At 41.0% G+C, this 72,089-nt stretch overlaps 2 protein-coding genes across 2 annotated transcripts in view; both read left to right on the top strand.

Annotated features, from left to right (window-relative positions):
- The window catches only part of sh3yl1 (SH3 and SYLF domain containing 1), a 268,561-nt gene extending 257,948 nt beyond the window's left edge, over nucleotides 1-10,613 (top strand). Inside the window, exon 9 of the mRNA XM_048596658.1 lies at nucleotides 10,525-10,613. Within this exon, the coding sequence (XP_048452615.1) occupies nucleotides 10,525-10,574 (50 nt within the window). The 3' untranslated portion in view covers nucleotides 10,575-10,613. The remainder of the gene's footprint in view (nucleotides 1-10,524) is intronic.
- A 35,843-nt stretch (nucleotides 10,614-46,456) lies between these two features.
- Nucleotides 46,457-49,768, top strand: fam110c (family with sequence similarity 110 member C). The gene has a single exon (XM_048596656.1). It carries the CDS (start codon nucleotides 47,873-47,875, stop codon nucleotides 48,974-48,976), a length of 1,104 nt encoding a protein of 367 aa, XP_048452613.1. The 5' UTR covers nucleotides 46,457-47,872; the 3' UTR covers nucleotides 48,977-49,768.
- The last annotated feature ends 22,321 nt before the right edge of the window (nucleotides 49,769-72,089 follow it).

The raw sequence follows: 72,089 nt of genomic DNA, 5'->3' as shown, positions 1-72,089 counted from the left end.
TGGTTAGGACGATCTAGTTTTACATTGAAGCTTCCTGGAAAATTTCTCAAAGCAAATTCTAACTTCTTTATAAAATAATAACTGACCTGTGGATTCTGAAATTTAGGATGGGGATGGATTATACTTTTTGTAAAAAAAAAAAGGCCCCTTTGAATATATGGTGGAAGACTGTATCAGAAAAATCATCAGCAACAAGTAGGGTGCTCTTATCCAGGTTTGGAAAGTTGCCCAGGAAAGTGCACGGTTAAGGAGGGAGAGAAAGAAAGTGAAAGGAATCGAGAAGAGAAGCAAAATCTAAACAGGGAAGAAGAGGAAAGCAAGCCATATTGAGCTCTGGTGAAATACTTTCTTTCTCATTCACCAATAAGAGGCACAAAGGTGTCCAACTCAGTCTGCAGCCATGTGGAGAGTCGCTCTTGTCCAAGTCTAGAAAGCTGCAATGGAAAATGCAAGGTTAAGGAGAAAAACAAGGAACGTGAAAAAAATTGAGGTCTCCTGAGCCCGGGCTTATCCTCTGTGTCCACTTTTCTTTCTTTCCTTGTTGTTTTTCTCATTTTTACTTGCCTCTTGTGAAGAGCTCGTTTCACAGTGAAGGCATCGCAGTGGCGGCGAGGTGAGCTCAGTGTGGACTTGTGGCAGAAGCGCGATGGTGAGTTTGGGCCAATGCAGGACCCAGCAGCATCAGAGGCGGCTACTTTAGTGAGGTCCAACATGGAGTCATGGTGGCAGCAGTGTCGGTGGAGGCAAGATGGCGCCGAAGGCTGGCGGCTCTTGTTCTGGCAGAGCAAGGAGGGGACACGTGGCTAGCCAATCCAGGCCCATGGCTGAACACTTAACAAGAAGGATTATAAAGATGAACCTTATTTCTTTATTTTTCTGTCTTTATATTCTGTTTTGGTTTATATTTCTGTGTTTCAGTATGGCACCGGTGGAACTTGTCACTGCATTTTGTAACAAAATACACGTGACAATAATTAAATCAATATCAAAAGGACTTTAGGTCCTTCAGCAAACCAATGGAAGGTAAGTTGTTTGAAACAAATTGAACAACAAAGGCTCTTTCTATGGACTGTGAGGCAGTAAATGGGCTCTTTCAGCCTCATCATTGTCCAAAACATTATCACTCCTCCCAATCACATTCCCATCCCAATCATTGCCTGTCTCCTATTAATCAAACAGCAACCCCTGAATACCTACCCCTTATTTCCCTTCAGATAACAATCCATTGTCCCCTCCTAATTACCTCCACAGTCATAAATATGTTTTCTCTCTGGGTGCCTTCACCTCATATTTTCCTTGACTATTCCAATCACTTCCCTCAGATCAATCACCTACCCAGACCCAATTGCCTCTCCCAAGATCACCTTCCCACTCCCAATTATTTGCCCTATGCAAATTGCCTGTCCTTCCCATTTGATTCATGCTTTCAACCACCTTTCTCCTCCCAGTGACACCATTTTGCTGTCCCTCCAATCAACACCAGGGTGACCAGTTTTCAAACATCAAAACCAGGACACAGTGAAAAGTCCTGTAAAGTTAAAACCACACCCCAACAAAATTCTGCTAACAATGGAGAAAGGGTGGCAATGGAGGAGACACTGGATAAGAAGAAGAAAGAAGGAAAAAATAATGCAAACTGTTTGAAATGTCAATGTGTGGTTGAGAGTTACAATGAAATCATTAGGAATATGCCAATGAGGACTGTAACTATATTACTACAGTGACAGTATTTCAACCTCACTTGTTGTACTTGGTGTTCAAGGAGACATGGCAGCACATGATAACACAATGTTAATTCTATTCCCCCTGCAGAGAAATGAACACACAGCCCACCAAGAGAGCAAGAAGGAGATACTTCAGTAAGCAGAGAGAGTTACACATTACCAAAATGAGTGCTGTCAGCACTTTGAAGTACTGTGTGTTTGCACTCTCTGACAATGCTAGAAAAATTAATAATTTGTCAGAAAGACATTCCAACCATTTTCTTCCTATGAGGGAAGACTTTCCCCAGGGTCTCCATACCCCCTGTTTTCACCAGGCTCATAAATAAGGAGGTTTTTATTGTATGTCTGAATGTTTTGTGTGTGCCTTGACTATCATAGCATGACAATTATTTTCTTAGCCCAATCTCAACCGGTCATGAAGGATGAAGTTGAAGGATTTTACCTCAAAAGTAATTAAAAGTTTAAAGAAAAAAAAGATGCTTTCGTGCATGTAGTGTTTTTCATAACCACTGCCTGCCTCAAAGCACTTTACAACCAATAAGCCAATTAATTTATATTTAAGGAACTCCAAAACTAACAAAAAAATTTAGAGGTCTAATATCATTTTATTTTCTTGCTAACCATCCAGAGATAATGACTGCTATGTGATTTGAAAATAATTGCCCCATTTCTCCCAGTGGTTCACTGGTAAACTCCCTCCTGCACAAGACATTATGTCATACAAGGAAGCATTACCCAGAGCATGCTGGTTTATCTGATCATAACTGGGATGGCAGTGCTGGTGGCACACATTTAACCTCACTATTCACTAAATCACTGTTTACTGACTGATTATAAGAAGAACAAGCTCTGCCTGTTCTGAGTAAGGGTCGCCGGAACTGACACGTTAACTCTGATATTTTCATCACAGATGCTACCAGACCTGCTGAGCTTTTCCAGCAACTTCTGTTTTTGTTCCCGATTTACAGCATCTGCAGTTCTTTCAGTTTTCACTAAGCTGTGGCATAATGCCTTCCACAGTCAAATGGACCTCCTGGCGTAGCCTGGTGTCATATTTGGGAAGTGAACACTTGGGAAAAAGCACCAGATAAGTGTTTAACCTGTGAAACCATTACACAGTCACAGAATCATAGAATCCCTACAGCATGGAAGCAGGCCATTCAGCCCACTGAGTCCACACCAACCCTCCAAAGAGCATCTCAGCCAGACCCAGCCCATCTCTGTAACCCTGCATTTCCCATGGCCAATCCACCTCGCCATGTCCTAGTGAGAGTGGTGGTGGAGAGTAAAAAGCTGGAGAACAATAAGCATTCACTGCATCAATGAGAATAAATAATGTTGATGCAGTTTTGAACTAAGAGATCAGTTTACGTACCTTGTTTATTTGCCCTGGCTTAGTTGGTAGTTTACTTATAGCTTTGGATTACAAGGCTCCATGTTCAAATCCCACTCCAGGACTTGAGTGCATAAATCAAGCCTGAGGCTCCAGTGTTGTGCTAAGGGAGTGCTGCGCTATTGGAGGTGCCTTTCTTTTGGGTGAGACTTTTAAGCCAAGGGCCCCAGTTGCCTGCCTGTGTGGATGCAAAAGATCCCAAGACACAATTCTGAAGATGATCAGGGGAGTTACTCCCAGTAGCATGGCCAATATTTATGCTGCACTTAACATTATATAAAAAAAAGAATATCTATTCATTACCATATTTTCGGGACTGTTTGTGGGAGTTTGATGAGTGCAAATTAGCTGCTGCATTTACAAAGTGCTTCAAAAAGTACTTTATTGGTTGTAAAGTGCTTTGAATCAGTGGTTGTGATCAACACAATATAAATGCAAGAATCTTTTATCTTTAGCAACAGAAATTGAAGAGGTTAGAACGTGTTGATGTTCAAAAAACCCATGTGTCATCGTTCGTAAGTCACTGAAATCTAGTGTGCAGATGCAGCAAGCAATTCGGAAGGCACATGGTATATTAGCCTTCATTGCAAGAGGATTTGAATGCAGGATCAATGCAATCTTGTAAAAATTGTAATGAACAGTGGTGAGACCGCATCTGGAGTACTGTGTGTAGTTAAAGTCCCCGTGCCTAAGGAAGTTTATAATTGCCGCAGACAATGAAGTGGAGGTTTGCCATACTGATTCCTGGGACAGTGGGACTGCACTATGAGGAGACATTGACAAGACTAGGCCTGCATTCTCTGACATTCTCTGAAGAATGCGAGGTGACTTCATAGAACCATACGTGTTTCTTAAAGGAAGAGTTGGTGTAATTGCATAAGGATGTTTCCCTGGCTGTGGAGTCTAGAACCAGGAGATGTAGTCTTAGACTAAAAGGCAAGCCATGCAGGACTGAGGTGAGGAGGAATTTCTTCATACCGGATGATGAATCTTTAACATTTTCTATTCCAGAAGACTGTGGAAGCTTAGTCATGAAGTAAATTCAAGCCAGAGATTAACAGATTGCTAATTACTGATGACATGAAAGTGTATGCGAAGCCTGCAAGAATTGGCATTGAAGTAGATAGAGACCTCGAAGTGCAGGTTCATAGTTTCTTGAAAGTGGAGTCGCAGGTAGACAGGATAGTGAAGAAGCCATTTGATACACTTGCCTTTATTGGTCAGTGCATTGAGTATAGGAGTTGGGAGGTCATGTTTCAGCCATTTTTGGAATGCTGCATTCAATTCTGGTCTCCCTGCTATAGGACAGATGTTGTGAAACTTAAAAAGGTTCAGAAAAGCTTTACAAGGACGTTGCTGGGGTTAGAGGGTTTGAGCTATAGGGAGAGGCTAAATAGGCTGGGGCATTTTTTCCCCTGGAGCATCAGAGGCTGAGGGGGTGACCTTATGGAAGTTTGTAGAATCATGAGGGACCTGGATAGAGTGAATAGCCAAGGTCTTTTCCCCAAGGCAGGGGAGTCCAAAACTAATGGGCATGGATTTAAGATGAGGGGGGTCAAGATTTAAAAGGGATCTAAGGGGCAACCTTTTCACACAGAGGGTGGTGCATGTATGGAATGCGCTGTCAGAGGAAGTGATGGAGGCTGGTACAATTGCATTTAAAAGACATCTGGATAAGTACATGAATAGGAAGGGTTTAGAGGGATATGGGCAAATGCTGGCAAAAGAGATTAGATTACCTTGGGATATCTGGTCAGCATGGATGAGTTGGACCAAAGGGTCTGTTTCCATCCTATACATCTCTCTGACTCTATGACTCTAGATGATTGGCCACGACTTAGAATGGCAGAGCAGGCTCAAGGGACTGAATGTCCTACCTCTGCTGTCATGTTCCTGTGTTCCTACCTTGCAAACGTTAAAACAAATTAGCACTTTAATGTCCTTTTACTGTGCCGACATGTTTAAGCTTCGCTGTCAATCGTGTGGAGCTTTATTCATTTGTTTCTTTGCCGGAAAATTGCCCAAAGGAACCATAATTTAGGAGTAATGTCAACCATCAGTGGGTTATGATGTTTAAAGTTATCCAAATATTCCTGTAAGTTTATGTCCTTGTGTCTTCTGGAAGCTCATTGATTGTCTTGATAGCGCATCACAGATCATGGGTTTTGAAGTGCATCGCTGTTAATCATATCAGTTGAACAGATTGCTTGATTTAATCAAATGACACTTAGTTTAAATAGATTTACGCATCTGTGGTCGCAAAATCCAATGCCTCGATTTAGGTTTGGCATACGGAAATGTTGAATATTTATGCATAACTTTGGCTATGCTGTTAGAATATTAGAGAACAGGGGATCAGAGTTCAGACATGCCGGCCCAACCTGTAGTTGAATAAAATCATGACAGATCTGAACTTGACCTACACTTAGACACCACCACCTCACCCCTCCACCCTCTTCCTTTCACTTGTTTGCTCCTATTAATCTTTAACTATTTTTATTACTTGGGTATCATTTCACCATTCATGTTTTAAGTAGGCTATATTCTACGTCAGAAGTAGGATTGTCATATTGGCAATTTTAGCCTCTTGCACATCCTCACAGAGGAGGGAGAATATTGAAAGGGAGGAATTAAAAGTGAGGAGTTAGGATACCACGGGCTTTAAAGTCATGGGGTGGAGGCCATTAGCTTTGCCAGTCTTGTTTCCAAATTCTCTTGGAGCCGTGAGGTGTCAGCCTACAAAAGCAATAGTTCAATAACAATCAAATTGATCAATGGCAGGCATCTCACTTACTTTAAGATGGCTGTTGACTAGTGGACACATACAGAAAGATGCACTGATTACCGACATTAACTTAACATGGACGATATGTCAAGTGTCATTCATTACACTGAAGGTGTTTATGGAGAGGAGAATACTGCAAAGAGGTCGAGAAAAGCCTTTGGGGTTGTTTTCCTTTGTGGGCTTCTGACTCAAAGCTTCTTTTGATGTTTTATACATCCCCCCTTTCTTACACTTGAATGGCCTCTTCCTGACCCCTGCTTATCTCTGGTTCACAGTCAGTTAGCCAGGAGGATTAAGTGGCCAAAATTTTTCCTGTTTGTCATGGCACTAAAGTTGAACCAGGAAACTTGATCATCCATTTGTCCTAAACTAACATTTGCTGCTATGCCCTTGATACCCTCCACAACTGAACAGTCAGAACAAAATAAAGAATTTAGTTAAGGCATCCATCTAAAGAAATTATCAAATACGTGGGTAGAATCTTATATGGGTCTGAGTGATGGGGTCTCTGGTGAAATCAGGTTGATAAGTACAGTGAGGCTCGGCTCAATGTCAAGATCATCTGACTGCATCTTTAATGGTTTTCACAAGCAGTGTGGCAAGATTCTTGATAGGCAGCAAGTTGCCAATTGATGGTGATTTTTCTTGTTAAATGCCTTGTTAACAGCCCAGCTCACTTTATTAATATTTAACCTGCCATCTCAACAAACCTGCCAACCAAACTCAATGTCAGGAAATCTCAACAAGAAAACCAGAGTGAGCACCTGGTGGATTCAGCTCACCTCTGGGCTCTGAATGATCTCCATCTTGGAAACTGGGCACAATCCATGAGCACAGCCGCATGCACCCCATATCCATGTTCATTGGCATCCAACATATGCCAGCATCTAAGAACACTCATGGCAAATCTCCGATCTTCTGCACTTCAATGCTGCACTAGCAACAGTCATTGTCATGCTGCAGCAAGGACACTGTATGCTCGGGGACATGTACCCAACCCAAAGAGTGAATCAGGATGTATCTCCGAGCTCTGTACTCACTGTCATAGTGCTGACACACTCAGAGTCAAATGATGGGCAGCAAACTATCCTCCTTGACACTTTCTGCCCTATTGGGGGCTGACGTCCTCCTGGAATGAGAGACAGGCAGATATTACAGGAGATGAAAGTGGACACCACACTGTTAGTTTTTGGTGAGGAGGCATCCTAAATGAGTGAGGACACAGAGGGCATGCCGAATTAATAGTGTCAGGTGTTGGAGTGGGCATGAGTGGTTGGGGAAAATGTTGCAGATAGTGGTGAGATAGAAAGTGGTAGTGAGAGTGGTAGAGCGTGAGCTTTGGCGGGAGGTAGGTACAGAAGCAGTGATAGAGTCAGTGCAAGTTATCAGACAGAAGATGGTGGCACTTATCCTGGTGGAATGCAGAAGGACATTGACACCGTGATTACATTTCTGGACATTTCTGTAGATGGCTAAGACTGCTTTAACCTGGCTGGCATGGTCTGGTGTCTGGTCTCTTCTGCTGATCCTGGAGGAGGAAAAAGCCCCACATCCACACTATTCCATATAGCACATCCTCCACATCGCTACTTGTAAAGTGTGGAACAGATTTCCTCTGCCTGCTGTGTCCAGGGCAAATGTCAGCAACTGTGTAGGGCAGCCCTGGATTGACATGATTGTCCAGATGTATAACATGCTTTCAAAAATAGTGCAGACATAAGGGATGCGGTGCTTCCACAGACATCCACTGAGTGGTAAGTTGTTTTGTAAGAAGGAGTGGAATTTGGACATGAGAGATGCCAAAGGAGTGTGGTAGGCAAACAATGTGACAAGTCTGGTCAAATATGGTAACTGAACCTGCTAGACCTTGTGATGAGAAACTCACCAAAAAACTCAACACAGCTTGGACTTAGCCAAAACAAAATGTCGCACATGTTCTGATGGCTGTGTTTTGCTCTTGTACAGATTCAGCTTCAGGAGCAACAGAACTGTAAACTAAACAGCATGTCAAAAAAATGTTATTCAAAAATACGTATAATATTTCCAGCCTTGAAATATTGCTGGTGGGATAGTATACAAAATGCAGATACGGATGCCTGGATGCAGAAGTCAAATACTGATGATAATTTCATATCTGACTGAGTTTTCACTACCTCAAATTGACATGATCTTGATACAAATCCTAAAGCAAATTGCAATAGTTCTGTTAGTGATATGGCCTCAAAGTAAGACTTTGGATTTGGATAATAACTCTAGAGTGGAGTCCACACCATCATTCTCTCAGCAGCAGGTTGGCAGTTCAGAACGTAAGAAATTCTGTTGATGATCAGAATGAATCCAACCACAGAATTTACATTAACCAAAGAAAACTCGAAGAATTGCTGGAAATCAGAAACACTGAAATCACTGGGAAAAACTCATCAGGCCTGGCAGCATCTGTGGAGAGAAAACAGAGTTAATGTTTCAGGTCCAATGGCCCTTATTCAGTTCTGAAGAAGTTTCAATGGTCCCAAAATGTTAACTCTGCTTTCTCTCCACAGATATTCCCAGACCTGATTAGATTTTCCAGCAATCTCTATTTGTGTTCAGAATATTTACATTGTTTTGTTGTGGAGTTTATGGTTGGTTCATTAGTTCTTAGCAATTGAGAGAAGGAGGTCTGTGTTTAATAAAAAGCCTTCTCAACTCTTAGAACAATCTAAACACATAAACTTTACCTGTCACTATACACCCAATGAAATATTGAGTTATAAAGGCAGCACATAACAAAAGATGTTTAAACTAACATAAACAGAAGAGGGTGAATTTGTTTGTGTGTGTGTATATATAAAAGGGAAAGACTTCTGAACTTACTTGTTGACCAAAATATGGTTCTGCCAAGTGCATGCTGCAAAAAGAGGGTAATTGGGAGGCACGACAGCGAATATGAAAAGGACTGTAGGCTAGCATAAGGTCAATTGATGATCTGGACCTCAGTATGAGAACAACCAGTATTGGGGTTGTGTCAATGTCAAGCAGATCTACAGACACTGATCAGTTGGTTAGGATGGTGGGGAGAGGGACGAATGTTTGAGAGGTGGACAGTGGTTTCAATGGAGAGGAAGGAAGAGGGCACCCTGACTTCAACCTCCATATTAAGTTTTCTTTTCCAAACATGCCTTGTTGGTGCTTGTCCCTTTAAGGACAGTTTGTGACTCCAGACCCACAGCAATGTGGTTGGCTCTGAACTGCCCTCTGGGCAATTAGGGATGGGCAATAAATGCTGCCTAGCCAGCGACGCCCTTATTCCTATAATGAATAAAGAAAAAAGAAAGAAATATGTAATTCGATGTTGGCTACATTCAGGAATATCTTATTTTACAGTTACCTCGAACGGGCATTTAGCCAGTTATTTACATATGCAAAAGAGCTAAAGGCTGCTTTCAGGTATAGGCAGTGATAACAATTTTGTTATCTACACCAATATGAGGACTGTGTGCTTCCAGCTTGTGCTGCGTAGCCCCTTGATTCCTGTCATATTGAAGACTTAAGTGCTAATTTCAAGAATTGGAATAGCACCATTTAAATTTCTAACTTTTTTCTCTAGTTTAATTCATAGAAGAGTAAAAACTGTGCACTGCGTTCCAATTTTACTGGCATAATTACTCTGCTCACAGAATGTCAAACACAAAGTAAGGTACTGGGTACTGCGGTCGGGCAGCACAGCATGGATTCACCTCCTTAGGGGATGAGGAGGAAATGAATGGCAAAACCTGAGTTAGAGATTATGCAGAGTTCCACAATATGCATCTTTCAGTGAGAAATCCTACAAAGCAGGGAACATCCGGAGCTCTACAAAATTGATTGACACATCTACAAACCAGATTCTTACCAACATATGTGAAAAGTAATGAGGAATCTTTTAAAGTATGAATTTATCAGAGATAATACTTAAAAATGACCTTCCATCTCAACCCTTCCATATACTGATAAAGGCAGCAAAAAAAATACTCTGCTTGAACCTGACTATTAAACACTCCAGCTGCATCTAAACTTCTCATGTACCCGATTATAGACCCATACTGAAACATAGCATGTTATTTGGCCTGATTTCTATGTGCTGCATTCTCAGAGGTGCTCTCCTTGGCATGAGTTTGCAAATTCCATTGAACTACTTGACTGGACGTTGAAAAGTCAATGAACAACATGAAGAAGATGCTAGGATCCTTCTGTTTTCCTGGGCAGTATCTTTCCATTAATCAGCACTAAAATAAAAATAATTTGACTGTTGATTCACATCACAGTGCTTATTGATGTTGAATATCTGGTATTCCTGCCATAACAAGAGCTGGTGCATGACAGAAAGATTACTGTTGTAGAGTATGTTGAAATGTTTGCAATGTGATGAAGATTATGTAGATTGAGGGGAAAGTGTTAGATACAAAATAAATCAAAAATATACAAAAAGATGAAACATGGACCATGTACATGAAAATAAACATTTTCTGTGTCATAAATGTTAAAGTGAAATGAGAAATAAAGTACTGATCCGCTGAAGATGATAAAGAATCTAAATATGTAAATTTCAGAAACATTCATGAAAACATTGCCATATTTAATAATTTTTTAATATTCTAAAACAGTACAGCCTAGACACTGGCCACCACCTCATCCTTACACTGAAAGTGCGTAACACAGCCTGATGACAGATCAACGGTAGATTCATCCTCTGGACTAATTATGGTGAGCCATGGCCTCCAGTCGTAGAGGCAAGTCACATGCTTTTTATTCTTTCATTGGTTGTGGCCATTGGCTTGGCCAGCATTTATTGCCTATCCTTAGTTGCCCTTGAGAAGCTGGTGGGGAAGTGCCTTTTTGAACTGTAGTCCAAGTTGTGTAGGTAAACCTGCAATGTCAAAAGGCAGGGAATTCCAGGATGGTGACCCAGCAATACTGAAGGAACACTAATACATTTCCAAGTCAGGATGGTGACTGGCTTGGAGGGAAACTTATGAAAAATGTTGTTCCCGTGTTTCTGCTGCCCTTGACCTTTGAGATGGCTGTGGTTCTGGGTCCCTCTATGACTGGGAGTCGGAGATTAAAAATAAGGCGGGGGGCACCCATTTAAGAGAGAGATGAGGAAGCATTATTTTTCTCCCAGAGGGTTGGGAGTCTTTGAAATTCCCTTCCTCAAAAGGTAGTGGAAGCAGAATCTTTAAACATTTTAAGGCAGAGGTAGATGGACCTTCATTATCAGGGGGATGAAAGATTATCAGGGTTGTGCAGGAATGTAGATTTGTGCTTAAAATCAGATCCATCATAAGCTGACTGAATAGCGGAGCAAGCTCTAAGGGCCAAGAGTCCTATTCTAATTCTTTGTTCATATGTTTGCAAGGTCTTGTCTGAGGAACCTTGGTGAATTTCTACAGTGCATCTTGCAATTGTTACATACTGCTGCTACTGAGCGTTGGTGGTGGAGGGAGTGGATGTTTGTGGATGTGGTGCCAATCAAGTGGGCTGCTTTGTCCTGGATGTTGTCAGGCTTCATGAGTGTTATTAGAACAGTTTTTGTCCAGGCAAGTGGGGAGTATTCTCTCAAATTCCTGACTTATGCCTTATAGATTGTGGACAGGCTTTGGGGAGTCAGGAGCTGAGTTATTCACTTACTAGCCTCTGATTTGCTGTGGTTTACTGTCTTTATATGGCAAGTCCAGTTAAGTTTCTGGTCAATGGTAACCTCAGGATGTTAAAAGTGGGGGATTCCCTGAATGTCAAGGGTAATAATTAAATTCCCTCTTGTTGGAGACAGTCATTTCCTGGCATTTCAGTGGTACAAACTTGTCACTTTTCCACCCAAACTTGGACCAAGTTTTGCCACATTTGGACATGAACTGCTTCAGTATCTGAGGAGTCGCAAATGGTGTTAGCATTGTGCAATCATCGGCAAATATCCCCACCTCTGATCTTATGATGGAGGGAAGGTCATTGATGAAGCAGCTGAAGATGGTTGTGCCTAGGACACTACCCTGAGGACCTCCTGCAGAGATGTCCTGGAGCTGAGATAATTGACCTCCAACAAGCACAGGCATCATCCTGAACGCAGCAGGCAGAGTCCCTATTGAATTCAAGGCAAACCAAATCCCACATTTTTTCTAAAAGAGGCCCTAACCAGAAGGATAAACCAGTAAAGCTGGTTAATGAGATACACTTGTCTTGTTTACTTAAAAAGGAGGCTGAATACATTCATTTCCATGTTTTCCTGGTTTTTTTCAGTGTATTTCCTCTTTTCAAATGGTCTAGCAGCTGGATTAGGTGGTCATCATATACATTCCCCCCAGTGCCTCATCCAAAACAGCAGCAAATTTGTTTCAAATAAGGTTTCAATGTGGAACACTGATCACTTAAATTAAGCTTCTTTCCTCCTGTTTCCCACTTGCCAATTAGCTGCAACTATTTTATACAAAATAACAATTTACAATTTTCCACTCAGCAGAGCAGAAGTTTCAGCATTTGCTGTCTGTCAGCGTGTTATATGTTTGCTGTTAATGAGTGCTGCCAGGTTTTATTTTGGGAACATTGGGTCAAAGTCCAACTCTGATGAAAAGCATAGACTGCCTGATCCAATTGTTGATACATAATAAATACTATTTGCTATGATATTGATCTCCTGAATCCAGTCGGCAAGAAACCGAGGAGTGAAAATCTTAGAAGTTGCCATCTGGCCTCCAATTTTTCACGTTCCCAATGCCCTAAAGTTGACCTTGGTGGACTCAGATGCCCCGTAATCTTCAGGGAATCCCTAGACAAAGAAACCACAGCGCACTAGGACAAGAGGAAATCCCCTCCACCTCACTGACGGACTGCTGGAGATTATTTCAAAATCTGTGTCCAACCTCTCCTTTTCACCCGCCAGCCCAAATGGAGAGTAGGGCCAGAACTGAGGGCACTTTGTCTAAATAAGTCCCTGCCGTTAACAATAGCAAGTCTTCCATTGTCCCAACCCCCTTCCAAGCTCATTAGCTGACGCTCGCTGGCCCCTGCAATATAAAGTCGAAGCCATGCATTCCTAGACCTCATTTCAGGCCAAGCTTTATGCTGAGGTGATGGCCCTAACCACTGGGTGAAAAATCAAGGGCTGGGCCTGCCTTCACTGGTCCCAGGGGGAAGCCACAAAGAGCTTTCATGGTCAGCAATTAGTTAACTATCTGAGCTAGTAGGTTCTCTGTCCAACCATGCAAACCCCAGCCCACTCCCTGCCCATCCACACATGCCCATCCCTGCCCATTGTGGAAGGATTTGCGATTTCCATGGGATTCATGCTAAGGAGATGCAGCGATGCTTCCCAGGCCCGGGAAGCATTACCTGGAGCGTTCAGTACAGGAGTAGGAGTCTCCCTGTATTATGTATGTGGACTAGCATCCCCAGGGCCAGTCAGGTAGGTCAATGCAGGGTACCAGTGGATGCAAGCATGGTTGGGGGGAGAGGGGGCAGGTGATGGGAAGCCTTAAAGGGATATTTTCAACTGGGGTAGTGGCCTTTTCCACCTCTTCCCCACCCCTCACGATGGTAAAATAGCATCAGCAGTAGGAATGGTAGCCATTAATAGCCAATTAAGAGCTTCAACTATCCCAAGAGCAGGTGACCTGCCCAACACTTACCCCCATTACTGGTAAAATCCGAGTGGAAGCATGAGACAGATTGGCAACAAGTAACAGAGCCCCTCTGCCATCCCACCTGATTTTACACCTTTCCCCAGCTCCACTTGGGGAGAGGTGGAGACTCGAGGGATGTAGAATTCTGACCTTGGAGTCACTGTCACATTTAATGAATCAATTGCCACGTGTAGCACAGAATTAAATGCAAAGCTAGCTTTCTGTTTGCTGGTTTGGGGCGGCATGGTGGCTCAGTGGCTCAGTGGTTAGCACTGCTACCTCAAAGTGCCAGGGACCTGGGTTCAATTCCAGCCTTGGGTGACTGTCTGTGTGGAGTTTGCACATTCTCCCCATGTCCGTGTGGGTTTCCTCCCACAGTCTGAAGATGTGCAGGCTAGGTGGATTGGCTGTGCTAAATTGCCCGTAGTGTTCAGGGATGTATATGTGGGTTATAGGGGGATGGGTCTGGATGGGACGCTCCAAGGGTTGGTGTGGACTTGTTGTGCCAAAGGGCCTGTTTCCACACTGTAGGGATTCTATGAAATCCTCCTAATTTCTGCCATTTGATCTGTAAATAACAGGAGCTGTATCTCAGCTGAGGTTCTTGCCAAGAGGTCCCCCTGGATAATAATAATTTCCTCCAGGGAAAGAGTTCAGTATCATGGTGATTCCAATGTGCCTCTAACAGCAAATCTGCCTTGGAGGAAAAATGGGTGCAGTTTCCATCAGTGCCCAAAACATTTTCCAGACAGTATTCACACACCAGAAAGAGGATCATACCACATGTACATTGCAGGTGACTCAGCAGAATAACATAACTTTCTCACAGGCAAGGTCCAACTGAGTGCACACCCATTTTGTTGATAATAAATCAAGGAACAGCAGAACAGCATTAAATCTATGTTACAAATGAGAGAGTCCAAATGTGGGAAATAGCAGCTGCCAGGAATGTGTTGAGAAACTTGTAACTTAGGATCAAAGAATAGTGGCAGCTCAGAAGTAGGCCATTCAGCCCATCATGCCAGTCTTAATCATAATGGTTTCTCTTGATTTCTGATGCATTTTGACATTTCTTGGCGTTGATGGTCTTCCAAATAGCTTGTTCCTAGTAATCACTTTCCCATAGATAAATGTAGGGCTGAATTTGAAGTTGGAAGTAGAATCCCTGCCCCCGGCCTGATGTAAATGCTGGTGGCTGAGCCTGCCTGTACTTGGTCAGCTTTCCCCATATTTATTTGACTACAGCCAGGCCTTTCTTTAGCATGAAGCAGGAGTTCTGCCCCCTACCAGAAAGAGTTCTGCCTCAGAGAGCTGCCAGCAGCTGCCTTAGCCCAGCGGTGCCACCAGGAGCAATGGCCATTCCTGGGATTGCAACAGTCCCTAAGGAATGTCTTCAGCGATGCAACCTAGACTGAGGTCAGAATGGGGTTTTGCCAGAGCCACAGTGACAGGCCCCAGAGAATTAGGGAATTGGGGGGAAGAAGGGTGTCATAAATCAGCAGGGGGCAGATATGAGTGAGCAATAGCAAACGCTTAGCCCATCCACTAGGACCTCAGCTCATGCTGGGTGAGCTGGAGACCTTGTATAGGTCTCTCCCATCGCAGCGATATTCACAGCAGCAGCAGGACAAAGCCGCTCATTAGCTTCTAATTGGCCACATAAGTATCTCATTTGGCCCATGGGCAGGTTGGTTACTCGACACTACCATTTCGACTCCTGTACATTTCGGCCTGCGCCTATGCACACACAACACAGGTGCTGAGGACAATAAACACTACTGCCATTTGGCAAAAAGAAAAGAAGAAAAATGAAAAGGAAAAGAAAAATATATATATAACCAGGGGATTAGAATCTCCTCAGTTGAGAATTGACTCCAAGCTGGATGGCTACAGCCAATTTACTGTGCGCTAGTAAATAAAGAGTGACTTAGTGATGGCACCTGGCCTCTTAAAAAAAAATAAAACACATCCTCCAACTTGGTCTACTTATCCATTGTTCCCGATGTGGCCTCCTGTACATCGGGGAGACCAAGCATAGACTCGGGGACCATTTCTCTTGCATCTATGCTCTGTATGCAACGAACAACACCTTCTGGTTGCCAACCATTTTAGCTCCCCCTGTCGCTCCCTGGGTGACTTGTCCATCCTGGGCCTACTCCAGTGCCACAATGATGCCACACGCAAACTGGAGGAGCAACACCTCATATTCCACCTTGGGACCCTCCAGCCCAATGGCCTAAACATAGAATTCACTAGTTTTAAAATCTTCCCACACCCGGCCTCATCCTGTGACCAACCCTCACTCTCATCCCCACTCCTTGACCTGACACAACCTGTCCATCTTCTTTCCCATCTTACCACTCCACCCTTTCCACTGACCAATTCTCACTACCCCCTACCTGCATCCAACCTATTACCATCCACCTAACTTACCCAGCCCCAACCCTCCTCTCTCTATTTATTTTCCAGCTCCCTTCTCCCTCCCCATTTCTAAAGAAGGGTCCCAACCTGAAATGTCAGCTTGCCTGCTCCTCTGATGCTGCCTGACCTACTGTGTTATCTCTGACTCCAGCACCTGCAGTTCTTGCTATCTGCGAATAAAAAAAAAATCACTTATCAGACAGGAACAGGCAGGCAGGTGATGGGCGTGGCATTTCTGGTTTAGCACCCAATTAAATGCCCCACCCACCACCAATAATCCCACTCCCTGAGGAGCATAGAGTTGCAGCCATTTTGAGTTCTTGTGGCACAGTGGTAGTCATGGAGTTCCACGATACAGAAAAAAGGCCGCTTACTCCAATGAGTCTGTGCCAGTCAAAAAACAAAAACCTAACCAATTAGCCAAATTCCCTTGAATTCCAATGGGCCCTTGCCTTCACAATCAGTCTCCCATTCTGACTGTATTACCAGCTAACTTTGATTTGTCCTGATTACATAGCAGTCTGATACTGTTGTTCTTTGATAGCACAGATAAATAGGATTAAAGAATGCCCATAAATGAGCATTAATTGCCAATAAATTGTTAATATCATTCAAATCACTGGACAGGTTCCTAATTATTCTGGAATCAATGAAGGGGTATTATTTTCTGCTTCTTTATTATGGATGGCTGAAGAAACCTCGACTGGTCAAATTATTTGCCAGGAAAAACTAGAAAAATATAAAGATTTTACCACAAGCTTGAGCAGGAGAATTAAAGTAATTGAAAGCTCATCCCACCTCTCCAAAATTGCACACAGACAATAAAGATTGAATACTTTTAAATAAAAGCAAATACTGCAGATACTGGAAATCTGAAATAAATGCAGTAAAACCTGGAGAAACTCAGCAGGTCTGACAATTCCTGCCATTAGTAGTGCTCTGGAAGATTGGTTTGTATAAGGCTGATAATCTTGGATGAAATAGGCAGACAGCAAACTTACATGAAGCATATAAACTGGCACAGATCTTTTGGGCTGAATGATGCTTTTCTGTTCTGTGTATTATGTGTCACTATATAACCTCTTTGAAATTTCCATTACTTTTGAAATTAAATAGAGGGTCCCAGATGTCTCAAAATCAGCCATCTCAGCTCCAGGGCATGTCTGCAGGAATTCCTCAGTGTAGCATCCTCAGTTTGAGCAACTTCAGCTACATCATTATTGGCCTCCCCTCCATCATAAAGTCAGAAGTGGGAATGTTCTCCGATGATTTGTGATTCCTCAGATACACAATCCATGTGCCAATGCAGCAATACCTGGACAATATCCAGATTTGGGCTAAAAAGTGGCAAGTAACATTTGCACCACACAAGTGCCAGGCAATAACCATCCCTAGCAAGAGAGATCTTAACCATTACCCTTTTGCATTCAATAGCTTTGCCATCATTGAGTCCTTCAATGTCAACATCCTTGGGGCTTACCAATAACCAGAAACTTAACAGGACTAGCCACATAGTATGGGTTACAAAGCAAGTCAGAGGCTAGGAATTCTGCAGCAAATAACTGACATCCTGATTCCTCAAAGCCTGTACATCATCTACACAGTACAAAACAGAAGTGTGATGGAATACTTTCCACTTGTCAGGGTGAGTGCAGCTCCAACATCTTTCAAGAAACTTGACACTCTCCAGGACAAAGTAACCTGCTTAATTGGCCCTACATCCACAAATATTCACTCCCTCTACCACTGGTGCTCACTAGCAGCAAGAGTGTGCACCATCTACAAAATGCACTGCAGAAATCTACAAAGGTTTCTTAGACAACATCTTCCAAACACATGACCACTACCATCTCGAAGGGACAAGGGCAGCAAGTACATGGGAACACCACAACCTGAAAATTCCCCTGCAAGCCTTTCACCATCCTAACTTGGAAATCCATGACCATTCCTTCCCTGTCACTGGATCACATCTCCTTCTAAATGGCATTGTGGGTTTGCCTTCAGCAAATACTGCAGCTGTTCAAGAATCCAACTCACCACCAGCTTCTCAAGGGCAACAAGGAATGGGTATTAATTTCTGCCACGGCTACTGAATGGAAAATAGAATTGGAGGAATGTGGGGAAAGAGCATGGGAATGTGAATAATTAGCTAAATCTTTCAAGGAGCTATTATTGACAAGCTGGGCTGAATGGCATCTTTCTCTGCTGTACGTTGCTATAATCTTTCTTATCAATTCTGTAGCTAATCTAGAAGCTCATAGCTTTGTTGTTTCAAAATCTTTAAACAAACACACCTTGAATTTTAGCAAGGTTTGTCCTGAACTCTTGTGCAGCATTGGCAGAAGATACAGATGTTTAAGGACAAAGGCAGCTATATGGAGGTAATCACAGATTCACCAAGGTCTTAATTATTGATGGGAACAGGCATAACAAAGGCAGATTGCTCTCATCTGAGCTAGGGATGACCTGAAGGGTGGGGGATGTTGTGGGGGGGGTGGGAGAGAGAGAGAGCAACAGGCAGAGAGTGAGAGAGACCTTTTTAAATCTGTAAAGCAGTCAGCTCACTTCACTCTCCCTGAAAGTTACTGCAGAGGTTATGAAGAGGTTAATACTGATATATTGGTTTTAGAGCCGGAAGTTCCCACATCTCCTTTAAGTAATCCACCCACAGTGCAATTCTTTTTAAAAAGGCACCCATTAATAATTGGAGGGCAAATTCAAATCATACGATTTATGAAGATGAGATTTAATCAGGAAGGTAATCAAGGGTTATCAAGAAAAGGCAGGAAAATAGAATTAACAACTATCAGGTCAGCCATGATCTCATTGAATGGTGGAGAAAAATTGATGGGCTGAAAGGCCTACTTCTGTTCTTATGTTTTATAGTCTTATGGTCAAATCTCTCTAATCTACTGACTGCTTACACAGTCTGAACTCAAATATAACAAGTGTTCATTGATGTGAGGTGCCAGAACCCAGAGTATCATTCCCAAGTAAGTGTTAGGTCCAATGATAAATGAAAGGCATAATTGAGAACTGTTTTGAAGAGAAAGAGTCCTCCTGAAGTTCCATCACCTCAGCATTTGTGATTGAATTGTTTTCAGTAACAGTGTTTGCAGTATCTTCATGATATGACTTGCTGCCTGCTTTCAAGCTTAGACAAGACGGCAACAGAAGGAAAAGGCCAAAAAGGTGTCGCATGTATTTAAGTTTTATAAGCAAATGCAGCAAATCATTTTCCATTGCTTCGAGGCACAAAAATTGATGATTTTCCAGATGGTATAAATTAATGATGATGAAACCTTTACGTTTGTGGGTAGGCGGTGATGATAGCAGGTGAATCACAGACATGAAAGATATCAAATATATAACGTCTGGTTGCTCAATCATGAAAATTAGTGGTGTGGTATAGGGCTCTGGTGAGTTCATGTAAAGAGTATTGTATGTATTATTTCTCAAAATATTAAATAGTACAGTTACTACCCAACAAAACAGAAGCACAAGTAACGAAGATGGAATGCACACAAATTACAACACAGATACATGGCCATTTGACCAAGTCAATGGCATAGCACAAATAGAAATTAGAATGGGTCCCAACTTGCATGAAAAGAGAACTCAGCTGGTAGTTAGGAAGCTCACCTCATAGTTTTAACTCGTCCCTCTGCTTTGTGGCCAGGTCGAGCAGTAAGAAGGAGCTGGTGTCAGGGGCAGGCCTGCTGAGACTGTGGTGAAGAACCAGCAGTTAACAGCAGCACACCAAAAGAGAAGCAAATGGAAATTTTGGTGCCTGATACCTGGAGTCTAGAGTCTAGAGCCAGGCCAACAAAAGTTGGTCAGCAGGGACCATATGAACCACACCAATCGCACAACCAATAAAAATGAAAATCTTGAAAAGTCCTGAATCATGGATGGACTGGTGAGTGAGACAGCAGGACACTTTTGGTCTTCAGTCATCAGGAGGCCATTGCTGAGCTTCAGACCGTCAAAGCCCAACTGAGGCATCACACAGGGTCATATAATGCTACATAATTAGGTAGCCCAAGGTCCTGCCAGCAATTACCAACTAGAAAGCAAATAGACCTTATGACATTTTCTCTGCCTGTCTTCATATCCTTTCACCCCTTTGCCTTTGATGAGAGAAACTGTTTCCATTATTTGGGGAGCTAGGAATTGGAGAGATATATTCACAAAATTAGAGCCAGATCTTTCAGAAATGATTTTTTAAAAATGAAATGGATAGTGGGTGTTTCGAGCTGTCTTCTGCAGGATTCATGGTAGATTTATGTCAATTTTAAACCAGAGATTGATAGATTTTGTTATCCCATGTTATTAAAGGATATGGGGCACAGGCAATGTATCAGGAGTGAGGTCACGATCTCAGTGAATGGTGGAACAGCTTCAAGGGCGAAAAGACCAATTCCTATTCCTATGTTCATTCATCAGTCCAATTTAATCCTCAGTAATTATGAACATAGCCACATAGAGTTCTGGCTAATTCAGCAGATCAAGGATTTAAATTGAAAGCATCATTCTGATCTTTATGTAGTGTAATATTAAATACATATTCAAACCAGCAATTATGTATTTGAGTTGTTTACAAGATTAGCCAGTTTATCCTTCTTTGATTCTCACAGGGATGTAGTTTGATTTATTTGCTAATTCCACCACAAATATAAACATGATTGTAAGTGGTACTATTGTCCACTTATATTATTGAAAGGTGCAGATTTTGCCTGGAGTGAATGAGCTGTGGTGTGATTTCAAGCAAGACCCTTATGCTCAAACGATTCATCGAAGGCTTCATTTGAACCTCACAACAAATCTTGTAATTACTGCAAATCCAAAAACATTGCTTAAATTCGAAATAACCGTATATAAAGCACAAATTTACTAGTGCCCAAATGTTATCATTGATGTGATTTACCCATTGTTGCTCTCCGAACTCAAACATTTTTCTTCCAGGTTTTTACAGAACTAAACTATTACTAAATAAAATTGAAAACTCCCCTAAGAAATTTTTCAAAATAAACTTTGGTTATTATCCGTTTCGAGAAGTTAATTGCATAATATTTCTATATTGTACTCTAGATGTTAAAATGAGTAAATGTAATCTAGCCATATTCGTTCTGTTTGCTATTCAGAGTGACCATTGTGTTGAGATAAATGTGTGAACTGTAATGACCTATGAATACTGATGTTTATAAAAAAACTCTTTGGGGTTAATAATATCTTAGAACGATAGTGTAAAAAGTAATGTTAGATCAATTGCTGTCATCATAGTGTTATACTCCTCTGAATTTCAGTTCCCTTTCATTGTACAACAAGCGGAGGCAATGCAACGGTGGGAAGGAGGCTATGGGAGGGACAGCTAGCCCTTGTGAATCTGCTGTATTTGGGATACAGTGTCTTTGCATACACTATGGGCTAAATCTTGGTAGAAATTGGCTGTGCCATTTTTGCAGAATTCCTCCACACAAAACCTAGTGTGTTTCCTTATGTTATCACCTCAAAGTTGCTTCATTAACTATGTGCCAAGCATCTATGATACCCTGCTTATCTGATGCCAGTCCTATTCTCTCACATGCTTTTGACTACTGCTGTGATTGTCCAGCATTTCTAACATTAGTACCATCTTTCAACCCCAGCAGCCCTTAAGCCCGGTCAAGCATTTGCAGACCGGAGTAGCCCTTCACTGTGTACACAGTGGGGTAGCATCCACAAACCGACAACTCTCAGAGCATATTGGTGGCATGGTTGACATGTCCTTGCACATAAGAGTGCACGTTCCTACACCAATCAATGTTTAAGCATGAGCACACACAGTTTACCTGCCCTTAGCCACGTTCCATGTTACACCCCTCCCTAAGTAATTGATACACATTCCCCAATGCTCATTGTAACCCAACACCTTATCATTGTTCAATGTGGTACCATCACATACATCTTCAAAATCTTCAAAATTTCAAAGCAGTCATTTTTATTCAACAATAGCAAAACTAACAAATAGAAGCTGCAACAAACAAAAACAGAAACTGCTGGAGAAACACTGGTAACATCTGTGGAGGGAAAAGAGAGTTAATATTTCGAGTCCTGTGTCCCTTCTTCGGAAGGTTCTGAAGGTTTCAAAAACAGCATTTGTTTTTCAGAACAGAAACAACTGCTTGCCTATTGAGCAACAGCAGTGCCACAGTCATTAAGTGATTAATGCAGCCAGCTCATATCTATTGGAACTGGGTGACAATTAAGTCCTGAGTGACTTGTTGTGCCTAATACAGATGCACTTTATCATGCAGAAGATGATGTTCCCTCTGCTCAATGTGTTCATCCTCCTCCTTGAAAGACTGCTCTCACTCTCCCAGTTTGTCAGCCTCTATCAAATCCCATCTTTGCCTGCTCTAATTGTATGGATCACAGGATACCAGGATTATGAGGTACACTCTGTCCAAATGTACTGCAAGGCCTCCTCAGATGAATACAAGCAGCAGAACCTCATCTTCAAGAAGCCTATTGGATATTCCACCATGGCCCATTCCAAAATGGCTGCATTTTATCTACTCGTGGCCTCAGTCAGGGGATTGCATAATGGTGTCATCAACTATGGTTGCAAAGGGTAGCCCTTGTCTCCCTGTAACCATCCTTGTAAGTCATCTGGCCCCTTGGGTGCAAGTGGAACACAAGAGTTCTCAAGCATAAGCACCATGGCACCTCACAGAGTACTGGGTGCAGATGTCCAAGATGTGATACTGATGATCACAGGTGACTTGTACATAGATGGAATGGAATATTTTTCTGTTGATAAAGTCAGCTGTGCTATGATATGGTCATCTCAGTGTGACATGTGTGCAGGCTCGATACTTGGATGATAGTACTGGAGTCCCAGCATTGGCTCAGTCTGCATTCACTCATTCAGAGGAAATGTGATGGACGAGGAAAGAATCTGTCCCTCCTGCACAATCTGAGGGACCCTTCAGCTACAATCTCCTCATGTCGAGGCTGTTTGGCATCTGCTGGAGATGGCTGCTCGTTCTAAGCTTGCTGGCACGTCTGGCTTTCCACAGTAAGTAACAATAAACCCACTGTGTCTGGATCCATCAGATATGCTTGCAAGGCACCTATGTGAGTGACATAAGGAACAGAATGGAGGGCCCTTGATAATGTGAGCTGTCAGCACTTGCATCATTTACAAATAATGGTTTACCATGTTCCTCATTACAGTGGGACGTGGAGCACTCCAACAAGGAGGGCCATGAATATATCGATATGGTACTTTGACATTGCACCTTATTTCAATGAATGCAGCCCCAGTCAGGTCACAAAGAGACAGCTGGAGATTGTAAATGCTGCATGAGTACTGAGACTTCTGATAACTCTCCATCCTGCAGCATCCATATCATCCCATGCACTTTCATCCCCCCGCAATTATATGTTGAATTTCCTGCTCTACAAAATCCTTGTCTCATGTACATCAGAGGCTGCTGCCTCCAATCCACTACATCGAACCTCCTCCCCACCCCACTCGACCACCCATTTCCCTAGCGATTAGTAATATCCCTTGACTTCCATTTCATGGAAACCCCAGGAGTGATCAATGTCTGTGCTACTCGCCGACTAATGAAGTATAAATCCCATGTAATGCTTGCACTGGACCTGCAGAACTGACCGTGGTGAGGTAGACCCCTAACTGCTCCGAGCAGATAACTGACAGTGTTCAAGCTCCTGGAAGATCGTGGACGAAGTCCCTGATGAACTATACCAGGGCTAATGGCAGTCTTCCTTGACTTGACTGTGAACTATGCATCTTTGACTTTCAGACATGGCTATTAGTTTGAAGCATATGCACTGTGTTTGCCACATACGCTGCTGGCACATGGTGTGTGTGTAAGACTGATATTACCTGTCCGCTGCTTGACTGAAGATGTTTGACAACCAAGACAAACTTCATGACTTTGTATCTGTTCTAAAAGGCAAACAGAATTAAAGTGAGTCATTAAAGTACAGACAAGTGCCAAGAAACAATGTAAGGAAAGAATGCTGTGAGTATCAAAGAAGGCGCAAAGTGAGTGAGCGCTAAGAGACAAATGCACCCTGTGAAGCACGCTGGTCTAATCCATGAGTTGGGTGTCTGTCACTGCATGAGAAACCTCCAGGCAGCAGCATTCCAATGAAAGTTGCTGCTGTGTGTTAAAGTGTGGTACTGAAGTGAGAACTGTACTATGAGTGGATTGGTAGTGTGCCATGATAATGCAATGTGACCGGTACGTGTCAGATACCAAGGTCCATGGATGTGGCGTGTGTGCAGTGACTGCCCATCAAGGTACCTTAAGATGTTGATGCCTGACACTCAGGATGCCAGGACCAAGAGGGAGCTGGGGTCACCAGGTTACCCTTTGACTTTCATGTCGGGAATTCTCACTGTCCTGTTTCTATCCAGTGGGTGGGAGAATGGGAAACTGCAGATTAATGACAGAAGATTAGATAATAATTAGGGTGATAATGACTGATAAGCAATGCAAAAAGGCTTCTCATCACTCACAACAAAAATCTCCATTCAACATTTGGTTGGAAAATGGGACTTTTTTGCTGTCAGTGTTGAGAAGGTCCTCATTGTACATCTCACTCAATTTTCCCAAATTTCCTGCCACAGCTCATGTTGCTCGGGGCTGGGAAGATTCCACGCTGTGAGACCAATTAACTTTGTTAACGTTCAGGTAGGTTTTAACTCCAGATGTTGATTGAGGAGGCTGTAGATGGAAACAGAGGTAGAGAACATTTTCGAAGCCAGGCTTCAGTACTATGCTACCAGCAAGCTGTGTATCTCCTAGAAATTGCCAATCCAGCTGACAGGCAAGAGTAGCAGGATAGAAGGTGGGTAAACAGATGAGAGGAAGACAGGAGAGGGTAGATGCATGGATTGCAGGAGGAACAAAAAGAGTAGTTGAACAGATCATAGGGGATTACTGTGGGAGAGAATATTACAGAGGCATAGTAGTGGCATGTAACTATTTGTTATTAGTTTCTGGAGGCACATTTCAAATCAATAATCATTTGGCTATAGTTCTAGGGCCTGTTGTTCTTTGTTATCCCAATTGCTCTATATGTATGAAGCACTCGTGCAGTTGTTCCTTGAAATGTTTACATCAGAAATTCCTGGCATGAAAGTAATAAAATTGCTGCCCTGTGGTTGAATTTTATCTGGCTTTGATTTCTGGGTGGCACCTTTCAATTGTTTTCCACATAAAGTGTGGTCTACCAATTGATGTTGTTGAAATTACATGGGAGTCCTACCTAGGACATGAGACTCTGAGTTCCTACAGTAATGGGCCTTTCATCTGTTGGGTGTTCAGCCAACCTGAAGGCTTGTAGGTTGCTCAGAATTTATAATTAATGGTCAAGGTAGTTTATTGGCACAATTTTCAATAATAGCTGCTCAGTGAAAAGGTGTTTATATCTCTTCCCTTACAGCAATCTCTCATATCATTAACTAATTACTGTTTAGTTAACACATGCAATACAGATAAGTGATAAAGCGATGGTAATGTCTATGGACTAGTAATCCAGCGGCCCAGGCTAATATTCTCAGAATGGGAGGTTTGAATCCTACCATGGTAGATGATCAAATTTGACTTCAATAAAATTTGCAAAAGTCAATCTTGTCTATTGTTCTAAAAACCCACATAGCTCCCTAATGTTCTTCTGGGAAGGAAATCTGCCATCCTTACCTGACCTGGCCTACTTGTGACTCCAGATCCATAGAATGTGATTGACTTTTCACTGCCCTCTGAAATGGCTTAGCATGCTACACGGTTCAAGGGCAATTAGTCAGGGTAACAAATTGCTAGTGACATTCAAAACCCACGTAAAAATAAAAAAAAGGGTTAAACCAATAACAGTGCATGGTTACTAATGAAATGTGAGCAATGCTGGATCAAATTAGTTTATAATGGAATTCCCTAACATCCAACTGGTTAAAACAACATCCATGTTTCCCAGCAGTGATATATCATTCTCATAAATGAGGAGGCTTCATCAGACTTACAATAAAATTTGTTTCCAATATGATTATTTGGACAAATTCATAACTCTTATCATTTTTAGGAAATCAGTTGAGGAAATAGTTAGCAGATCCTGGAATACAATCACAATGAATTTCCTCAGACTTCACTGCCATCATTTCACTGGAAGTGCAGGTGGAAATATTTTTTGTTCCACGCAAATGGGCTTTTTGCCATACTTAGAATCATGTCAGACTATACTGTGGTAGCAGAATGTCTCAGGAAATTCAGCACTTTGATTTCTCTTGTCAGATGATGAATTATTGTCCAAAAACAGTGAAATAATTTCTTATTCCAGTTTTCAGCCCTTTTCCCTGAGCAATGCATTTCCACAGGCATCCACTTTGTATCTTACCCATGTGCTCATTCTTCATGTCTGGTGTCACAATGTCACAAATGTTGATGAATCTTCACAGTTCAAAACACACATCCCTTGTTGTCTGCCATCACCTGAATAATGTCAAGTGAAAGAGAGAGTGAAAAAAACTTAAAAGTTTAAAGGAATAAACAAATGGCATTGTTGTTTATGTCAGTGGAAGCGGTGATCTCTTTGAGCAAGTTACTTGCTGAGTTTAATTTTAAGATTACATTGACCCTGTATCGAATGCTTTACTTGGAAAATAAAGATAGGAATATATAACTCAGAGTTGAACCATAAATGGCTACAATGAAGATGAAAGTAGTCATTCAAGACATTGTGCACGTGGATAAATTTCTAATTGTCTTCTCACTGGGGACGCTGAATATTTGCGAGTATATGTCAATATCCAGACAGTCACGTGCAGACTATTAGTCTGAAATGATATAGGACCTAGTTTCCTCTAGGATGTGCTGAAAAGTTAAAGGACCCTAAAGTTCTGCATAGGTTGCAATTTCAATCAGCTGTTGATTGCGGCGCTTAAACGGGAAATTTCAGAGCAGTACAAGTGTCTATCATTTTACAATATAACCTCATAACTTGAGGTTGAAGAACTTTGCTTAAAGGGAGGGCATACCTGGAATCCAGGAGAGGAGGTCAGATGTGCTCTTTCATGGATTCATAAAGTCATAGAGCTGTACAGTGTGGAAACAGACCCCTCAGTCCAACTTGACCATGCCAACCAGATATCCTAAATTAATCTAGTCCCATTTGCCAGCATTTGGCCCATAGCCCTCTGAACCCTTCCTATTCAGATACCCATCCAGATGCCTTTTAAATGCTGTAATTGTACCAGCCTCCACCACTTCTTCTGGCAGCTCATTCCGTAAATGCATCACCCTCTGCATGAAGAAGTTGCCCCTTTGGCCCCTTTTGACACTTTCCTCTCTCACCTTAAACCTATGTCCTCTAGTTTTGGACTCCCCTACCCTAGGGAAAAGACCTTGACTATTCACCCTATCCATGCCCCCTCATGATTTTATAAACTTCTATAAGGTCACCCCTCAGCTTCCAATGCTCCAGAGAAAATAGCCCCGACCTATTCAGTATCTCCTTATAGCTCAAACCCTCCAACTCTGGCAACATCCTTGTTTCACAACATCCTTCCTTTCAGAGGAAGACCAGAATTGAATGCAGTATTTCAAAAGTGCCCTAATCAATGTCCTGTACCACTGCAACATGACCTCCCGACTCCTATTCTCAATGCACTGTCCAATAAAAGCAAGTGTACCAAATACCTTCTTCACTATCCTATCTACCTGTGACTCCACTTCCACGGAACTATGAACCTGCACTCCAAGGTCTTTTTGTTTGGCAACACTCCCCAGGACCTTACCATTAATTGTATAAGTCCTGCCCTGATTTGCCTTTCCAAAATGTAGCACCTCACATTTATCCTCAATCTTTGTTGAATCAATCTTGTGTGAGCAGGAGACTGACGAAGCTCACTGCCCTGCCTGACCCATAGCATCTTCACCAGCAATATGAAAAGAACCTTTAATTTGACTGCATTCAATCAAAAAACCTATGCTCAGGTTTTGATCGAAATCTTTCTGAAGTCTTGAGACTATTACAGTAAATCTGTAAAGACTTTCTAACGTAGCTGAATTTTCAAGTGAGTCACTTCCTTACAGCACAGTTTACACTGAGGTCAACCCAGCAAATTCCTGCTCATTCACTTATGAGGGGCAAATAATTGCGAAGGGCTTTCCAACATTTATTTCTCTCTGCTACCTTTATTTCCAGAATTAATGGATCAATTAAACAGTGACTTGGACTCATGTGGTGAAAGTGTATGATGCACTGGAAAACTATTGTCGCTTCCAATCACACAGCAACCACAAATACCAAAATTCGATGCCTGCGGGCAAGTTTTTCTGGTGTTTTGTTCAGAGACATCATGTTGATGCACCAACCAGGTGAAGGGAGTGACACGAAAAGCAAACTGAATGCTTTGACCTCACCTATTTTGGAAATTTGCTCTTACCGCCAGTTATTCTCAGTTTGAAAGGCACTGTGATTTGGCAATAAAGTGTAGCTATTTGTGAGACAATGTTTGTTTCCAACTGAAATGACTGATGTATTTCATGATGCTATTTCCTACCTTTGTCCAAGTAGAATAAACACAGGACATATTGCAGAATCCAATGAAATGTCTGACCATTGAAGAATGAGCGTAGCTACAGAAGCAGCACAACGTGGGCTTTGGATTTTTACCTGCCCCATCAGGGTAAACATGACATTGAAAATAAGTCACCTATATAGAAACAGCCAATTTTCTTTTACATTGAAATTTATGCTGTTACCTCATCAAATCAGATTATTAGAACACGCTACGGGAAGCAAAAAGTTAATGCATGATCATAAAACAGCAGCAGATCAAGGTGGCATCTCACCACTACCTTCTCGAGCGCAACTAGGGCTGGGCAGTAAATCCTGGCTTACCAACATTGCCCAAACGCCATGAACAAAAAAATCCTCAATTATCTGATTGAATTCATGTGCAGCTATGTACAACTGATTATATAGATTGAAACAGAAATTTCACAGCAAGTTCACGAATAGTTGAGAATGCGAGACTAAATTCTTATGAGATAGAACGATAGAACCATAGAAATGATACAGCACAGAAGAGGGCCATTTGGCCTGTCTTGGCCATGCTGACCCAAAGACACTCAAATGCCCTTTCTAATCCCATCAACTTGCACACAGTCTTCAGCCCTGCAACTTAAGTTGCAGGGCTAATACTTTATAAAATAGAATGGGGTCTCTGCCTCCACCACTAACTCAGACTGCGAATTTCAGACACCCAGCACCCTCTGTGCAAAAAGGTTTTTACTCACATCTCCTCTAATCCTTCTGCCACTTAGCTTGAATTTATGACTCCTGGTTACTGAACTTTCTGCCAAGGGAAACAGGTTCCTCCTGTCTACTGTATCTCTAGACAGTCTTCCATTTATAGCATTAACTTGTATTTCTCTCTTAGATATTGTTTACATTTTCTGATCTTGTTTGAGAATTCCAGTATACATGGGTTTTCTCAACAGGAATTATATAAATTCATGCTCCTGGTACAGAGTTTGACCAATGGGGAATGCTCATCTGGAGTTCAAGTGGATGGTTCATGTTTTTCTAGCATTGTTGGTCAATATTTGTGGAGGATATGCCCAAATTCTTAACCCAAATTGGAATTTTTTTTTAAATCGCAAGGTTTGTGATAGTCAAGGTTTTATTTTAATTGTAGAAAATATGGTTGGTATATACGCTGTAACTTGTTTATACATGTGTGAACAGTATAAATGGATCAAAAATACAAAGCAATAGGATGATATATGCTGTCATTTTTACTAATAGCTGTTCTCCCCCAAAAAAGCAGGAGCTTATCTTTTTCCCACTCAAACAATCAGCTTCAATTACAGTTGTCAAAACATGCTCATTAATACGATTATGTCAGAAATATCCATTCCATAATCTCAGTTATAAGGCTCAGAGAATGAAAGACAACGATTGAGATTTACAACACAAATGTTTAACTTCAGATTAGGATCATCCTTTTAAAAGTGGGCTTCTCTTTGCAGTTATCACGATTGAAATACATTACCTGAGTAGTACCAGTAAATGCCAGGTTTAGAAAGCAAAACAAAAATGACAGGGTAATTACCAGGACAGGGAACACAATTCCTTCTCTCATCTGTTATTTAATGATGAAAAGTTAGGAAGTTGTTTGAAGACAAAGAATGAATCTGTTGACGGCTTGAGACCTACTTACCACAACATTTTTGAGTGAATATTGCGTTTTTGCCAATTTCTGGGTGATAGAGCAGGTACTGTCATAAGCAAACAAAGTATATGAAACTTTACAACAACTTAAGGTTATTATTAGAAAATAAGAACATACAAATTAGGAACAAAAGTAGGTCCTTCTGCTCCTGGAGCTTCCTCTGCCATTCAATAAGATCATGCCTGATTTGTATGTGTTCTGAATTCCAAATTCCCATCTTTTTTTTATTCATTTGTGGATGTGGATGTCACTGGCTGTACCAGTATTTCTTACCCATCCCTAGTTGCCCCTGATTATAGCAATTGGTACAACTGAATAGCTTGCTAGGCCATTTTCAGAGGGCAATTGAGAGTCAACCACATTGCTGTGGGTCTGGAGTCGCATGTAGGCCAGACCAGGTGAGGGTGGCAGATTTCTTTCCCTGAAGGACATTAGTGAACCAGATGGGTTTTTCCCAACAATCAGCAATGATTTCATGGTGACCAGTAGATTCTTAATTCAAGACTTCTTTTTATTGAATTCAACTACCTGGTGGGTTTCGAACCCAGGTCCCCAGAACATCAGCTGGGTTTCTGAATTAATAGGTGTAGCGATATTACCACTAGGCTATCGCCTACCCTATATATCTGCCTGGACAACCTCTGATTCTGTTGTTTAACAAGAATCTATTTGACCTCCATCTCCACTGCTCTCTGAGACAAAGATATACAATGCTCTGACAGAAAAAAAAATCTCCTCCTCTCTGTCCTAATAGGATGTTCCCTCATTTTAAATTAAAGTCCCCCAATTCTGGACTCACCCATAGGAGGAAATATGCTTTCCACATCCACCATGTCAAGACCATTCTGGATCAAGTCACTCCTGACTCTTCTAAACTCCAGTGGAAACACGTCCACTATTCTGACATCTTTTGAGTTACTTAAGGAATGTGGTCACTGGCCATGATATAAAGATCAAGTCTTTTTTATTTTTATGCTTTTAATACTGTGGACTGAAATGAGAAAGAACTATTTTGAAATCAAAGGATTTGCAAGGGTATCTGCATGTTTTGCAAATAAAAAGTTTGATACCCAATGTAAATTCTCTTTGTGTAGCTGTGTGCTCCAGCAATGTGCAGATGAACTGGAACCGGGTTGTTTATAAGTGAAGTTGATTGTCTGTGGACATAGACTAATTATCAGAGAAAAAGTTCCTCTCTCTGCCAACAGCTATAGAGTTAGTTGGCTGAACAGCTTGGGCTATGAGCAAGACAGAGGGAAGCTGTTCAGACTAGAAAGGAAACCAGCAGGTCTGCAGCAGCCAGAACACTGTCTCTCAGTTCTCTGCAGTAAGCCACTCAACACCTGAGAAAACCAACTTATTTTTCCTTCAGCAGATGATGCAAGTTGTGACTTTGAACTGGATAAGTCAGAGAGCTTTCATAAATGAATCAGCCATGGCATGGAAGTATTCAGAGAAAGGAAGATCAAGGAGAAACCTTAAGATCAGCAAGAACCAAACCAATAGATATTATGAAATAGAACTGTGTTTTTTAAATTTTTCACTCCCCTCATGTGTTTCATTCCTCTTTTACATTTGTGTGTGTGTGCATGTGTTTGTGTGTTTGTGAGGGAGTGGTTATAAAGGGATTTAGAGTTTCAATTCATAGAATTTACTTATTTTAACTATTTACCTGAACCCAGAATCTAATGATGTGATTTGTGTGATTTGTCATTTGTGTTTCCATCAGCCTGGGTCTGAAAATCAGGTAGCTTGGGGAATTTGTGCATTTTTTTGAAAGCTTAAACTTTTGTAATGATTCCAAGAATAGTGGGCTTGCTTTGCGGCAGACTACCCCAGTGAGTATGAAAATGGATATACTACAGATCATAAATTAAACAGCTGAAAATACAAAGCATGATACTGAATTTTTTTTACAAAGATTATTGCAAGATAGTTGGATTTTCTTTTTGTCATCAGTGACCACATGCGGTCATCTCATTAGCAGTTATCAACCCAGAATATCAACTTTGACACTTTTCCATTACACTCTTGTTGTTTCTTAATTTAGTTCAATGTCATAACTTCAACTATCATTTTGAGTGATCTAGATGAAGAATTCCCTAGTGATACCTGCTTTAAGTTTGTCCTGTTCCCCTAGTGTATCCTGAACATCAACCATTCTTTTATCTAGAGATAGTAGGAACTGCCGATGCTGGAGTCTGAGATAACAAGGCGTAGAGCTGGATGAACACAGCAGGCCAGGCAGCACCAGAGGAGTAGGAAAGCTGCTGTTTCGGATCTGGACCCTTCTTCAGAAATAGAGGAGGGGAAGGGGTCTCTTTTATCTAACTGTGATAGACATATTATGTACCTCTTTAAAGCCCCTATCCCTTTTCAATGTTGAGAAAGCCTTGCCCATCACGTTATTCTCCTGAATCCTACATTATCACTGAGATTGCTTTCATCTGCACAGCAACAAGGGCTCTAAGCATAAGGACAATAAAGTGTAGCCTGTCCAGAAGACTGGTACATTCCAGTATCGCCTCTAAGGATTAGACTCAACCAATTCATTATTGCCAGGTCAAAAGCTTAAAATAACCGATGTAATATACGTGGACTGCTACAGTTCAAAAGGAAGGTAACTAGCATCTGCTTAAAGGCAGTTAGAAGCAGACAATACGTTTTCAGCTTTGCCAGCAATATACGCACATCCTAAAAGTTATTTTTAATGCATATTATGTCCAATCAATCTAGTAACTGCAGGATACCAAATTCACCTGAAGAAAACAATGTTCATCAATTTATTGCTAACCTAAATGGTCTCTGGGCTAACTCTACAAAGTCCTGCATCATCATTTTGGGTAAAAGTAAGGGAAAAAAACAATACAGCTCAAGTCAAACATTCAACTTTACTCTTAGACCTATTCCTATTTTGGTTTGAGAGAAAAAGGCTGGTGAGCTAGCTTGTTGTATATTCACTGTTCACTCCAGCTCCCTTCTCCTGGTTGAAGAATCATTGATGGGAACATTATGGGCCTCTGGTGGTGGAAAGGCAGGCTAGGTTGCCCATAATGTTCAGGGATGTGTAGATTAGGGGGATGGATCTGGGTGAGATGCTCCTTTGGTAGGTGTGGACTTGTTGGGCCGAAGGGCCTGTTCCATACTGTCGGGATTTGATGATGATGATAATGATGATCATAAATTTAATAAAATACTTCAAACCTGCCTTTACTCAAAGAGTGATGAATGTTTGGAATTCACCGAGTTCAATACGATTGGCAAAATATCAGGGTTATTCAAAGTGCATGTAAGTACGCTTGTCGGAGGCATATACTTAAGGAATGACACTCAATGGATTTCTTTTCCCATCCTTAAGTGAGTTTTGAGGTTGTTTTCTCATTATCTTCATTTTCAAGTCCTCGAGTTAGACATATACGCCCAGAGCACTCCAGAAAATGTTGTAATTGTTTTAATTTCCCATTTAGGGAAAATAATATTGTCACTTTTTTGATTTCATTACTACTCACCAGTGTGCATTCAGGATGTACAGATTAAAAGAGTATTATGGTGGGAAATGTTCACTGTACTCATGAATAATGAATCTGAGTCCTATATTTGTCAATCCATATGCCGACTCAAGTTTCTGATTTTACAAATGGAAGGATTTGGGAAAAATGGGAAAAAAATAAATTCTTGATTAACAGTATCAAAATTTATTTTTTCTCACCCATTCTTGAGCACTGGGAGTCACTGGTAAAGCCTGTACTCATTTAACTTGGTGATAGTGGAGAGGGGAGACAGTGAATAGTGAATGTGAAACAATACTTTAGAAAGAGTCAGTGCTGCTAACAAGGAAGGGAAGGGAAGAAGATTAGAGGGAAGGAAAGGGGATGTTTACAGAGAAAAATTTTGAAAGCAACAAGAGACAATTTCAGAATTATTCCTGCAGACATGGTCAGAGAGTGGGACAAGACAAAGGGGCATGGATTAATTGGCTGTGAAATAACTCCACAGAGGCCAGTATCCCATCACCAAGTTTATTTGCATGTGCATAGTAGTTGACACTTGTCTTCCTCAGAGCTGGCTTTCAGAGTGAACAGAACCTCGGACACTCCTGTTTTTACCAGTCAGCCAGAGCTCCCTGGTTGGACCAGATTAACAGCCCTTATCAAGAAATGCATATTTCTATGAGGCCACTACAGTCACTACAGGCTGGAATACAGGATTATTCATGATACAACACCAAGCTTCATTTGGTTGGGACTGACGTTATGGCTAAAATATTTTATGTTAAACAGGAAAAAATTTAAATTAAAGCAAAATTCAGTGGATGCTGGAAATCTGAACCAAAAACAGAAAGTGCTGAAGAAATGCATCAGGTCTGGTAACATTTGTGGAGAGAGAAACAGATTTAACATTTTGAGTCCAATGACTCTTTTTTTGGACCTGAACATTTAAATGGTTTAAATTATATTTAACTGCACGTCATTGAACTTCAGGAATAAGTAGCAAATTGGTCTCAACTACAAAAGCAGAAATTGCTGGAAAAGCTCAGCAGGTCTGGCAGCATCTATGAAGAAAAAAATCAGAGTTAAAGTTTCAGGTTATAAGTTCTTTTTTTGTCCTTGCTATGTTCTTAATTTCATTTCTCCACTTTTTATGCCCATATTTGCTGCTGGAAGGACTTTGAAAAGAGAAAACTTGCATTGAGAGAGAATCCACAAATTAACCCTTGAAAGAATGTGATTAGCATACTCGTATACAACTTTATCTTGAAGCATCTAATTTTGGGTGTCATATACTCATAGGAGTTACTCAAGCATAATATGCTCATGGTAATAGATTTGCCCTGTCACAAGACATTTCCTTTCACTTATTGTAATTAAAAGTATGCACAAAACATGTGAAAACCTGTTGTGGAAACCTACTGCCCATTGTGACAATAGGCACAAGGAAAATAATTCTCTCAGTTTTGAAGGATTTTCTTTTGAAAAATATGCTTCAATTATTTCTTTTACTTCCTACGTTACAATCATTTAAGAACCTACTTAGTTCTAATCTATATTCGATGACAAACAAGTCATGGTTACCAAAACAGACATAAAGCCTTTCCAAAGTCAACATCCTATTGAGAGTTCAGGGTATATTTCATTGTTGCCAACAAATTTTGAACTAGAAACATGGAAGGGAAACTATTCATTAAGTTCTAATATATTCCTTAAATTAAAAGGGGTAGGCTATTGGATCCAAAGAATTCATTCCGTCTGATTTTAGCATGAAAGAGTTTAATGCTGTAGTTAATACCAACACTGAAAGGGGGGAATAACATTCAAATACCTGTTTAAAAAAAAATCTCAAAATTCATTTGTTGAATGGAAAGAGTAGGACTCTGATGTATTTTACAATGAAACCTTGAGCAGCTTCCCATGTCTAGAGAATTCCACAACCACAAACCGTTAGCTCAAACAGAAACACAAAAGGTTAAACAAAAACATGCTCCAGTGTCCTGTTAAAATAGAGTCCCATCTCTGTCAGATCACCAAAGTCTGTAGAAATTAATGGAAAGGGCATTTTTCTTGACATAAGAGAATTAATGTTTAATTTGGAAATTGTAATATGATCAAGGAAGTGCCTGACAGTAACCAGTAAAAGTAAACAATGTGTTACTCAATCGGTCCATTTGATAACAATATCATTTTTCACCTCTGAGTAAACGATACCCTGATTTTTCGCCAATTAAAATGAAAACATAAAAATGTAAGGGCATACAAAATAGAAGCCGGAATAGATCACTTGGTCTTTCGAGTCAATTTCATCTTTCAATAAGCTCACGGCTGATTGGCAGAACAGATTTCAAGGACTAATGGCTGACCTTTATTCTTGGTATTATTTTTATTTAATGGCAGAAATTGTAAACCATAATATCATGGGATAACAAGGTGTAGAGCTGGATGAACACAGCAGGCCACAGCTTTCCTGCTCCCCTGATGCTGCTTGGCCTGCTGTGTTCATCCAGCTGTACACCTTGTTATCTCAGATTCTCCAGCATCGGCAGTTCCTACTATCTCTGTAACCATAATATCATGATGCCTCAAGATAAACTAACCACTGAATATATGCTTTAAAGCAAATATTTTAATTAGACTTCATACTATACATGTTTAAAATTTTGGAAGCAGAAACATACCTTATGGGTAGACTCTTATAGGTACTTAAGAGACGTGGATTACGGTGAGATGTGTGGGAGAATGGGGCAGCAAGGCCCATCTCACTCATTCTTTTATGTGTTTTACAAGCAGTTTGGGAAGATTCATGCTAGGCAGCAACAAGATGCCAAATGATAGTCATTATTGCTTGTTAAAAACCTTATTAATGTCACAATTCACCTTATTAAAAATATTCAGATTCCCACCATATCAAACTCACCAAACAAGACATTTGTCAGGAAACCCCTCAACAAGGAAATCAGGTTCCTGAAGGAGTCACCTCACTGCTTGCTCTGAAAGACATCTAGGTTGGAAACTGGACACCAACATCCCAGGGCATGCTCCATGGGCACCATCCAAACATACCCAAATCTACAGACATTAGCATCTGACATGTGACAGCCTCTAAGGACCCTCATGGCACACCTCCAATTCATTTACTGGTCATTTCTGCATTTCAATGTTGTGGTCAGTATCAATCTTTGCAATGCTGCAGTTCTTTATTTAGTGCTCATTCGCTCTTCGTCTACCTTGGTGCTTACATCATCATTGCCTTGCATTTTGTGCTCTGCCTCCTCAGCCAGAGATATCAGGCTTGTATTGGTGCTGTCTCACATTGTCACATAGTGGAGACACTAAGCCAGGAAGTTTGTCAGAATTGTCAGCTGGCCTCAGTCGAGTCAAGACTTCATTTGAGGCAGTTAAGGGGTCAAGGCAGACAAAGTCAGAATCCTCTACTTGTAAGAGTCGCAGAATCAAATGGTTGGCAGAACAACACCTGTCTGGACTTTTTCTGTCCTATTGTGGGCTGTAAACCTCCTGGAATCAGAGAGAGAGAGAGAGAGAGAGAGAGAGGTTTGAAGGGAGATGAAAGTGAGTGGCACAGCCATTACTTCTAGTGCTGGTTGGGAGTTGTCCTGAGTGATTGAGTAAGCAGCGCAGATGGTTAGTGGTCTTGAAGTTGTGATGGGTGAAAACATATTGGTAAAATGTTGCATGCAATAATGAGAGTGGTAGAGCATGGGCGTTGATAGGAGGTGGGTACGGTGGTGGAGGCAATGAGTATGGTGTATAAGGAAAAAGATGGCAGCATTTACCCAGCAGAATGGAGAAGGGCATTGATCTTCTTCCTACAATGCACAACACAGCCATTCTCAACCATTTCTACCAATTCTTTAGGATTTCACCAAATCTCCTGCTCAACTCTCCACATCAAAATTACAGCTGAATTTCAAAGCCAGACTGTTGCGAACGTTCACTTACAACACGTTTGACCACACAACACAAAAATCACAAGTTGAAGAAAGTAATTTATCAAAAGAAGTACTTTGAGGTACTTTGGTGTGAAAGGCATTAAAGCAATCAGGGTATTGCTGCAATGATTAAATATAAATAGTAACAATCAGTTAAATGAGAATATTTTACTATAAAAACTATTGATTTGGAATCTTATCGACCGGACAAGACCAATTGAATCAAGAGTAATTAAACTCTAAGAGTGTTTCTAGTCTGAAACAAATGATATAGTGGTGTCTGCTGTTGGTACGGATCCTTGGTGCATTTGGAAAATCTCTCCTATATTGCAAGTGGAGTACTGCATAAAGTTTACACCGTTATTTGAGGAAGGATGTATTTGCATTAGTAGCAGTTCAGAGAAGTTCACTCGATTAATTCCAGAGATGAAAGGCTTGTCGAACGAGGAGAGTTTGAGCAGTTTAGGCCAATATTCACTTGAGTTTAAAGATAATGAGAGGGGATCTAATTGAGGTTTTCAAGATGCTAAATGGGATTAATAAAATAAACATAGAGCAAATGGTTTCCCTTTGTGGGGCAATCTAGAATGAGAGGTCATAGTCTTGCACTAAGGAATGGCAGATTTAAGATAGAGATGAGGATAAATTACTTCTCTCAAAGAGCCGTGAATCTGTGGAAGTAACCATTTTCATAATGCAGTGGAGCCAGGACACTGGATAAATTTTAAGGAGGAGATAGACACATTTTTAGTGTTCAAGGGTTATGGGGAGCAGGCAAGAAAATGGAGATGAGGCCAAGATGAGATTATCAATCATACCAAATGGCAGATCAGGCTGAAGGAGTTTCTACTCCTGCTGTTAGTTTTTATGTTGTTATTGAATGCCTGCAATGTGGAAACAGGCCCTTCGGCCAAACAAGTCCACACCAACCCTTGGAGCATCCCACCCAGACCCATACCCCTATAACCCTATAACCCACCTAATCTACACATCCCTGAACACTGCGAGCAATTTAGCATGGCCAGTCCACCTAGCCTGCACATCTTTGGACTGTGGGAGGAAACCGGAGCACCCGGTTATGATTTTATACCAAGACACCAGTGAGCTTGGTGGGATTGGTATCACAGGGTGAGTGGGGAGGAGTGGAATCACTGGAGCAGGGTGCCAGGGTACTTTAATTGGCAGCCTGTTGCTAGTGGGCTGAATTTGCAAGTTGGGATGTTCCTGCTCCCATTCTAATTGCTGGCAGTTTTTCCAATATTGGGAATCGTCATTGGTTCCTTAGCCTGACTGTCCTTGTTCATTACCAACATTCCCACTCCAGCAGGCTGAATTCAATTTAGCCAGTTAACACAGCTTCTCTCTTCAAAGGTACTCTTCATAGACCTGCTGAGTGTTTCCAGCGTTTTTGGTTTTTGTTGCACCATCTCATCATTGGCTTCAACAGTTGGTGACAGCCTGGTTGATGTGTAATCGCAAGGCCAGTGATGGAATGGTGGGGAAGATCAGCAGTGTTGGCATCTATAGAGAGAAACCAAAGGGATTTTGCTCCACGGTTCACATGCCACCACCTCTGCTCCACCAGGTCAATAATTGTGTGGAAGATGTGTCTCTAACCTTTTAACTGAGGAGCTCAGGACCTCCATTGTAGCAGCTGCCTGAGCTTCTGTTGCAACATTTTGCCACTTCATGGAATTTGCAACAAATGAAAACAGTGAGCTTAGCATTATGATCCTAGCTGACAGTAATAGTGGACTTGCCAGATCCTAGAATGAAACCTGGAATGATTGTTCACATTTAATTTTTGCAGTTGGCTAATGTTGTGGTTAATGGTTGAAACATGCACAAGAAAACAGAATATCTTGAAAAATAGAACATAAAGTTTATTACACAAAATAATAAATAAAACTGGAAGTACGTAGAAAGAATTGATTTTGAAAGATCTGAACATAATCATCAATACAAAGTTTCAACCTGTTTTCTAACACAATCCTTTACAAAAATTTGATCCCAGAGAAATATTACTCCTTTCTCACTTTTTAAAGAAAATCATAACTTTTTCCAGTTTCTCTTTCTTGAACTAAGGAGACAATTTTATAACGAAAATCATAGCATTTCCCAGTTTCTTTTCCTTGAACTGAGGAGACAATTTTACAATTCCTTTGCAAGTCTGTAGGCATGAACCTCTCACAATTCTGATGGCCTAAATTTTCTCACTCCTAATAAATTGAAGGTTTTTATCTAAATTCTCCTGGCTTGGGAGCTTCACAGATTCAAAACCATCTTTGCTGAGGTGACTGGATTGATTCTCTATTTGGAGAAACTGTTCTACCTTCTGAAATGAACTCTGGGTTCTTCTGAACAAAACCTTTGAACCTTCCGTTCTGAAGTCAAAACAAAAATAATTGCCTTAATTTATTTACACAGTCTGTTATAAAAACAATAGCAACATTTTAATTACAGGGCTCTTCCCAGGCACTCTACTGCAATTATGTACTTCCTAGGAACTGAAATATTTAGGTCACAGTTCCAAATTGACTTTCTGACTCTTTGAAAACAAAATTTCATAGGACTACCCAAAATCCACCTGCTTCTATTTAAAAATCAATCCAAATTCCAAAATATATTACATTTTTAATCACACTAGACTTCAGACACAGCTATTACGAATTGAAGAGGTTGAGTTCCAGGCATTGAATCAAGCCATGAACCAAAATACAGGTGAACTCATCCATCTCCCTTGACATGCGTCTAAGTTTTTAGGAGGCTTTGCATTGCATCAAGCTTTGGGCTGGTCATCTATATCTGCCTTCTGAAGCTTTGCCCTATGAGGGCCTCATTTGACTCCACTACTTCAGTACTATTATGGGAATGTACACCCCACCCTCCCCTGTCCCAGGAAAGATAGAACCTGGGATACCACTTCCAGCCAGTGTGATTGCAGCCCACTAATGTATAGTATGTCCCACTGTGAGGAACTCTCTTCTAACCAAGCCTCTAAGTAATGTAAAAACCGAAAGAACTGCTGATGCTGTAAATCAGGAACAGAAACAAAGTTGCTGGAAAAGCTCAGCAGGTCTGGCAGCATCTGTGAAGGAAAAAACAGAGTTAACGTTTTGGGTCTGGTGACCCTTCCTCAGAACTCCTCTAAGAAATGTGATGGTGTTGGTATCTGAGCCAGTGCGTGCAATAGTGGTAGACATTAACGCAGTTCATTCTTCCTCACCTTTCTCCTTTTCCTCTGGAGAGCATTAGTTTCTCTTGCATTTCTTCTACTTCATTCAGGACAGAGGTGGATCATTCTCCTGGAATCCTGCAATGATGAAGTTGGAAGGGTTAGAGTGTACCATCTGTGGCCACTATAGGTGGATGTATGTGATGAGGTTATATAGGGATAAGAAGTCACAATAGCTTTTGGGGTGATTAGGGATTAGGAATGGTTGTTCATCTTTCAGGTTGGTCAGCTTAATTGGCTGGACAGCTAGTTTTGTGATGCAGAGTGATGCAAACAGGGTGTGTTCAAATCCTGCAATGACAGAGGTTACCATGAAGGGCTCTCCTTCTCAATCTCTCCCATTGCCTGAAGTGTGTGGTGACCTTCAGGTTAAACCAGCACCAATTGGTTCTCTTTGAGAGAGCAGCTCTATGGTCTGGTAATACCATAGTGACTTCACCTGATTTATAAGGATGATAGAGTCATTACAGACCACTAGATATTAGGCCGCCTGCTCCACCTCTAGCCAGAGTATCTCTCATTTCCTTCTGCTCACAGTCTTCACTGTTGTTTCCTCTCCCTCAGCCAGATATGCATTATTTTGTCCTTGATAAAGTGTGGTAATTGTAACTGAGAATCTTATCAATGTCATTGGTTCATTTTGATTATTTTGAAATTTATGTAAACCCTCACATGGTTGTGAGATATGGCTAAGTTGAAATTAGTCTGCGGAGTCCAGACAGTTTGATGAGTGTGGCCATATCAGTGTATTATTAAATGGTACAGTAATATGAAGCATGGCCAGCCAGGAATCTCTCCCACTCTCACTGCCTGCTATTGGTGTAAGTTGGAAGGATTTTTAAGTTGATATTCAACCTGTTTGGCCACATTATAATTGCACTTTCCTTGGATATCAAGTCCTAGAGTGGGACATGAACCCCACACTTCCATTTCAGGAATGTTACCCGTTGCACCAGAAGACCTCAGTTTTAGATTGTAACAAAAGAGTCACCAAAGATACAATGAATCAAATATCCTCTTTCAGTGCTGTAGGCATTTACTGTATAATCCTACAGTTGTAAATGTAGCTGAAATAATACTGCTAGCTCTCACCCCTTGTCAAATATCATCAAACAGGCTGGGTCTAATGTTTGAATCCTCAAATAAATTTCAAGCACAGCAGCTAAAACTACACAATGGTAAGGTTAGAGTCTATGATCTTTGTTTTCACTAATAATTTCCCTAGTGTATTTTTAAGTAAAAATTTGTACAAACAAATGTAAACAGCATAAAGTGCAATGTGCTTTCAATGACTCGTACAGTGAGATTTTGAACCTTTTCTACATTCTTTGATCTTCTTAAGGTTAGTCACATTGAAACAGTAGTTTGGTTGAGAATATTTTAACAAGCTGTGACAGTCCTACTGAAAATTGTGTCACCTTGAGGCCTCCTCCAATCATTTTGGGGATTCCAAGGGAGCTGAGACCCATTTTCTTTATAATCCACCAGGGGAATTCAAATTCTGAAGACAGTAGTACCATTGTCATTCTTCACTTATCATGTACTACAAGACAGAAATGTGGCATACACTAGTAGAAAGATGTTCTTGTACAATTTTTTTAAAAATTGAATAATTGCTACTCAGATAAATGAGAAAACGCTTGACCGATCAGAGGAATAGTTAAAACAAATGGAGCTTGGGCTTTATCATTTGTTTAACAGGACTTGGTTCAAGGTCTATTGCATGCTTATGAGAGGCCAGAGGTATGTCATACTGAACATATCATACCAAATATTTTGGTAAGAGACGAGAAACACATCTGGTACCTGTCAACAATCATTCAACATAATTCAGTACAAGCAGGTTAAAAGCTGAATGTTGGAATGCAAAGCAGTTGCTACTGAATCATTTCAATTGCAAGGGATTTCTTTCACATTGCTATCATTAGAAATGTTCCAGGTTAAAACGTGAAATACGTTCTAATTGGACAAACGGCAGTAGCCAACTATTCACCATTTGTCTGCTGATCGGTTACCAATTTGATCCATTTTGTTCTTATTGTTTCAGCTCTCTCCAGTACATGTTAACAATCCTATTCTACCTGTTGGGGCTTGTTACAGTGACAGACCCTTGAAGAAAAGCAGGAGCTGATGAGAACAAATAATTGGTTTGACTTACCTCATAAATCATTAAGGTCAAAGGTAATAATGTGTATGCATTGGTTGCACTTAAATGGGGCAGAAAGGATTTGCTGCAACTCGAATGTTGCCTTGGGAACTGCAGGTCTTGTTGTGAACAAGAGTACTCAAAGGAGGCTGCCCCAAGCAGGAATTGCAGTACAGGCTGCTCTGCTGACTTTACAGGTATGTTTTGAAGTAAACATTATGAATAATAGGACACAGTAAAAGAGATAGCTGAGAATTTTTATGACATAAATTCTCAATGAGATCTTTGAAAATATAAATAATGGCAGGTGCCGTCTAAGGAGCCTTAGTGGATTTCAACAGTGCATCTTGTAGTAAATATTGTAAATTGCAGCTATTGAGCATCAGCAATTGAGGGAATGAACATTTGTGCCTGTGGTGTTAATCAAGTTGACTGCTTTGTCCTGGATGGTATCAAGCTTATTGAGTGTTGCTGAAGCTGTAGTCATCCAGGCAAATGGGAAAGATTCCATCATACTACTGACTTGTGCCTTGACGGAGCAGGCTTTGGGGGTCGGGAACTGAGATATGCAACATAAGATTCTGAGCTTCTGACCTGCTGTCATAGCTATGACATTTATATGGCTAGTCCAGTTCAGTTTATGGTGATTGGAAACCCTCATGGTGTTAGTAGTGGGCTATTCACTAATGGTTAACACTGTTGAATATCAAGGATGATGGTTAGATTTTCTCGAGATAGTCATTGCATGGTACTTGTGTGGCATGAGTGTTATTTGCCACTTATCAAGACCCAAAGCCTTTGCAGTATCCAGAGCTCCCAGTTATTTCTTGATTTTTCATGTAGTGAATCAAACCCTGGGGGTTGAAGACTGGCATCTATGATCCTGGGGACCTATGGAGAAAGCCAAGGTGGATCATTCACTTGGCATTTCTGGAAATCATGGCAAATGCTTTAGCCTTACCTTTTGCATTGGCGTACTAAGTCCACCCATCATTGAGGATGGGGATATTTGTTGATCCTTCACTTCCAATGAGTCACTTAATTGACAACTACCATTCTCAATTGAATGTGGCAGGACCATAAAACTTAGATCTATTCTGAAAATGATTGGATGGGACCAGCAATATTGGTTGAGGGGTGAAAGCTGCCTGACAGTGAGCGGAGGGGGAGCAGAACAGTGATGGGTTAATTAACTTTCAATCCAAGATTGCGTAAATTAATGATCTTCTTTATCAGTCATCATTTTTGGTGAAGTTTCCGGCCCCTTTTCTGTTCTGCACATTCTCAGAGTGACGTACCTGAAAATGGAAACTTAATACAAAGGACTGCAGAATCAAGCAGGTATTAATTGTGACATTACGCAATCCAAATTATTGCACCATGGTGCTACTCAACTTAAATAAAAACATTTTAGTCCATAGTCTCATCCCACCCTATATTTCCTCCAGCCCTAAAATCCTCTATCGGAGGATGAGAAACAGAAGAGCTCTGTTGAAGGCTTTTTTTTGGGCTGTAGGCTCCCGAAGCAGAATATGAGGTGCTAACCTGCAAACAACCTCTAAAATCCTCTATGCTGTTTTTGTTTTCCAATTTTGGTCTCTTACATATTCCCAATTTTATTTATTCCATTATTGGCACTGACAGCTTCGGTTGTCAAAATACTATGAGTAACAGGGTTAATGTCTGGAACTGTGTCAATCGCACCTCCCACAATGATAATGTTAGAGAACACACGAACATGAGAGCCATGAGAGGAATTTGATGATGCCTTCAAAATGTACTTATGCTGTATACTGCTCCTTAATATGTATTAAATTATGTATTCTTTAATATGTAACAATTACTGTTTGAACCTACTATCAGCCTAGTAATCTCTCCAAAGATAGACTAACCAACATACAATTCTAAGCTCTGGAATTCCCTTCCTAAGTCTCTCCACATCTTTATCTTTCTCTCCTCATTTAAATGGCTCTTAAAAACAAAGAACTTTTAACCAAGCTTATCATTCATCACTTATTTACTCCGTGCATGACTCAAATTTTGTTTGATAGTACGGCTGAGATGCCATGCAACATTTTACCACATTTAACACCACCATTTTAAACAAATTGCTCTTGGTCTGGTTCTTCTAATATGCCTCTGACTCCCTGGATGCTACCCTCCTCCTACAGGAATGGCACATATATTGGCGGGTTTTATGCACATTCTGTGAAACAGCAGAAGGCCCCCACATGTCCAGAAGGTGTACAACCAACACAAGGTGTTGTTTTTACTGCTTGCCACTGCTCCAAGCCCTTCTGCTCACCCAAGTGACCTTCAAGCACGATCAGGTTAGTCTCCACTGGTTTTCTCCCAATCAATGGACATCAGTGGACTCTGTCTGCTACATCAATGACAAGAAAAGTATCATTATCTAATGGCCTGCACATTCTTTCTCGTTTGACCGGATCACTTGATTTGCAATCCCCCTCTTGAGGGGCATTTGTTGTCATATTTTCCTTGGTAGTATTGGTTCATCCCAGTGCAACTCTTACTGACCTAGAATCAAAGTGGAATAACACTGTGGTATACTCGACTTACATATGTTGTAGAACATGCCTCCAAGAGGATATTCTTCATTTCATGTTGTTAAATTGATGGTATCAATAATGTTGAATAATCCAATTAATTTTTAAAATAATACTGCACAGTAAAAGGTCATTTAATCTCACGAGGCTGCCTGGTGTTTTTATTCCATACAGGTGCCCTCCCATTTCATCTCAACCTTCCAGCATACCTTTCCATACCCCTTTCCTCTCATGTTGTCAATACTCAACATTTCAAACACCACAACAATAGAGGAAGGAATGATCTTTATATTGTTAAATGAACTGTAGAAATAACACACTATCAACAAATTTAAAGATAGAAGCTTTGTTGGGAAAACGTCTACTTCCAGTTTCACTAAACAACATGTTTCCTGATAGTTCTGTCAACGCAGAGGTCTTTAACCTTTTTTAATGTCTGACTTTGCTAAATCTCACTGCATTAATGTTTAACTGAATCATTGCCCATATTCTGCTCATGTGATAAAAAGGTGGCTAAATATTTAGGATAACAAGTTGTAGAGCTGGATGATCACAGCAGGCCAAGCAGCATCAGAGGAGCAGGAAAGCTGACATTTCGGGCCGAGACTCTTCTTCAGACCCTTCTTCATTAAGGGTCTAGGCCCGAAACGTCAGCTTTCCTGCTCCTCTGATGCTGCTTGGCCTGCTGTGTTCATCCAGCTCTACACCTCGTTATCGCAGATTCTCCAGCATCTGCAGTTCCTACTATCTCACGGCTAAATATTTACTTCATTTTGTGATTTCTTATGGTTTTGCCTTCAAAATATATGGAAACATAATAACGGACAATTGTATTCATAAAATTACAAAAACCCGAATTTACCAGCAACATTTATTAATGACTTTATTAAAACCGGATATAATTGAAAGTATTTAAATGTTATTGCTGTTTTCTAAATTCCCTCTTATCCCGCACACGCCCAGCCCCCAATTCTCACATACAGAAAACGCATTGAGCAGAAACCCAGCTTCCCAGTTCATTGGTTACTGCCAAAAGTTCTTATTTTCACACGTGATCTTACATGGAAAAGTTGTTTTTATTTGCGCCATACCGAAACACTAATAATTTGAGCGGACAATTCACGCATAGGGGGCACTACGGTCAAGATCTTTACTGAGGGAGCATTTCCTTTGGATACAAGTTCTAAGAATTGTCTTCTGATTTCGTCAAAAATAACAAACAAGAGAAATCTTAAACGGCAATGAACACGCGTACGAGCATTTTCCAACAAAAAGTACGGGTTAACGATCAGGTAGCTACCTCAAGGAGTCCAGAGCTTAAATGGGTCGGTTTTAATTTAATCGGATGTTTCCTGTCAATTTACTGCTCGTTTGCAGGTTCCTACACTATGTTTGACCCATTGATTAATTTATCGATTTTCGTAGAACTAATCAGAAATAAAACTAACAAGGGATCCGAACTAACTGATCCCTGGATATGCAAAATGCTCTCTCGTTTAAGAATTAATGGTTGAACACATTATTCTGTCAAAACTCTATCAAACACACTTCTCCCCGCGTAGTGAATTCGCGTTATGATACTCCGACAAACGTACAAACGAATTCCTTGGTTATTCTAACGTAGGTGCCATTTATTTTTTTTTAAATGGGTTAACAGCCCTGAAAAATGGCCTGGTGCAAACATTAACTCAGTCATAATATCTCACCCTATTCACATCCTTAATTTCTAACTTGTACGATACTTTTATCTTCAAGACAGTGCATTTTCTCCGCTAGTTTTCAAACTCTTCCTGAGTTTACTGATTTGCTGATAAGATTCCCTATAGAAGAGGGAGGTTTAGCATATTTCAAATAAACATTAATTCGTGTTTGTCCTTGCTCGGGGCTATGTAACGTTGATAGGTAGACCTATCCCTCCCGTTCCATGACACACAGCCTGCTCCCATATGATGTCATCAGTTGAAACATGATTTGCTGTGTTTTGTAGTGGGACGGGCAGTCCCACAACAGCAAGGTGGATTCAGTTGAAAGGTTCAGTAAAAGTGAAGTCAGTGTTGATGACAAGTGTTGCCTTGAACTCAGTGCATGATCAGAGCGGCTTCCTTCGTGTGCGCGCCTTGCAAGGGAATCACCATCAACAAGAAATACATGAGAATCAGTAAGATTTGAACATTTCGCGGGACAGAGTCTTCACTTTCTTCGTCTTCTGAGTGAGTGACGGTCGCTTGTTGAGTAGCGGCCTCTCTCCCGGACTGGGTCTGCAAGATTAAGTGAAATGCCGACTGACATCTCGCAGCCTCCGGGGCTGAGCTCCTCGCTGCCCCTGAGAATCCTCAACAAGGGGCCCGGTTACCTCCGGAGGCAGATGGAGGGCAACCGCCGGAGCCCCCTGAGCGCCGTGGAGAGGCTGGCGGCCGACAAGGGCAAGTACGTGAAGAGCCCGCAGCTGGTGGCAGGCGGTCAGGCGGAGAAAGAGAGGGAGGCCCGCTCCGGTAGCTCGGTGTCGGGCAGCCTCAGCAGCAACAGCAGCAGCAGAGGAGGAGGAGGAAGAGGTGGTGGTGTTGGTGGAGGTGGGAGCAGCGGCATGGAGAGCTGCCCGGGAGGAGGCGAGAAGCCGGCGGGAGACTCCCCACGAGGTGACCAGCTCCCGCACGCTCCCTTACAGCGGGACGGCGGCGGCACCACCATCCGCCGCTCCAAGAGGCAAATGAGGCCGGACTCGCTGGTCATCTACCGCCAGAAGTGCGAGTTCGTCAAGGGGTCAGGCGGCGGGGCCCGGGCCGCCAACCAGAGCCTGGTCCGCCGGCTCTTCCAAGGGGGCTCCATCCGGGACAAGCAACAGCCGCCGCCGCCGGCATCGCCCGAGGTGCCCAAGGTCATCATCAAAGAGAGAGGGCCGGCGGACACGGGCTGCGGGGATGAGGAGGAGCAGCCGCCATCGCCGCCGCCAGCAGGTTCGGTCACGTCCCCAGCCCCGAGGCCGGTTACCGCTGTCCTCCAGCGGCGGGTCGGCAAAGGGGGTCTACACCGCTCTCAGTCCGACATCAGCTCCCGCTACTCGAGAGCCTTCTCGGAGTTCGACAGCTTCTTCAGGTACTGCGGCCTGGAGCCCGAGGTGATCGACGACCTGGGCCGCGAGAACTTCACCTCGGCGTCCGACACCGCGGTGACCGTGCGCGTCCGGAGCGTCAGCACGCCCGACTCGGACAGCGACTTCTCCCGCCACAGCGCCCAGGAGGACCAGCGGCCGCTCGAGGAAGCGCCGGCCGAGCGCAAGCCGGCGTCCAGCCTCTCGGTCATCGAGCGCAACGCCCGGGTCATCAAGTGGCTATACGGCTGCAAGCGAGCAAGGGAGTCCACAGCAGCCGAGCTCGTCTAGGCGAGCGGACCCCTGACAGAGAGGGGAAGGCTCCTCCAATCTTCTCCGCCCGGAGAAGCGCTGCTCAGTCCTTGCAGACTCCTCTTTGCAGGGGAGTGGGCGAAGAGATGTTGCGAACTGTGAACCAGAAGCAGCCAGAGCTAGGAATGCACAAAAAGTCGGCTCTCACCTGTGTGTCTGGAGAGGACAGTCTCCACCCCAGCGTCACCTCTTCTTACAATCCTGACTGCATTCCCCGGGGGATGCAGCGGGTTTTTATTTTCAAAGTTAGTGTACGTCTACCTTTTTTGCTTTGACAGATTTAGAGTTGTTCTGGTGGCCTCGGTGCAAAATTTAGAAGAAACTACAGTAGAGACTGTTTGACTGTTGTAACTGTGAGGGAGGATGGGAGAGACAGGATATATTCTTTCTATTTAAGAGATTTATTTTATTTTCTGTGTTCAATACAGAATCTGTTTTCATTTTAAACGGTATTGTCATGAACAGAAGTTCCCATTCGTCTGTTTGTGCCGTTGAAACGTTGATGTTTATTTTGATGTTTATATATTCTTTAAAACGTTGCAGGATCAATAGCTATCCAAGGTAAGCAAAAGTCTATTACAACAGTCAGAGATAGTAAGAACTGCCGATGCTGGAGTCAGAGATAACAGTGTGGAGCTGGTGGAACGCAGCCGGCCAGGCAGCTTCGGAGGAGCTGGAAAGTTAACGTTTCGGGTCCCGAAATCAAATGAATTATCAAATGATTCCTGTACACATTTTTCATACCAAATATATTTTGTGATAATTTCAAAATGAAATCTTATGTATGTAAATATCACTTTCAGTTTAAAAATATTCAGTTTTTGATGTCAGTTTGATATTAGATTTTCTTGCTCAGTTTACTCTGACAGATTATATTGCCACACACAGCTACTGCATCAGTGACTGTTTTGAAACACTTATTAGAAAACGCTGACATTAAAAAAAATACTAGGAGCAGAAGCAGACCATTTGGCCCTTCGAGCCTGTTTCAGCATTCAATAGGACCGTGACTGAGCCTTTATCTCAATGGCATACTCCCTTTTAAAATCTGGGCAATTTATCTATCTCTTTCTTGAATACATTCAGACATAGATTTGGTTTGATACTTGTGCTGAATGACTTTGACTTTGTTCTTGGAATAGTTGTTAGACTATTTCAATTTGAATTCAAATGTTGTTCTCTCTAGCCCCCCTTAGAACAAGTACAAAAGGAAAGCACTACAGATGCCAGTAATGTGAAAGAAGAACAGAAAATTCTGTAAATATTCAACAGGTCTAGCAGCATCTGTGGAGAGAGAAACAGTTAAATTTTCAGGTTAATGACCATATCAGAGCACATATGATGCTTTAATGCTGAATCAAATATTTGTTGATGCTGACTAGTAGGAGAAGAGGATGTGCTCACAAGATTACCTGGCCAATCCTGACTTCTGTCTGGGAAATGTTCTGCCCAGTCTCATCAATGCCGTAAAGAAGGGTATGATTCACTATGACAGGTCAGCGAGCAATCACATTTTCTTTCATATGACAGTGTCTCACTTATTGACTGATTCTATTTAGTTATTTCGTGACATTAACCCTGGAGATTACTGATTATGGACAAGTTTGCTTCCTGTGTTCAGGGATGTCAACACCACCACTCTTTGTGCAACCACCATCCAACCTGACTCCTACCCTACCAATGCTGGCTCCCAGTGTTTACTCTGCTTTGGAGTTCCTTAAAGCTAATACATGTGCCGAGTGAAAACACCATCACTAGAATGGTTTGAGAGTTGCAGACTTTAAGGATTTATGTATTTATGACTCAATCCCAGAAAATTTCCTCTATACATGACTCTTCTCTATTGATATCTTTTGATGCCATTACTCATTAGATAGCTTATAATCAAGAAAATAAGGGAAGCCTCCAGAAAATCAACACGGCCCACCAAACTGGGATTTCTCAGTGTTGTTTGTTTGAGACAGAATTTGCCAGTTTTTTTTAAAGTGAAGTTACAGTAAAGTACAAGAATAATATGCTTGCTCTGAAGCTCAGTGCCTTGAGAGAGATAGAATGAAGATCCCTCTAAAGAGAGAGAGAGAGAGAGATTTTACATTTGTATAGTGGTTATACAAAAATAACATGGCTCAGGTTTTCATAGACTTATTGAGGACAATTTTGATTGAAAGATATTATAAATCAAGCAATATCAATTTAGGCATCCATTTTATATTTCTAGATTTTAATTTATGTTGACTTAGGATAAGATCAGAAATAGTGAAATCAATGAAAGTCATTGTTATCCCTCTATATCAGTTGTGGGCAGGTGTCTATAGTTCCACATTATCTTCAGACTGGAAGACTTGCCAGGATCCCTTGAATGCAATGTCACTAAATACATTAACTCGGGTTTCCACACTTGAGCTTCTTTCTAAAAAGCAGCTGCCATTACCATGGTACTAAGGATTAAAAAAGGAAACCGAACACCTACGTTTTTTTTTTCCATTCAATACCTTGCACAAGTTAGAAGCAGGGCTATGCCATTCACCCCCTTGTACCATTCCTGGTCAACAGAGCCACGGGTAACTAACCCTGAGGCCTTTTTTACAGAAAGAAGTTTACTTACAGTCATGCGGGCCTCACTGGTAAGTGAGTTATTTTTAATTGCCCATCCCTAGTTGCCCTAAGAAAGTAGTGAGCATTGGCTGCCATTTTGAACCAGTGGTAGTTAAGAATTAATGGCATTTTGGGTTTAGAGTCAATCTGGGGTAAGAACAGCAGGTTCCCTTTCACTGAAACTGTTTGTTTTCACAGAAATATGTTTACTTCATTTTCAGTATTATTGACCATGTCCAGAAATTTTTATGATAACTTGGGGTTTGAACTCTGTTTCTGGATCAGTAGTCCAAGTCTTTGCTGGACCAGTGATACAACCACTACACACCAATCCCCAGCTCTACTGTTTGTGTCAGTACTTCAGAAGTTTGCAAAAGTGGCTTGGGACAACTGAGGAATGCTTGATTTTCACTGTGTGACATTCCAACCTGTTCTGGCTCAAATTGGACATTCAATGTGTGGAACAAACCAGGAAATCTCACATCCAAAGAGGCTAGCTCCATTGAAAGAAAACGTTTAAGTTGGATCTGAATCATTTTGATTTGAGCATATAAACCATTTATACTTGCTCTCATAATTAGCAAGATTCCACCTTTCTCGTGCTAAGTGTTTATAAAAAGGATGGCATGGTGGCTCAGTGGTTAGCACTGCACCAGGGATGCAGGCTTGATTCCAGCCTCAGGTTTTGGGGAGTTTGCATATTCTCCCCTGTGTCTATGTGGATTTCTTCCCACAGTCCAAAGATGTGCAGGTTAGGTAGATTGCCATGCTAATTTGCCCTTAGTGTCCAGGGATGTGCAGGCTAGGTGGATTAGCCATGGGAAATGCAGACTTACAGGGAACAGGTGGAAGATAGGTATGGGTAGAATGCTCTTCGGAGGGTCATGGATGGGCTAAGTGGCCTGCTTCCACACTGTAGGGATTCTACGTCTTCAAAGAAACAAGCTATGCAACCTGCAAGGTATCGCCTTTCACCCCACATGCCGATTGGCATACATATGTTGAGTTAGTTTGTGCACCGAAGGCAAATTAATTTTGTTGTATAAACAGTAGCTAACATTACCTTGCCTATAGCCTGTAGATATGAGAAAGAGACAGACGTGCTTTTCATATCCACCAGAAGTGTCTGCTAACTGTTGTTCTTTATTAAACTTTGACCATTGAATTGCTATCGGTCATAAGTGTCTAGGGATTATTTAAATCCTTCAAGAGCTTCTGTTTATGGTAGGCTGACTATCTTTCTGTTAAATAGTTTATAAAGAGCAGTAATAAGCCAAAAATGACAAAACCATTTATAAATGGTGGCAAGAAAGAAAAATGAGCTGCCAGTAAAAAAAGTCTGTCCTGAATTTATTGCATAAAGATTAAAAGTTAAAAATGTCTTCACATCAGTGAAACTGTGGGAGATAAGTAATATTGTAAAATCAATTGCCACTTAAATTTCTTAAAATGCATTCCTAATTTTACCATTCTGCCCCAAAGCTAAGACATTGGGGGAGCATATAAATGTGCAATAATTTTAAAAATACTTGCTCAATAAGTTGTTGTATCATTCAGACTTGGACTACTGAATTTGTATTGAATAAGCTGGAGGTGTCCTGTTTCATTTCTGCTGACCTGATAACATTTACTGCTTCTGTCATGGCATCTTTGCAATCTAGTATAAAACAAGGAAAATGTAAACATGAGTGTTAAGATTTCCTTACACCCTACAAACCTGTACGCACATGTTCTACAGCAGACATAACTGTGAAAACAGCAGCTGAATAGCTCTTCTGGGAGAGCAAAGCAAGCCACCCACTCTATACATAGGATTTCTATTTATTACGGTTTTCCTGGTATTTGTTATTATTAGGAATGTTTCATTATGCTTTTAGTGAGAAATTATTCTATCTCAGAAACATGAACTAAGAGTAATTTATTGCTGGAATTACTCCAACATTTGCTAATACTCATCAATGACTTGGTATCTTTAAATAAAGATTATATGAATACTGGTATTTGAAAGGAAAATACCAATTAATGTATATTGTAAAAATAAATCAGTGTTTTATATATTGACAACATAGGCAGTAAAGCAGTTTTATGTAAAGAGTATAAGAATATTCTTGTATTTTATTCATTAAAATAATAATTTTATATAAAAACGTTTCTTCAATAAATTTCAAATTTATTTTTTTTGGAAATTTGCTGTGCATAAATTGACTGTCACAATTCCTATGTTGTGATATTGACTATTCTTCAAAAGTACCTATATGGTTATAAAGTGCCTTAGGATGTCTTAAGGTCATGAAAGGCCCTTTTTTTTTCTCCTGTTCTTTCTGCATGTTGCTCTAAGCATGGCCAAGTTAGTCCCTCAGGCCTTTGTAAACTACCATTTAGTTGGCAACATCTGCACACAGTCATGTGAAAGTTGCCATGTCCAGAGAATTGTTAGAATTTGGAACTCGCTTTACATGGAATAGTTGTAGAAAGTAGCATGGATTCATATAAGGGATAGTTAGATAATGATATCATTATATTCATACATATTTATAGGAAGAATATTAAATTGGAGAAGATTCAGGAAAGATTTATCAGGATGTTGCCAGACTAGGCTGGGACATCTTTCATTGGAGTGTAGGAGTTTTGAGGGGTGACCTTACAGAGTTAATAAAATCATAAGGGGCATAGATAAGGTGAATAGCAAAGGTCCTTTTCCTTGGGTGGGGGAGTTCAAAACTAGGGGGCATATTTTTAAAGTGAGAGGAGAAAGTTTTAAAACAGACACGGGCAACTGTTTTGCACAGAATGGTTCATAAATGAACTGCCAGAGAAAGTGGTACACTTACAACATTTAAAAGACAAAAATTGAACTTCTGAGGAAGGGTCACTAGACCCAAAACATTAACTCTGATTTTTCCCCACAGATGTTGCCAGACCTGCTGAGCTTTTCCAGCAATTTCTACTTTTGTTTCTTTTTATTTACGGCATCCGCAGCTCTTTCAGTTTATGTTTAAAGGACATTTGGATAAGTACATGAATAGGAAAGGTCTGGAGGGATACGAACCAAACACAAGCAGGTTGGACTAGTTTAGTTTGGGAACTTGATCAGCATAGATCAGTTGGACCAACGGGTCTGTTTCCATGCTGTATGACTTTATGACTCTATCAGGTAGATGGAAATAGAAACATGTTAATAGTGTTAGATGCAGTAAGGCAGGAGGAATTTATTAGAAATATAATAAGGGAATACCGTGTACAAGTAACTTGGAAGGACTGAAAGTTTTCTTATGCTTGAAATCGATGCTATACAGCATAATTCATTCCTCAATTACATGGGCTGATTTTTATCTATTACTATTTGATGCATCAAAATGTAGATAATTTAAATGCTTACATTTATTTTCCATTGTTTCTCGAATTATGTATAAATTTCCAATCTTCATAAGTTATGTTCAACCTTTGCCTAATCAAGATATCTGGAGATCAAATACTAAAGCTAAACTCTAAATTGCCTCAAAACACCTTTGAGAATAGCAAGATTTTTGTTTTAATTTTTGATGGCAGATTCTGTGGCAATTGCGAGAACTAATTTTATACGCAAGTCCCTGTCATTCCATGATGTTTTAAATAATTATCAAGATGACAAACTAAAACAAAAACTGGATAAAGTATTATTAACACTGGATATTTTTCTACATTCTTAATGGAAAGTGTAATTTTCTGCAGATTCATATCTAGATGCTGAAACCTCTGAATATTTTAGTGACCTACAATATAGTAATTTGGGAAACAGTCGACAGAAGGGTTAGGTACCAGCCCTTTAGGGTGATCATAGAGTCATAGAGATCTACAGCACAGAAAAAGGCCCTTTACCCCAGAAAGCCTGCATCAGTCAAGAACAACCACCTAACTATCCCAATCCCATTTTCCTGCACTTGGTCAATTGCCTTGTATGTGTTGGCATTGATAGTGTACATCTAAATATTTCTGAAATGTTATGAGAGTTTCTCCCACTACCACCCTTACAGGCAGTGATTCCCAGATTCCCAGCATCCTATAGGTGAAAAAATGTTTCCTCACATCCCACTTAAACCTCCTACCCCTAAGCTGAAATGTACACCTGCTGGTCATTGATTCCCTCTACCAACGGGAAAGGTTTATTCCCATCTATCCTGTGTATACCCCTCATAATTTTATACATCTCAATCGTGTCCCCCCCTCAGTCTCCTACACTCCAAGGAAAGCATGCCCAGTCCATCCACTCTGTTCTTAGTTGCATTTATGCAAATCCAGTTCACTTGCAGAGTTAAAGTTATCCAAAATTTGTTTATGAAACCTAAATTAATTTTTTGGTTAGATTGATGGGATGAATGTGTCCTCTCCTGACTGTTGAGACGGAGTACAAAATGAATTTAGTATGAGGCTACAAAACCCTAATTTGGCACTCATTACTAAGCTCACTCAATGAAGTAACTCGAAGGTTGCTGTAGGAAAAGACATAGTGGTTCTGCAGGAAGGACCACTCCTCTGATGTTGAAGCTGTATTTAGAGAAGCATGACAGTGATAAAGGGGCTTTTCATTCTATTTAGTTATACTATACCTGCCCTGGGAATGTTCAATTTTGGCATATGTACAATGTCAATATTGTTATCATTTACTTTGATAAACACAAACATGAAAATAAATAGAAAGGAAACAAATATTGATACTGAAAAACTACAGATATTAGATCCACAATAAAGCATCAGATATAAATATTTCTCCTTGTCATGCAGCCAACACAATTATAATCTTAGTGCGCATAAATAATCCTGTCAAACTCCTATATAATTAATCACCCATTGTGGTTGACAATGATGTTTCTTTTACATTTTTTCAGGTAATGACCAATGCACATTGCATGACAGCATCCTTAGTTTTAGTCACATATATAGAAACATAGAAGATAGGAGCAGGAGGAGGCCATTTGGCCCTTCAAGCGTGCTCTGCCATTCTTCACAATCATGGCTGATGATCCAACTCGATCTCCTAATCCTGCTTTCTCTCCATAACCTTTGATCCCATCCACCTCAAGTGTTCTACCTAGTCACCTCTTGAATACATTCAATGTTTTGGCATCAACTACTTCCTGTGGTAATGAATTCCACAGGCTCACCACTCTTTGGGACAGTCACTCATCTCCATCCTAAATGGTTTACCCCAAATCCTCATACTGTGACCCCCTGGTTCTGGACACACCCACTATCGGGAACATGCATCGACCCTGTCCAGCCCTGTTAGAATTTTATAAGTCCCTATGAGACACCCCTCATTCATCTGAACTCTAGTGAAAACAATCCCAACCTAATCAATCTCTCCTCATACGTCAGCCCGTCATCCCCAGAATCAGCCTGGTAAACCTTCGCTGCACTCCCTCAAGAGCAAAAGCATCCTTCCTCAGAAAAGGAGACCAAAACTGCACACATTTTTGCTAGATGTGGCCTCATCAAGGACCTGTACACCTGCAACAACATATCCTTGCTCCTGTACTTGAAACCTCTCGCAATAAAGGCCAACATACAATTTGCCTTCTTTACTGCCTGCTGCACCTGCATGCTTACCTTCAGCAAGTGGTGCACAAGGACACCCACGTCCCGCTGCACACTCCCCTCTCCCAATTTACAGCCATTCTGGTGATATTCCGTCTTCTTGTTTTTGCTTCCAAAGTGAATAAACTCACATTTATTCAAATTATACTGCGAATCCCATTGATTTGCCCACTCACCCAATCTATTGCGATCATGCCGAAAGATCTCTGCATCCTCCTTACAGTTCACTCTCCCAACCAACTTGGTATCATCTGCAAACTTAGAGATATTACATTTTGTTGCCTCATCCAAATCATTAATATATATTGTGAATAGTTGGGGTCCCAGCACCTATCCCTGTGGCACCCCACTAGTTACTGCCTGCTAATTTGAAAAGGACCCATTAATTCCTACTCTTTGTTTCCTTTCTGCCAATCAGTTTCCTATCCATCTCAACACACTTGCCCCAATTGCATGCGCTTTAATCTTGCACATTAATCTCTCATGTGGGACTTTGTCAAAAGCTTTCTGAAAGTTGAAATATACTATATTGACTGGCTCCCCCTTGTCAACTCTACTAGTTACATCTTCATAGAATTCCAACAGATTTGTCAAGCATGATTTTGTCTTCATAAATCCATGCTGATTCTGTCTGATCCTGCCACTGATTGCTGAATGCTTTTGTTATAAAATCCTTGACAATAGATTTGAGAACTTTCCCCACTACCGATGTTAGGCTCACCAGTCTATAATTCCCTGTTTTCTCTCTACCTCCCTTTTCAAATATTGGAGTAACATTAGCCAACCTCCAATCTGCAGGGACTGTTCCAGAGTCTATAGAATCCTGGAAGATGATCACCAATGCATCCACTATTTCTAGAGCTACTTCCTTAAGTACTCTGGGGTGTAGATTATCAGGCCCTGGGATTTATTGGCCTTCAATCCCAACATTTCACAATGGGTAAGTTAAAAGGAGTAGTTAAGTTCAATTCACTTCAGGCTTTGGTTGAGTTCACAGTTAATCAACAGACACCATGAAAAGAATTTATTCCTTTCTATAAACCCCAAAGTAAATTAGCTTTTTAACTTTTTTTTTACCATTCACAGGTTTGTAGTATATATGATTGTTTCTAAATAGGAAAACACAGTGTGCAAGAGCAGCAGTATGATTTTTTTTACCATATAGTCCCAGACTCAATGGTTACTTAATCTTGGATTAACCAAACCTGACCAGGACAACAGTGGAGAGTAAGGGTTGGTGGTCAGGGAGGGAAAATTAGTCCCACAAAATAACAAGTTAATTAAAGGTGTAGATAATCTCTTTTTTAATATTGTTGAATAAATAATCTTGAAATTTTGCCACCTGAGCAAATGGCTATAGCTTCAGTTTGATAGCTCACCCATAAAAGGGATGCGACATCATTCCGAGATTCATCAGTCTTAAATATCCAAGAGGAACATTTTTGAACAATCCATGTATCTGTAGTTGCTGTGTTTATCCCTAATCCCTAATCAAAACTGTATCATTTGCAATTCTCCAGTCTCCTTGGTCCCCTCATGCATGTAACGACAATTAGAAGATTATGGGCAGTACCTCTGTATTTTTCACTCTTGCTTCCCTCGGTATCCTCTGAATCTTGCCTTTGCCAAAACAAACAGGAATAAAGATAATGCATGTGGTGAAGGCAAATTCTTCTGGAATAAATTTATTATTGCTTCTTAAACTAAAGAAACATCACTTAATTTAACTCACAAAGTAAATCGTGAGACAGAACAGTCAAGCTACAGTTATCCTAGGTGCAAAATAAGAATATAAGAGGATAAAAAAAGGCCGTCTAAGATTGAGATAATGAGAAGTTTCTTTGCCCAGACATTGTTCAGCCTCTGGAATTGAAGACCACACAATGTGATTAAGGCTAAAACATTGTGTTTTCAAGGAGATCTTGTGGCTAAAGGGATCAAGGTATATAGGGGAGGGCAGGATTAGGGTATTGAGCTCTCTGGTCAGCTATGATCACATTGAATTGCAGACCAGCCGCAATGGGTTGAATGGCCTATTCCTATCTTCTATGTTTCTATGTTTTTTTAATGATAGGCTGCCTCCAAACCTCCTATAATGTCTCATTTCTATTTTACAAAAAAAAATTATTTTAAGCTGTAGACACAGCTGATGCTTTCTCCAGTAATTATAGTATAACACAGTTTTTCCACCACGCCTATAGAGGAGGCAGGTATCTAAGTTCAGGTAGAATAAATCCAATCCAACATAATTTTTGTTCTGGCAACTTGATGCCCTATCTGAAGAAGGTTGAATATTTCATCAATGTATTACGAATGAAAGGAACATCCCACCCACGGTAATGGGGTGTCAAAAGAATCTACTAATCTTCAACACCTGAATTTTATTTAAGTTGTGATGACATATTTTATAGGCAGGATTTTGTCTGACATTGTTCAACACGTCAGTTAAAGAATTTACTCTTTGGAATGTTGTCTTCATACACAGGGTGTATTTGCACCAAAGATTTAATAGGATGGGTTTTTAAGAAAAGTTGTAAATGTTGTGTATTGCACCAAGTAAAACTAACATATGCACAAATGAAGGCAGCCATTATTGACCAAATATGTTCCAAACAGAGAGTGCAGCACAGGACAAAGAAATGAAATGTTTAGATCTTGTAATATACTATATACTCCACCCACTTAAAAATCAACTTATGTATTAACATGTCAAATGATACATTCGACATAAATTCTTAGAGTACCGTATGACAAAAACCAATATCAACAGCACTTGAAAATTTAACAAGTGTGTTGCATATCTATTTTTAATGTAATGTCAGCCAAACAATATTTTTAACAGCAAGAGAATAATTTACATGGACAAAAAACATTGTCACCAGTGTGTGCTAAACAAGTGTCATTTGATGCAAAGTAACATAAAAAAACTTCTCCCTACATATTCGCAGTTAATCTACCTAGCTTGTTTCTCTTTCTTGTACAATCTTCTTCCATTTCCATTAGCTTGATTCTGCTCTCTCAACAGTTTCTGACTGTAACAAAGTTGAACCTTTTATATAAAATCCAGTTGATGATCAGGACTGTGACATGATTGATTTGTCTTAATCAGATGTCCTAACTCAACTCGCTCTATCGATAAATTATTTGATACTAAAAAAATTCAGCTTATTTGTGACATTCACTTTCTTTTCCACTTTCACTTTGAGTTGTACTTGGAGATGCACTTTAGGAAGTTTTTTTATGCTGTCCATTGGTCAGATTTGATCACATGACATGGAACTCACTTCATTACATATTCATTATACTTTTATAACATCAGTGCCATTTTTAAAGCTGAACTGTGCGCAATCAGCAGCTGACCTTCACTATGCATGTAGTGAGAGGGGAACCAAGACAAATGCTTCTCAGGACACAGAGGTGGCACAGCAGACATTATATTGCAAACACAAGTGAATATTCAAAACTGTATTGCTATTTAAGAACCACACTGAATAGGTCACCTGTCCTTAGTGTCACCGCATCTTAGAACCATGTCAAACCGAGTGCTACTCTTCCCTAATCCCAGTGTAACCTAACGTCTTGTCATTATTCAATGCAAGACCATCACATACTAGCAAGCCTTGAAATGGTTGAAAATGTTCACTTTTATCCAGCTATAACAAAAGCAAAGAATAAACAAACGGAAGCTGCATTTGCATCTGGGAACACAGAGGGATTGCTTCTCTTTTGAGCAACAACAAAGTTTGGTCAATGAGTAGTCATTGCAACCCTCTCAAGTCAAATGGAGCTGCATGCCAATTAAATCCTATCTGGCTTGTTGAGCCTGATGCTATAGTCTGGAGTGTACAGCAATGCCCCCCAGACCAATTCAAGCTTTGGAACCTCATCTTCAGGAGATGAGTCACTTGCTCCACATGGCCCTCATTGAAGAATGGGCTGCATTGTATCTTTGCTTGGTCTCAGTCAGGGAGTTGTGTAACATCAGCCATGCTTGCAGAGGATAACCCTTTGATTCCCAGCAGCTACCCTTGTCTGATACGTGGCTTCTTGAAACAAAGAAAGAACACAAAAGTTCTCAAGGATATAGGCATCATGGCAGCTTCCCAGGGTACAGACTTTCAAGATGTGGTACTACCAATCACAGCTGACTTGCATATTGATGGAATAGATGCTTTTTCTGTTCATGAAGTCAGCTGCGTTATGATGTGGTATTCTCAATGTGACGTGTACAGTGTTTTGTGAAGCCAATTATGTTGGCAAAATTACTGCCCGGGATACAGCACTGACCTCATCACAGGAAAACAAAATGAAGTGGAATGATCTGGCACAAACTGCATCGCTAACTGTCTTGATGCATTTGTGCTTAGGGGATGGTGAGTACCCATATAGATCGTCAATGGATGCTTGGAAGCAGCCAGCTGCATAAAACATTAGTGCAGCTATCACCGTGATGGCCACTAGGATGGGATGGCCACACACTCCTCCAGGGTACATGTCCCATCCCAGCAGGACCTTGGACCATCTTCAGTCTGCAGTGACACTACCTTCACTTATCAGGAGGAAATGGCATCGAGGACTCTCTCCCTCCTGTACTTTCTGGACAGCTTGAGCTGTGACCTCTTTATGTGGAGGCTGTTTAGTAGCTGCTGGAGGTTGATGCTGGTCCAGGGCTTGCTGTGCAATTGATGATTCTCAATTTTTCTGCATCAACTATGCACCACAACAAGAGTAATAATAACTCCTGCTGCTCCATTCGTCACACTTAGAATGAACCTATGTGGGAGATATAAGAAACGGCACTGTGCCTCAGTGGTTAGCACTGCTGCCTCACAGCACCAGGGACCTGGATTTGATTGCACCCTTGGGCGACTGTCTGTGTGGAGTTTGCACGTTCTCCCTGTGTCTGCGTGGGTTTCCTCTTGGTGCTCTGATTTCCTCCCACAGCCCAAAGATGTGCAGGCTAGGTGGATTGGCCACGCTAAATTGCCCATAGTGTTCAGGGGATGTGTAGATGGATGGGATGCTCTGTGGGTCGGTGCGGACTTGCTGGGCCAAAGGGCCTGTTTCCACACTGTAGGGATTCTATGATCATAATATTGAAAATCTCATCCAACTCAGCAATGCCCATGACATTCAGGGACTGGCAAAATTCACCATGGTTCTCGTTATCATCTCATTAGTTTTTCAAGATGACTGTCTGACCAGCGCTGAACTCTCTAGCTTTCATGCCTGGTATATCTTGACATATCTTCACTTTGTCTTGCTTTTCCCTTACTTTGCTTATGATGTCATGTTTATGCAAATTGCTCCGTGCTGTAGCTTTCGACAGTCTTTTCCCATTGACGTAATGTTCAGCTCTTCTATTCTTCCTGACAAAGTGGATATCCTCACATGTTCCCACATTTTATTCCATTTGCCAGACCTGTCTATATCCCTTTGGTGCCATCCATACCACTTGCCTTCCCACCTATTTTTGTGTAATCTGCAATTTTAGTTCATTTACTTTCCTTATCTCAGTCATTAATATGTATTCTAAATAACTGTGGCCCATTACTGATCTTTGTGACACTTCACTAGTTACAGAAAGCCCTCTTAAAAATGCCCCCTGCCCCCTCTCTAAGATATTGCCCCCCTCAAAGATATTGGTAACTGCTGTTCAAAATGGAGGTCTGGAGGATCAAGCAGCAAGCTAGAGTCATCAGGTATTTGTGGATAGTTTCTATTCAGAGGGTGGGAGAATGGGAAATGATTAAATAATAGATTAAATACAAATATACCTCTCACCAATCACTGATGAGATTCTCATCGCGACATTCATCAGATTTTTATACAATGTATTTATTCAACACCTTTGCCATTTCCTGGTTCCCAATTCTTCTTTCTCTAGCTCAAAATCAACTCCTGTTTCTTAAACAGTGCTGCTGCTGGAGATAATGCTCCCTCCATTGAACTAATATTGATCGTAACTGCATGGTGGTCTATTAACAAAGTGAGCATGCTGTCATAAAATATTTTTGGAATTTACTAACACTGTAAATGGTCACAATTGCCTCTTGCTCAGCTTGTGGGTAATTTTGTTCTGACTTCATTAAAGTATGTGTAATCTACCAAAATAATGCATTTTGTCAGTTAATATCCCCTTTCTGGTTTAGTGGTTTAGGTTGAGTATCAACAACACAAGATCCCCAAATTATTACTTGCACACAATTCACAAACCAAATCACAAACAGCAGAAGTTGCAAACGTTGTGTGTTTTTACAATCACATTAGTTTGGATTGGATTTTTGGGATGAACAGGTGGACAAATAACCCTATTCATTTAAACCCACAATAGCTTGCTATGGATGGCTTAAATTGACCATAGACTCAGGGATTAAGAAATACGTATGTCTTTTGAATACAAACATACTGATTATGAACTGTAAGGGAAGGAAAAAAATGATTTAACCTTTTCTATCTTCTCAGTCCATAACAATATCAATGATTTAGACTTAAATGATTAAGAAGTCTGCAAATGGTAGTAAAATGATAGTGTTTATAATAACAAGGAAAAAACGCTATAGACTGCATGAAGATATTGTTGACCTGGTAAGCTGAAAAGAAAAGTGGCAAATGGGATTCGATCCAGAGACACGCAGTGCAATGAACTTGGGAAGGGCAAATAAAAGCAAGATAATGCATCATAAATGAAAGATATAAAGGACTAGAGGAACCTCAGGTTGCTGGTTCACAGATTTTATTTCACTGTTGAGTGTGAGTCTTGGCAAGGGCAGCGATTTTTGCCTTTACCTAATTGCTACTGAGCAAATGATCTTGACCTGCCTTATGGACCCACTTCAGTTTACGTGGTGCAGATATAATATTGCTAGGGGATTCCTGAAGATCCGTGAAGGTAGAAGGACAAAGATATGTTGAACAGAAGGCAAACAAGATACCTCCTTTTATTAGCTAAGGTTTAGAAAATAAATATATGCTGGAACTGTATAAGTTAGACCACTCCCATGTCCAGTTCTGATCATCACAGTTCAGGAAGGGAGCGAGTGCATAGAACAGGGAACAGAAGAGATCTGTGAGGATTTTGGCAGGATGGAAAATTTTAGCTGTGTTGAAAGACTGGTTCAGCTGCGATCATTTTCTTTGGAGCAGAGGAGGCTAAGTGGTGATTTAACTTTCATATGGAAAATTATGAGATAGAATGGATCAGATATCTGTAGCCAGGTGGCATATATTTAAAATACAGAAGAACTAGAAGAAAATTGAAATTCATTCACCAAATGAATGATGGGAAACTGGAACTCCACTTGAATGTTTGATAGAAGCAGAAACCTTCACTGCATTAAAAAAAATTCGATATGCATTTGAAATACCATTACCTTTAAATCTACAGACTCAGAGCTGGAAAATAGGAATAGCCTGGATAGCTTTATTTTGGCTTGCAGATACAATAGGTGGAGAGATTTCTCCTTGTACCATTAATTTCAATTAGCTCATTATGCTCCTGATACGTTGCCTACTTTAGTGCTTACCCAAACCTTTCCTGCCTCCCCTTGTTGTGATTTATGTTTAAGATTTGGACCCCACTCTGCTACAAATCACCATGCAAGATTTGATGCATGTAGTTAAATGATCCTCAGGTAGAAAATAGCTGCAGACCTAGAAGTTCAATATGTTATACATTATCTTCCATTTACTATTGTATATATACAGTCTTGTTTTAAAATAAAGAAGTCACATTATTATTCTACCAATCCTTGTTATATGATTGATTTATTGGTGCCAAACAGAAGAGTGCAACAAACCCATCCACTATTTAAATCTGCTACACCAGCTTGACTTGGTTTAGGACTTACATCATCAGGTATGTTATCTTGCAACCTCCTCAGTCTCAAAGATAATCCAGGAACAAATCCTCCACAAGCAGGTTTGTAATTATTTGGTTTTCTGTTAAGTGTGAAGTTCAAGCTTACTGGATGGGCAGCAAGTGCAAGGAGGTCCTCATGACTAGTTTGTTGAGGAACAAAATTCATCATAAAATGCATGACTACAGTATTACCATCCTCCTAACCACAATAATATTACACATAGGGAAATGTTAATCGCTTTTGCCTGAAGATGTTTCACCATCCCTTAACGGGCATGGTTCAATCATTGCCATTGTACTGGAAGTCAACCCCTTTAACACAACTTTATGAATAGAGGAGTGAAAAAGCATTGCATTGAAGTATGTTATGTGTTTCAGAAACTGTAATGGCTGGCCAGCTAATGCAATTACAAAACACATTTTTCAATGTCCATTGTTGAAATGAATCTTCAACAGCAGGGTCAGTAGTATATCTGAGGCTGATTTTCTCCTTGTTCTTAGTCAGGTCAGAGCTAGTTGTGGCAGTTTCTCGCCATGTAAAGCCATGAGCCACAAACACAAAAAGATTTGGCTTAAATTTAGGGCAAGCAAAGAGAACTTAAACGTTGTCCCAAAATGTACGTTAGCCTGTGGTTGATACTCCAATTTCTACTTGGTCCTGTCTCGGGAATGCTTTTTGTTAAGATCATGGGAAATTCTGAACAATTAATTAAAATTAAACATACATTCTGTACTTCTTCACATTAAACAACTTTTGGACATTTATGTCTTTGAGGAGGACTGAAGCACCAAATGCTGCTTCCCAATGCAGTCCTGAAAGAATATATCCAGCCAGAAACTGGAATCGGTCCCTACACTTAGGTCCTAATGTGAATCAAGAATTAAAAGAAATCTCGCAACAACTACCAGTTAAGAATTTTGAGATCCCCTTTGGAGCTGTGTAAAGTCCTAATTCTATACAATGGCAACACCCAACCACTACCATTATATCCCACTGGTCATCGTAGCACTCCACCCTTACTGAACACTGGATAGGGATCAGGGCAACTGTGACTTAGTGACCTGGTTGCTGCAATGGGTGAGATTGGTTAATTCACCACTGTACACAGCTCGAACCACCAGGGGTACTTGTGGTAGAGTGGTAGCTTCCCCATCTTCCATCTGCAAAGCCTAAATACAAATCCCAGCTGTTCCAGAAGTGTGTCAGAACTTACCTGTATGGGTTGGTTAAAAATATTTACAGATCGAGTCATGATATTTTACAATCTGCAAGGTAAATCAGCATGCAATTTCTGTGCATCCACATCCTCCTTTTTGCTACTGCTCAGTTGTTTTTTTTTTATGTGAGTTCTTTGTGCAAGGGCACGCAACATAATTCAGCCAAATAATGCATCGAAGTGCAAGAATTTCCAATCATCCTGGCTCAGGAATTAAGAAAGTCTACTCAGGTAAAAAAACATTTACAGCAGGGATTGTTACCTGTTTTGTATTATATGTCAGCCATAGGTGGCAGCCCTGACATCAGCGACATCTTTATAAATGAGATGACACTGTGGCCCCTGGAAGAGCAGAGAACCACATCAGGAGGTCACATTGGGAAGCTGCTCTGGTGGAAATAGGGCCTTAACAGCTTCATGTCATATAAGAACTGGACACAGTCAGTTAGCTCCTTGAACCTCGGCTGCTATTCAATAAAATCATCATTAATGTGCATTTTACCTTCATTGCCCATCAAACTGCATATGCAGAGTAGAAGGAAAAATTAGAGTGTATGGGATTTTATTTGTCTTTACATTACTGCTCTGACGTTGCCAACGTATAACAGATGGATTTTACAACAGCTGCCTTGAAGCAGAAATAAATATGTCTGTAACATTTAGGGGGACATGAAGGGTAGGATTGCAGTGCTGCAATTATAGTTAACCCTTTGATCAGGTTAATGCATTGTGTTTACTCACAAGAATCCATTAATCTGGACAATACCTTGAACCAAAATGACTTAAAGGCAGCTGTACCTTAAAACAACCTCAGAAATCATATCCACTTTGTGGTTTGCTGAGCTGAGCTAAATGCAATCCTTTTGGCGCTGTCTAACTATAAACAGGGTATTAGTGACACTTTCCAGACCTCAATAGCGACGTCTAAACTGTGAATAAGCTGGGACACCTGTTGGAAGTAGTAATTGACAGAAAGTAATTAATAGCAATCAGAAGGTTGGGAGTTCTGATAATTGGTTTCTTGAACAGCTTAAATGTCAACTGATTCTCTTGGAAGCTTTAAAAAGTGATCAACTCAAAAGATTATGCATGCCTGGTATAACGATCAATTTAGTGAAACACTAGTAGCCAAGTCAATTCAACTTGTTACCATTTCTGAGATTTGAATGAGCAGAGAACACCAAGGGAGGGGTGGGTGGGTAATGCTAACAGAACAAAGATTGTACCCCAGATGCCCCGTTGTCCCAAATGTATGCCCTGGAAGCATAACTGGATCCCCACCCCATCCCTGCACCTTCCCCTGTCCCCCAGCCTCCCAAAGTTTCTTTTCAAGCTTGTCACACCACAATAGCAGCCATGGTGTTGGTATTTATCTCAGATAGCTTCCCCAGAGTCCAGATGTTGGCAGAAGGAACTGCATCAGATAGCTTGCCATGACTCTCCAGTCTTACATTTGGGTTTTGTTTTCTCAAACTACAACACCAACAATTCCTGGTTGCATTGTCACATGCCTACCAAGGAGACAGTAGTTAGCCCTGGCAGGGAGAAAGAAATCACCCACAATACCAACTCCTGATTGCTAACCAATCAACTATCACCGAAAAGCCTCAGGGTTTTCACTCAAAGCGCATTGTTATCTAACCCACGTATCTGTCATATTCTCCCTCTGATCCCAGGGTAGAATGTTCTGAGCTCATGAACAAAAAGGACCACGCCAAGAAATTTGGGAAAATCAAGTGAGATGTCCAGCAAGGGCCTTCTCGATGTCAAGACTGAGAAGTCCCATTTTTCCAACCAAGTGTTGGAAATCAAGATGAGATTCTCACTAATTAGTGGCAAGAAGCCTATTTGCATGGATTACCAGCCATTGACAGCCTCATTATTATTTAATCTCATCTCATCATTATACAAAGTGATGGTGGTATAGCAGTGGGCATAATCATCTTCCATGCAGTTAACCTGGGTTTGATTCCTGGCAATCGCAGTGTTGCAATTTTAAATCAAAAATCCCCAAGCTGAAATGAATGTGACCAGTCGTTGACCTGCTCTGAAAGTACATGAGCATTTTATTCTGCATAATAGGGTTCTTGTGGTGCAGCAGTAGTGTCCCTACCACTGAACCAAGAGGCCCTGTTCAAGCCCCACCTTCTTTAGAGATGTGTAATAACATCTCTGAGCAGGTTGATTAAAAATATCTATGCATTCTATCACGCACAAGATCAAAACTAGATGCCAAGAATTCCCAACATGAAAGTCAGACTGGCTACCTTGTAACTCCAGTTCACCAATTATTCCTCCAGATCTCCATCTTGGATATCCAGCACCAACATCTCAGGGCAAACTACATGGGCAGTGGCTGTACACCCACTCCATATCCACAGATACTGTCATCTGATACATACCAGCCCCACCATATCATCATGGCATATCTCTGATCCACTTACAGTATACGCTGTACTTTGGAGTACATCTGTACCTTTCATTGGCATGTTGCTGCAAGGACTTTGCACACAGGGATAGGTACAGGATAGAACCAGTCTGCATCTCAGGGTCCTCACTCGCTCTCTTAGCAGTTGGAAGCTACATCAATGCTCACAGCATCTGTTTTGATTTGCCTTGCCTTTTTGTAGCTTTCCTCCTCAGCAAGAGCTAATGCATTCAGAGTACTTCTGACTTGACTTGCCTTGTAGTGCAGACACACTTGTCATTGGTTATCAGCAGTGATCAGTCAAGAGGGTAGACATGTTGCTGTATGTCACTGTACTACATGAATCTCACATCTGCACCGTATGCCAGTGACATACATGCCAAAGGCTTTGGATGTACTTTAAGCAAGTGACCATGTCTCAAAGTCTAAGAAGGGGAGTCCTCAGTTAAGTCAACAGAGAGATCCTTCAGGATGGGTTCCTGGCACAGCCAATCAAGGACAGCCTTCAGTATCAGTCCAAGGGCGTGGGCACGGGCAGTCAGGAAGGATCCTTTCCTCAGAGGAGGTTGAAAGCCGAACGTTGGGCACTGCACCAATCATCACGGATCTTTATGCCCTATTGTGGGGTGATTTCTCCTGAAATGAGGCAAAGCAAGCTGTTGAGTGACATGAAAGTGGCTGGCACAGTTGTTAGTGACGGTGCAGGTTGGGGAAAGGTGATGAGAAGTCCCGAAAGAGTGAGTAGGCAGCACAGAGGCAACACAGGTTTAATAGCTTGGGGGATTGGTGGGTAAGAATAACTGAGGGAAGACATTGCATGCAATAGTGAGAGTGGTTGACCATGAGGTTTGGTGGAGCTGACTGCAGTAGCAGAGATAGAGAGAGTATGAGATAGCAGAAAAAATGATGGAGGCAATTATGCTGGCGGAGCAGAGAAGTTCAGTGACTTTCTTCCTTTAATGCCAGTCATTCCTCCAGACGGTTGAGACCCACAGACCCGTTTGGCAACCACAAACCAGGTTTGCAGAATCTGGTGTCATGGCATACTCTGCCGATCCTGAGAAAAGAAGACAGCCCTCCTCTCTACCATTTTGTCCAGCAGATCATGCAGTTCCCAGTAGACAAAATGGGTCACTAATCCCACCTTGTCTGCCACTTCTGGGCTGAATTTCAAACTGTGCAGAGCAGGTTTGGGCTGACAGCATTTGACCAGGTGCACATTAGCATTTTAAAGATTGTGCCACTCCACAAAATCCCAGCAGGAGATGATACCTCCACCTACAGCAATTGGGAAAGTTGGGCTCACATTGGATGAGGAGGGAGCTATAAGGGTGTCGTCAGGTGTGTAGTTATTGAGATGAGTTTGGGATGACAGCATGAGAAAGGTTGCTAGGTACTGCACAGAGAAACCTCAATGAAAATGTCACTTGGTCAATTTATGTTAAAATCCAACGCCATCTATCTACATCAATGTGTTGATTTTGGTTACCCCCATTCACCTGTTGTTTCTCTGCTGCTCTTTCATGCTTTTCCTTCCAAATACATTTCCTATTCCCACGCTTCTGACTTCCAACCCTGGACCCTCTTGCAATCTCTGCAGAGACTGACGAATTTTAAAAAGAGGTTTAAATTCCCAGTGACTGAGTCAAATGATCACATGATGAGATTTCACATTTTAAGACTTTTACCAGAAGAAACAAACTAAGATCAACATTGACTAAGCATTACTCAAACAGAAACTAATACACTAAACTACAGAAAAGACATTCCTTGGAAGAACTTGAAAACCATACTCTGCCATGCTCTCTGCAGAATTGTAACCTTGTTGGAAATTAGTCCAAAATTACTGCCAGTTCTAATTGGCTTACTTTGTTCCATTTTGCAGGGTAAAAAATGTTCAGTGAGCATTGAATGGTCTTTCTCTCAGCCCTCTGAGAATTCCTAATCTGAATTTATAGTTTCAGTAATCCTTTCACCCAGCCACACCAGGAAAAATCTTTTAGTGCCTTTAAAGTTCAAAGTTCTCTATCTCTTTGAGCAGAGAACATCTTCCTGCCCATATTCTGTCTGGAAGCTGACAAAGAAGCAGTCTTTTTGCCTCTGCTGCAGCAATAGCTTCTGTCCCTATCTTTCTCTCTCCCCAGGACACTTTCTCTATCTGTTTCAATCCAGGGTTTTATTTTAATCTAACAACACAACAATTTCCAAAATCTAAAGCAATGGCAATGCCAGCTGCTGTGTCCTTTGTTTCTGGGAATCAAACCTGGCACATGGATTTTGCTAGCACTTGACCTGTGCCCCCTTTCGTCTTCAGGCAGAAGTAGCAGGATGTCACATGTTTCTTTTTCACTCGGCCATTTACCTTGAAATAAAGTGACATCTTTATAATAATAATCATATCATCAATTTCATAACCATTTTATGAAATCACAAATTCATAATATTGAATCCCATACTTCTGTTTACCATTCCCCATTCTGCCTCTCAGCTTCGCTAATCAATGCTGAGCTGAAATTTTGGACTTTTCAACCCTGCCCCTCTCATTTTTTGCAAAGAAATGAAGCTCAAATAATATTGCATTCAACAATAGTTGATGAGTTATGTCACCAATGCTACTAAGGTGTCCCTTTCTCACCTAGTATCCATACATGCTGACACCAACAGAGTGGGTTCAATTCCCACACTGGCTGAGGTCACCATGAAGGTAACCTTCATGGCAACATTGTGCCCAAGTTGGAAAACCTTGGTGACATGTATTAAACAATAGGTAAGTGCATTTGGCTAAGCTAGCAAAAGGGCAACATGGATGTGCACCCTGAATGACTTCGCGAATTTCAAAAGAAAAGGAAACAATTCTTGTTTCATCATTGCAGTTCAGCTCACCTTGTGGTCTTCCTTTAATATTTAGATTTAGATTTTTTTCTGCATTTTACTAGTTAAATATTTCAAGGTCCTGCCTTTTCAACCTCTCACTTCACCTGAGGTGCAGTGACCTTCAGGTTAAACTTATCTGAAGTCATCTCTCTGTAATGAGACAGCAGCTCAATGTTCCTCTGGAACTATGCAACTTTACATTTACATTAATACTCATATATGATGACTAACAGCAGCATTCACTGAACAAAGGTAGAGTAGCACATTTCTGTTTCCTTTTCCTTGATCAGGGCATTGTGACCAATTCCAGTTTGCCTTTTGATCAATCACTTTGACACCAGATAAATTGGCACAAATAGGGATTGAAACTAATTTAATAGGATTTTTTTAAATCATTGAATTTATACAAGGCAGTGAACTTGCCAACATGGTGAGGATTACTAGATATATGCAATATGTGATGTGTTATTCAGCCTTATAGAACACATGGCCTGTCATCATTGAATGAGTCCAAGGTGTGACATTAGCAGTCACACACTTGAC

This window comes from Rhincodon typus, chromosome 5 (assembly GCF_021869965.1).
Source record: "Rhincodon typus isolate 14 chromosome 5, sRhiTyp1.1, whole genome shotgun sequence".
NCBI lineage: Eukaryota > Metazoa > Chordata > Chondrichthyes > Orectolobiformes > Rhincodontidae > Rhincodon > Rhincodon typus.
The sequence above is the reverse complement of the archived record's forward strand: the minus strand, read 5'-3'. Positions and strand labels throughout refer to the sequence as shown.

What these genes read in the sequence shown, in the direction of transcription:
- fam110c (XM_048596656.1), top strand. Translation starts at nt 47,873, where the DNA reads ATGCCGACTGACATCTCGCAGCCTCCGGGGCTGAGCTCCTCGCTGCCC.